The sequence below is a fragment of the Orbicella franksi genome, chromosome 9 (genome assembly GCF_964199315.1).
Source record: "Orbicella franksi chromosome 9, jaOrbFran1.1, whole genome shotgun sequence".
NCBI lineage: Eukaryota > Metazoa > Cnidaria > Anthozoa > Scleractinia > Merulinidae > Orbicella > Orbicella franksi.
In genome coordinates this window covers 13,024,830-13,096,416 of record NC_138153.1, presented here as the reverse complement: position 1 = coordinate 13,096,416, position 71,587 = coordinate 13,024,830, and the positions used below count along the sequence as shown (strand labels likewise).

At 37.2% G+C, this 71,587-nt stretch overlaps 4 protein-coding genes and 6 long non-coding RNA genes across 10 annotated transcripts; 6 read left to right on the top strand and 4 right to left on the bottom strand.

Moving 5' to 3' along the window:
• Positions 1–392: 392 nt before the first annotated feature.
• Positions 393–8,530, top strand: LOC145496384 (uncharacterized). The gene is made up of 2 exons (XR_014050542.1): positions 393–694; positions 8,270–8,530. It is a non-coding gene; the product is annotated as an uncharacterized LOC145496384 (long non-coding RNA).
• A 19,385-nt stretch (positions 8,531–27,915) lies between these two features.
• On the top strand, positions 27,916–30,376 carry LOC145497286 (uncharacterized). Its single transcript, XR_014050674.1, has 2 exons — positions 27,916–29,284; positions 30,085–30,376. It is a non-coding gene; the product is annotated as an uncharacterized LOC145497286 (long non-coding RNA).
• A 1,519-nt stretch (positions 30,377–31,895) lies between these two features.
• LOC145497639 (uncharacterized) lies at positions 31,896–34,105 on the top strand. Its single transcript, XM_081477461.1, has 2 exons — positions 31,896–32,349; positions 33,588–34,105. The coding sequence occupies exons 1-2, from the start codon at positions 32,170–32,172 to the stop codon at positions 33,846–33,848; spliced, it is 441 nt and encodes a 146-aa protein (XP_081333587.1). The 5' UTR covers positions 31,896–32,169; the 3' UTR covers positions 33,849–34,105.
• Positions 34,106–36,588: 2,483 nt separating this feature from the next.
• On the top strand, positions 36,589–39,280 carry LOC145498224 (uncharacterized). The gene is made up of 2 exons (XR_014050840.1): positions 36,589–37,011; positions 37,901–39,280. It is a non-coding gene; the product is annotated as an uncharacterized LOC145498224 (long non-coding RNA).
• Positions 39,281–40,000: 720 nt separating this feature from the next.
• Positions 40,001–41,320, bottom strand: LOC145498310 (uncharacterized). Its single transcript, XR_014050847.1, has 2 exons — positions 41,123–41,320; positions 40,001–40,663 (listed from the first exon to the last, which is right to left on the bottom strand). It is a non-coding gene; the product is annotated as an uncharacterized LOC145498310 (long non-coding RNA).
• Positions 41,321–44,132: 2,812 nt separating this feature from the next.
• LOC145498422 (uncharacterized) lies at positions 44,133–45,191 on the bottom strand. Its single transcript, XR_014050860.1, has 2 exons — positions 44,987–45,191; positions 44,133–44,811 (listed from the first exon to the last, which is right to left on the bottom strand). It is a non-coding gene; the product is annotated as an uncharacterized LOC145498422 (long non-coding RNA).
• Positions 45,192–50,294: 5,103 nt separating this feature from the next.
• Positions 50,295–50,953, bottom strand: LOC145498649 (uncharacterized). The gene is made up of 2 exons (XR_014050879.1): positions 50,736–50,953; positions 50,295–50,539 (listed from the first exon to the last, which is right to left on the bottom strand). It is a non-coding gene; the product is annotated as an uncharacterized LOC145498649 (long non-coding RNA).
• Positions 50,954–55,536: 4,583 nt separating this feature from the next.
• On the top strand, positions 55,537–58,619 carry LOC145498145 (uncharacterized). The gene is made up of 3 exons (XM_081478027.1): positions 55,537–55,981; positions 56,699–56,991; positions 58,490–58,619. The coding sequence occupies exons 1-2, from the start codon at positions 55,822–55,824 to the stop codon at positions 56,947–56,949; spliced, it is 411 nt and encodes a 136-aa protein (XP_081334153.1). The 5' UTR covers positions 55,537–55,821; the 3' UTR covers positions 56,950–56,991; positions 58,490–58,619.
• Positions 58,620–61,676: 3,057 nt separating this feature from the next.
• On the bottom strand, positions 61,677–63,596 carry LOC145498775 (QRFP-like peptide receptor). Its single transcript, XM_081478703.1, has one exon. It carries the CDS (start codon positions 63,594–63,596, stop codon positions 62,529–62,531), a length of 1,068 nt encoding a protein of 355 aa, XP_081334829.1. The 3' UTR covers positions 61,677–62,528.
• Positions 63,597–67,327: 3,731 nt separating this feature from the next.
• Positions 67,328–68,867, top strand: LOC145498774 (somatostatin receptor type 2-like). The gene has a single exon (XM_081478702.1). It carries the CDS (start codon positions 67,532–67,534, stop codon positions 68,669–68,671), a length of 1,140 nt encoding a protein of 379 aa, XP_081334828.1. The 5' UTR covers positions 67,328–67,531; the 3' UTR covers positions 68,672–68,867.
• Positions 68,868–71,587: the final 2,720 nt, after the last annotated feature.

Below are 71,587 nucleotides of genomic sequence, written 5' to 3'. Positions count from 1 at the left end.
TCCCTAGCTTCCTATCAGTAAGAATTCGAACTAATTATGCACACGGATTTGTTGACTCTTTTTTGATGTTGAAAGTGCAGGTATAAAATAAATTGTTTTAACTGGACATAATCTATAATCTTTCTATAAGCTTTTTTAGCTCTTTTGCTGAATAAGTTTTTGTTTCACAACTTGTATCTACGTTACTTTCTTTATTTACATGCGAGAAGTCTCGGCTGTAACTCTTTTAGGGTCAAGACAAATACGCCTAATCACGGTTTTCGACGCCATTTTGGCTGGTAGGCAAAATGGTCTGAAATTACAGTGTTTGTATGTTAAAACAATAACACAAGACAGAGAAAAGCTCGTGTAAAGCGTTTAACTTCAGAAGTCATTCATCAAGAAATACATTCGGATAGGGTTTCATCAAACGGACGGTTGTATTGAGCTTACAGCAGATTTAGTTACAAAAATTAATTAATCATAAATGTCATTTTGGCTTCTGAAAAGAAATGTAAAGAGAGACTCTCTCTTTATATACAGACAAAAGAAGTCTGTTGGAGTACTAAGTTACGCGCTGTGGACCTGCTGAAGTATATGAAGAATGAAGACCCGAGCTGTTGTAGTTTTTGCTGCTCTGTTATTGCTCGCAACTTTGGCTGCCGAGAGTGATGCCCTCACCGGTAATATAGGAAAAAGAGAATTGGAAGAAAAGGTTAGACAGCATTAATGTTTTGTCTTTCGTACAGTTTGTCGCCTCTTCTTTAGTCAATGCAGATGGGCTTTCATAGTAAGCAGGAAGGACAGGTTGGACTTTGATACTTAGATTTGTGCTCAGACTAAGTGCGCTGGTGGTTACTCCACTGGAAAAGTTGAAAATTTACATGGACATGTCAATTGTAATTTACAGTATGTAAATCTTGATTTACATTCTTTGTAAATTACAATTTACATGTTAGGGTTTTGTAAAATAAAATTACAGGAAATTTACAGCTTTTAGTACAGCATGTAAATGTTCTGTAAATAGTGATTTACATTGTCTTTGTCGACAATGATCATTTGAAGAACATGTAAAAACTTGTAAAATATTTTACGCACTTTTACAGTATCTGGCTTTGTAAAAAAACATGTAAATTGCTTTGCTAAACCATGTGAGGAACGTGTAAATAATTCAAGCGAATGCTGTAAAAAATCTGGAAACGTTATGTTTGTAACCCCGTAAAAACCATGTAAATGAAAAAAGGGGGCCTGTAAGAAACATGTAAAAACCATGTAAATGAAAAAAGGGGGGCTGTAAGAAACATGTAAAAAGCATGTAAATGAAAAAAGGGGGCCTGTAAGAAACATGTAAAAACCATGTAAATGAAAAAAGGGGGCCTGTAAGAAACATGTTAAAACAATGTAAATGAAAGAAAGGGAGCCTGTAAGAAACACGTAAAAACCATGTAAATGGAAAACCTAGAAGTTGCACGGGTGCGACACCGCACTAACGAAGCTGTCTTCTTGTGAACTTTCCGCGCATCCACAACGACAAAATAAAACTAGAATTGTTACTGCACATACAGGGGTCCCAAGCTTACGTCTCTAGAAAAGAGAAAAATTAATTCTCGGGCACGTACGTATTTATTCATGAAGGACCATGAAAGCGTCACGTGTTGTGTGAGTTCAAGACGGAAAGAGCCCTGGTGACCGAGTTTGAACTGACGCGGAGTTAGGTTAGGCAGGGAACCATAAGGGACACCCAACGACCGTTTCCTCTCGAATGCTTTTCAACGCTGTTTTAGGCTATCTGGTGTACTTTCAAAGCTCTGTAGGTTAATTTTAGGTTGCGCAAAAAAAATTTATCTGTTCGGTTATTCTAGAGGAGCTTGAGTATTCTCGAACTTATTAGGGCTTTTTTGTCCATTTTCCGAAAACGTTAGGTCTTATCGCCTTTCCGAAAATGATAGCTGACTTTTTTTCGGTACCCAAAATGACATTTTTAACAATCCGAAAACAACAAACATTAAACTTCTCATATCGCGAAAGTTCGAGGTCACAGTTGTGCCCCTGAACCGCTGAGAATGAACGAAATATCATCGATTTAGAGCGTTAAATATTCCGAAACATGCACATTCTACAAGTAAGATTAATACAACTAAATCTGCCCTTGCATGTTCACTGTTTCCTTGTTTTTTGTTTTGTTTTGTTTTGTTTTTTGGTGATTTCTACCGTTTTGTACTTTCATTGCCATCACTGTTATCCCAGTCCCTTTATAAGAGCATACCAGCCTTGTGAGTGCCCGATCTCCAACAAGCAGGAATCAGCGGTCTTCATGTTAGGTACCAGGTTCTCTCGGTTCTCCCGCCATGTTTGGCAGTTCGTTGGAACTTGCATCGAACTCGAGCTCTTTTTTAGCGGGCCAAAATCCACTCTACCTTCGCTTCGTCACCGTGCACGGTTTCAAGGCAAAGTTTACCGTTACCCAGAAGTTGAAGATAGCGATTACAGGCAACAAAAACAACAGGTAAGCAAGTTTTGCATAAATTGAACGAGCAGAGTAAAGTAACGTCAAGATACGTATACATTTCGTTTTGCCTTTGGTTGAGAATGTGTCATTATCAAGGAGAAGTTACATTGCTTGTGGAATCGACTTTGGTGATGTTTACCTGCCGTACATAAAGAGCTTTATTATCTGTTATTATCTGTTCTCGATAACTGAGCATGAGCATGCGACATTTGTTATTGGCTTATATGCACCTCATGATTCTTTCTGATGCATGCTCTTGTAAGGTTATGTTGCCCTCTGATGTGAATGCTAGTAAGCTAAAACGTAATGTGCCATCTTCAGCAGAGAAATTTCTCTTATGCTAGAGTAAGTATTCTGAAGTTACTCAAGTGTCTACTGTTGTACCTACATGCAAGTTACAATATGCTGTTATACACAACTGTACATGGACATTGCACCCACTGGTGCTGATACTGTAGTAAGTTAAATGTTGTGGTATTTTCTTTCACAAAAAAAAAACACTATGATACTTTATAAAGAGGTGTACATGTACCTCAAACTGTCGTGAAAACTACACAGGACTCTTTTTTTCTGCACAGGACATGTAATGTGCCATCTTCAGCAGAGAAATTTCTTTTATGCTAGAGTAAGTATTCTGAAGTTACTCAAGTGTCTACAGTTGTACCTACATGCAAGTTACAATATGCTGTTATACACAACTGTACATGGACATTGCACCCACTGGTGCTGATACTGTAGTAAGTTAAATGTTGTGGTATTTTCTTTCACAAAAAAAACACTATGATACTTTATAAAGAGGTATACATGTACCTCAAACTGTCGTGAAAACTACACAGGACTTGAAAAAAAGGAAGAGTAACTTGCCCAGGCAGGAAAATCTACTTGTCTTGGATGACACAGTATAGTCAATCGATTATTTCATAACAATCAATAGAAATTAGTCAATGATATCAGAAATCAATAAAAGGATTCGTCATGAGTCATCGATTGTGATCAAATTTTCAATAAGCATTATCAATTTTGCTGATAATAGCTTATCTTTTAAGCAACATTTAATAAGAAAGAAATGAACAAAAGATTTAAAGTGAAATATGAAATCATGAATACAACTGCATAAAAACATAACATTGTATCTCGTAAACAGAATATTTTGCTGGCATACATGTATCAGGGACTATGTTTTGGGGGTTTTTGGTAGTGCCTTTGAAATCTGCATAAAAAAAGTTACAATCAAACACTGTGTTGAGGGACAATTTTTCTACAGTTTAGGTGAACTAACAAAGAGAGACCAACTTTCAATTGATTCTCTAATGACTGATAAATTTGGTAAAATCAAACTGATAACTTGAAACTTTCCTAGCATGTGAGTACGAATTTCTTTCAATTGATCGATAGCACTGATAACACTTACATTAATTTCAATTTATTGATTTATATCAATTTATGGATTGATTTCAATTGATTACCTTACCCTGGGATGACCAGACAGCACTTTAGAGCCCTGTCACAGCTGTACGTTTTACTTGTACGAAATTGGGCTCATACCAAATACATGTAGGTTTCATGTGTCATGCATCTGTTCATGCATCTGTAGCAGGGCAGGAAAAAAAATTGTAAGTCACTTGCCCAGTGGGCCAGTCAATTTCAGTTTTCACTTGCCCCACTTAAATATTAGTTGCCAGTGTGGTGGCCAGTAAGGAAATCAGAGGACAAATACGAATGAAGTACACTTGGATTCCAAACTAATTCTTGCTTTCAACCTAATAATTAACTAATCTTTAGGTGTTAAGTTTTGAAATGGAATGACTGGAAATTATCATTTATCAAGCTGGCATTTTTAGTCAGACTCACAAGACTACTGACGCTACATTGTAATTTCACTTGCCCACTGGGCCACTGAACTTCTATTTTTGCTTGCCCAAGAGCAAAATTTACTTGGCTGAGGAAATCAGACCTGGGTTTTTTCCTGCCTTGAGTAGATCACAGATAACATCAAAATGTGGTAAAAACAAAAAATAGTCACATAAGCCATTACTAGAATGTGTCACAGAATCTGTGAATTTTTCAGGTGTGTGTCACTGATGTTTTTACCACATTTTGATGTCTTCTGTGATCTATTACTGAACAGATGCACAACAACATAGAATCTGTCTGCTTCGTAATACATAACAAAGAAACAAAAACAAACTTTTATGACATCATCTGTACCTTTGTCCACCAATAGAGCATAAGTGCACGTAAGAAACAATCAAATTGTGCCTGCAAATAACTTGACTTATTATTTAAACATTGTTTGATAGGAGTTTGATTTATTGTCCATGATTATTACAATGTAGGAGATAGTGAACATTGAATAGTTACTGCCATGGATTTTGAGTTTAGTTCTTCTACATCCTCTGACATTCAGTGCTTTCCAATCAGAGATGCAAATTTTTTGTCACACAGTAGCTACAGATGTAGATGTATGATCTGTTTGATTGATGAATATTCAGGGCTCAAAATAATGGCCGGTCAACGGGCAATGTCTGGCCAGAATGGTGACTTGACCGGCCAAAAACTTCACTCGCCGGTCATGTTGACCAGTCATGTCATGTTGAGACGGTCACGTTGTTCATTCTTGAATAAACAATCAAATCCCCAACTGTAAATCTGAGAGTTTTTATCTCTTTTTTATCGTGACCTCTAATGAAAACATACGCCAATGCATACATGTATCTGTTCGAACGGCTAAAGACCATTCGCTTGCTGTTTGTCATGCGTTCAAGATCGATAGAAATGCCATTCGAGCGACTGGGGTTAAATCTGTTCAGAAAAATATTAAGCCAATCTTTAAACGGTCTAGCAGTGACTGGAACAAACAAACTATATTTGTGGGTTTAATTTAGCTCACATTACGTGTACTTGATTTTTTTGTAAATATCTTGACCAGTCAGAAATGAGACGTGACCGAGCTAAAATTACTTTGGCCGGTCAACATGACCGGCTACAGTCCGATTTCAAATGTCACAGTATAAATTGGAATGATAAGAAACAAAATAATAACTCCAGTGTAAAATTCGCTGATTGATATCATACACAGAATTTGCTGATTCATACTCAGACATAACTTATCTTATTTAACGAAATGTTTTATGTTACTTGTAGGATGAAGTAAAATTGAGAGTGGTCAATACATGCATACTCCTTGGCATTGATGCTTGATCAGGAAAAAATCAGCCACTGAGAAGTCTACAGTACCTATGACTCTATAAGGGGTCCGAGGTCCATTTCTTGAAGGCCCTGGAAACTTTTTGGGCCCATAAAGCCATCTTTAATTGAGCTGTGTCTAAAAACTAAGAGCTGTATATGCCTGAAACTTCTTGTGTGAAGGAAACCTCTGTTCATATTGAGAATAAGCGAATAAAACAGCTCTGTAAGCATAAGATTTCAGATTTTGGTATGGCTTTCTAGGTGCGAAAACTTTTTGGGACCTTCGAGAAATGGGCCCCTGGTGCATTACAATCTAACATGATGACCTTCAACACTTTCTGGCATAAATTCAACCACTTTAAAGATTATTTTCAATGCTTTGAAGTATCACCTACACTGTACCTGTGTTAGTGAATTAGCATTAAATTTGAATATCTTAGATTGCTAGGTTGATACTTATTGTTCGATACAGCAGCTATAAGATTTCATCATAAAAAGCAACGGCTATGTTTACATACATGTAGTACCAGAACAATAATTTATTAACTTATGATGTGTTATGGGAACTATGGTACTAGATAGGCCTTTCAATTTCAACAGGTCCCTATGAATTTTTTTTTTTACAGTACAGTTTTTTTTTTATCACAAAAAGAAAAAGTAAAATTTTGAATATTGTTTACAGTGAATGTTTTGTCAGGGGTCCAAAATGTTTGTCCTGTTTGGATTCTGTACAGTTTTGGAAAAAGAAGGAAACTGTGACTTTGTAAACATAGCCTAAAAGATGTCAGAAGCCTTGTTTTATGTTATGCAATGTAGTATTCCTTTGGCATGAATGTTTTTATGATGAATTTAAAATGTCAATCTCTATCTTGTGGTAAATGTTTTTTCTGCCCATTTTCTGTTATTTCAAAAGAACAATTCACTCTATGAAAAAAGTTGATCAATATTTCACACTTACATTGCAGTAATTTTCATAATAAGTTTAAGGTTAAGTCTGCATATGAGCCACGTGGCCCAACAGACTGGAGCTTATCCCACTTTCTGTAGCAGGAAGCGACTAGGACTATTTCTACTTCCCCTGGATGAGATGCCAGTCCATTGCAGGGTTACCCCACCATTAAATTCGCTGGTACCCACTTATACACCTGGGTGGAGAGGCACTGAGAGTAATGTGTGTTGCCCAGCAACACAACAGAATGTACCTGCCTAGGGCTTGAACCCGGACCGCTCGATCAGGAGTTGAGCTCACTACATGTAACTACGAGGCCATCGTGCCTCCGACATTTTTCATAATAATTATTAAGGCTAATTTAATCCTACATTAATTACTTAGTAAGAAAAAAACAGTTTATTCATTCATTTTATGACAAAGGTATTATCATTATGTTACATTTGACTTTGTGAATTTAGTATATATTTAAGACAGGTATCCATTTGCAAACAATTTTAATTTGGTAATACGCCTAAATTGCAAAATTTTCACTCGTTGTAGCTGACAACAGTATAGTTCTTAATCATTTTACTATTTATGAATTACAGGCTCCCTTTTTCGATTTCCATGTTATTTACAAGCTCCTGTTTTCATTTTCCATGTTATTTACAGCCTCCCTTTTTTATTTACATGTTGTTTACAGCCTCCCCTTTTTATTTACATGTTATTTACAGTATTATGGCAGCCTCCCTGTATTAAATTTACATGTTATTTACGGGTTTCCAGGTTGAATCACAAGAAATTTACAGGCTATTTACAGTATCTGCAGGCACAGTTTACATGTTATTTACATGATCTTAGCCCTTTGCTTTGAAACATTTACAGTGTTTTCTTCATCATTTACATGTTTCACTTGAAATATTTACATGTTTTTTACATGAAACCTCCAAAACATGTAAAAGGGGAAAAATCATGTAAATTAATCTTTACAGTCTCTTTTTGTTTATTTACATGTTAATTACATGTTATTTTACATACTCTGTAAATTTTCAACTTTTCCAGTGCTCTGGTAAATGACATAACATTAGTATAACTGAATGAAGTCAAGATTGGTTCGATAGGATTGTAATTCTTGAATGTTCAGAGGATTTACCACTAAAATTCCGGGAAGAAGAGAATTGGAAGGAGAGGTTTGACGTTCATCACTTTGTGGACTTTTAGACAGTTTATTTATCTTTCTTAGCAATGTCGTTGGGCCGCTTTGATAGATGTATTGAGTGAGCAGGAAAGGTGTGAACTGCTTAGAGTTGTGTCCAGGCATCGTAAATAACAGTAATGAAGTTAAGAGTGGTTAAACAGGATTGTGATTCTTGAACGTTCAAAGAACTAATCAAGAAAGAGGAAAGGGCTTTTCATGGAAACATTCTTATTTTAATAAGCGTCTGCGTTTAAGCCCTTAATTAAATAAGGTCAATGAAGATACTTTGGATTTTCAGAGGCACAGAGTGCATTGTTCAAGGGGTACACACCGAAGAGAAAGTTAATCGGGCGCCGAAGGTGCAGAAGAAGCATGTCATATTTCTTCACATGGAAACAAATTTCTTTGGAGAGAAATTGCTTTGTATTTTGTTTTATTACTATTATCATTTTTTCACCTACAGGGGAAAAGAGCCGAAAAGTTGAAAAGGAGCATTTGTGAACTGGCAAGAAGCACTCGATGCGGGGGAATTGCGGGGATTAATGTCTTTGACGACTACGACAAAGGAAAAAAATGAACAAGCATACCTGGAGGGATAATCGTGATAAACTTAAATGAAAAATTTTAAAAATAATATTGTAATTTTGAGATTTAAGTTCTAGTTTAAGACGCTGAAACGGATAAAATATCACGTTAAAAAATGATTATGAGTAAGAAATAAAAAGAATTAACTTAACGATCGTCTCGCGTGTTTGTGTGGAAGCGTTTCTTCACGCTGCTTTATAGAATAGCTGAGATACTACGTGCACTGTGATTGGTCAAAAACGTATTTAGCAATATACCTACCTAGGAAATTTCCTTCCTGATATGCTAGAGTTAATTAAGTGGAAGGACGAAGAATTGCAGAAATTGCGTTAGTAGTAATCTAACTAAACTTTCTTTAGTTGTCGAAATGAATTCTCAGTTAACACCTACAGTTGTTTACGAGGTTGTCTCAAGTTTGGCAGCTAATTCATAACAGCTCTACATATCTAAAGCTGAGCTCTTAGTCTGTCCACAGCCGTTTCTCTTCGTTTTCCTCGAAGAAAGAGCTATCCCAAGCGCGTGGAATTAGGATCCCTAACAGCCACGGCGAAAAAAGTGGCGTTTACCTTTTAGAAAACGCGCGGTGAATTTACGCAAAACGTGGCATTTGCTTACATTTACTGGTATTCACCAATCGGAAAATACAAGATTTTCCAGTTGTTTTGCTGTCGGGGAATTTGAGTATTCGTTCCATTATCCGGTAGTTTACCATTACGGTGAACGCCGGAAAACGCCTGTTTTCTGGAATTTACCGGTCTGTTAACACTTGGCGAATGTCTTGTTTGCCTGTGTTAACAGATGTTTTCCCGGTGTAAAACTTCACGTTCATCCGTGGTTAACAATTGAAAACCGGCGTTTTCCCTTGTTTTCCGGAACGGCAAATGCCGTGAAATTTCGGAAAACACACTGTTTACCAGAACTCACTGCTTGGTTAACGTACGGAAAGCATAGTGCATTCCCGCGTTCACAGAAGTTTTCTCCTGTTTTCTTGTATTTTCCGAGACGGCGAATTCAAGGGAATTCAAGAAAACGCATGTTTTCCAGCGTTCACCGTTCGGTAAACGCACGGAAATTATTGTGTTCCTGCGTTTTCAGAAGTTTTCTTGTGCTTTTCTCGCATTTTCCCTGATGGCAAACGCGCGTGAACTCAAGAAAACGCTTGTTTTCCAATGTTCACCGTTCGATGAACTTTTGGAAAATATCGTGTCTTCCTGTGTTCGCAGGAATTTTCTTATATTTTCTGGGACAGTGAGTTGCGGTGAATTCAAGAAAACGCTTGTTCCCTGGCGTTTACCGTTCAGTTAATGGGTGGAAAATTGCACGAATTCCAACGTTTTCCTCGCGTTTTCTTGCATTTCCTGGGACGGTGTATTCGGGTGTTTTTCAGTGCGCATCGGCCGGCATTGTTCGCTCACTCCCATCCCGTGTTCGAGATTCTTCTGATCTTTCTACAGTCCCACGACCTGCTGGCTACCAATGTTCAGGGGACTAAAGCTCATTCCCTTTCCCAGTCAAAACAGCAAAAACAAGAGGTATTGTTAATTCTAAAAATAAGATTTATTTAAAATTGTGTAGCGCTGTTTACTATCTACAGATGTACAATTATTCACATAAAATACGAGGGTAATTTTAACTGTGTTTTCCCACTCTAACAAACAAATTATAACCATACATGGTTTAGCAAGAAAGTTCTTTCACTTGACCCTTTAAGGGAATATTATTTACAAATATCTATTTGAGAGGCGCACAATCACCCACCCAACAAGAACATTCAGCCTATCTTTCTTAGAAAACGGTGTATCATTTTGTCCAGTTAATACCACTCGCAATGTATTGCTCTTAAAAATAAGATTCTGATAAATGACCTGGATGGTGGTCACAAAAGCTACATGAAAGTAAAACCTGCTTAGCTTTTATAGCAAAAATTCTAATTTGCGTTGCATGTCTTAATAAGCCAGTAGCCAACTTCATCAAATAACAGGCTTTTTACAGTGTTAAACTTTTCAACTAGCAAACAAGCAAACAATTTGACAGAAAAATGTCATTAAAGTAATTAAATGAAGGGTTTATGCAAAAACCATGAAACTGGATGAAATCAATTAAAATTCTCTCTCTTTTTACCCCAATACTGATTTGAATAGCTGGTCTGCATGCCAGAAGAGACACAATTTTTTTTCAATTTTGCATAAGGCCCTTAAATAAAATTATACTGCCCCTTAATCAGCACGCACAGCCAAAGCAAATGTTGTGGGACTCCAGTTGTGGTCCTTTCACTAGGAAGACCAAGAATCCGGCTCACAGACTGCCTTTTTTGTTGGGACGTCATGCCTGCCTTCCAACGCTCATCAAGTAGTCGAAAATACTTGCTTACATCATCTGTCCTCCAGATTAGAGGTCTGGTGGCCAGAGCATCGCCCTCTGCGTCAGACTCATCTGAAGAGACTAGGCCTATATGCAGAACCTCGTACATTTGACCACTCCTTTCCTCTTCTCTGACCACTTTCAGTCTTCTGTCAAGCTTCTAAAAGGAGTTGATAAATTTATTATTTAGTGACTTTAGTAAATGTTCTATATTCAAGCAAATCATAACTTGATGGTTACTGTATTACATACTGCGCATACTCATTCTGCAAGGTGGTTTATCACGGTTTTTTAGATGCAACTGCACATATAATAAGATTTTCTGGTGCCAATTTTACACGTTATACAAAAAGAGACAGCCATAAGGAGTCATACATGTATGTGTTGTAATATTAACAACCTCAGAGCCTTTATCACGAATAAAAGGATTAAGTCTTCATAATATTATTGTTTGTTAACCCTATTCCTGGAAAAAAAAGTTGTAAAATACAAGCAATTTTCAAAATCTCTCGCACTTGCTGTAAATTTTTCTGTTCTGATCACAATAAGCACAGAGTGGCACATGAGACACTCAGGCAGTCAGCAGACACCCATATCATAATCTGGTGGAAATAGAAAAATGCCAAACTATCCAGCTGGCAGCTGAGTGTGTACTTAATTAGTTATGTTATCTTAGCTGATTTCATGTATACCAGTACTTCACCTTTTTACCCCTTTTGTGATGTCATCGCTTGAAATAACCAAAGGAGCAACTTGTAGTTTTTGGTGGAATAATAGCAGTGAAAGGGTCTAGTAATTTGTCAGCGAAATAAGGGAGATCCATACCCTTTTCATCCTTTGCCTTCTCTTCTGGTCCTGCTGGTACCTCTCATATGTCCCACTTTGTTCTTGTCTAACGCGGGAAAATTGCTAAAGAACGTGTAGTTTTCCTGGTGTTAACCGTCAACATTTAGACTTGGAAAACCTCCTGCAAACACCGCATTTACCCGCTCGGGAAAACTACGGTGAAGGCATATGAAAACGAGGTGTTCAATAGAAGTTTTCTAATGCGGGAAAATTGCTAATGAACGTGTAGTTTTCCTAGTGTTAACCGTCAGCATTTAGACTTGGAAAACCTCCTGCAAACACTGCATTAATCCGCTCGGGAAAACGAGAGAAAACGCAATGGAAAACCAGGTGTTCACCGGCGTTTTTTCAAGAGCATGAAAACAGTGAATTAGCTTCATGTTTTCCTGGCGTTCACACAAGGAAAACGCCGAGTTAGCAGAACGTTTTCCGATATCAGAAAACGGACGGCTAATCCAGGATTTATCTGGTATTCACCGTTTGGTAAAATTAACGGTGAAAGAGGCTTTTCTTGCCGTGAGCTGCTAAAAATATTAAGAGAGAAGATAGTGAAAACAAGGCTTAAGAAGCATGGACTAACACTGGGATCACTAAAAAAGTCCGAGACGCTGTCGAAGACTCACTCCTAACCACACATGACTAGCCGATAACACATAAATTCATTACTTCTTACTAATATAAAGGACATAGAAAGCAATCTACAATATGACAAAACAAACAGAAAAGGAAGTAAAAACCCCTGCAGGCATCAGCAAATTACTGGTTGACTGTGAAAGCTTCCTTTTGGAAACATAATTTATAGGTTCTATATTTAATTGCCTTTTTGTAAGACAACTTGTCCCTACCTTCCTATCATTAATAGCCTGCGAACGCAGACGTATTTCCGTCTGTCACTTGGTTCCACCGAAAAATAACGTCTGCGAACCCGAGCCAGAAAACGATTTCTGTGACGTAGGAATTCTAAGCCAATCACAGTTTAGCTCAAATAACCCCAGAACTACTGCGCGAAGTATTCACTGCGAGGAGCACTCGAGTTTCATTCTATCATGGAATCTGATTGGCCAAGGAGAAACAAAAGTCATTACGTCACAGAAATCGTTTTCTGGCTCGGGTTCGCTGACGTTATTTTTCGGTGAAACCAAGTGACAGCCGGAAATACGTCTGCGTTCGCAGGCTATATCATTAATTATGCATACGGATTGCTTGACTCTCTTTTGATGTTGCAGGTGCAAGTATAAAGTAAACAGTTTGAAGTGGACATAATTTATAATCTTTCTATAAGCTTTTTTAGCTCTCTTGCAGAATAAGTTTTTGTTTCACAACTTGTTTCACAACTTGTCTTGTCTTGGCGTTACTTTCTTTAAATAAATTTACATGGGAGGAGTCTCGGTTCTTTTGGCCATGTCAAAAATTATAAATGATCTTGTAGAATAATTTGATTATAAACTTTTTTAGGGTCAAGACAAATATGCCTAATCACGGTTTTCGACGCCATCTTGGCTGGTAGGCAAAATGGTCTGAAACTATAATGTTTGTATGCGGCGAATCCAATGGCAAATTACTGAAATCAAATTTGAATTTTACACAACTTTACCATACTTGGCAGCAGATTGTGTTCATGAAATTGGAAGGCCGTAGCTGGGCTGAAAGACGCCCTGTTAATTCTTAATTTCCCATACTTTTGTCTATAATTTTTTTCCCGCTAACCGCGTCTACCCAGCCAAATTCTAGCTTCTAGCCTCGTGTACTCTGTTCCCTAGAATGCAGTCTAGTACTCGTACGCAAATTTAAAGGCCGCTTTCAAATGAAAGATAAATATTGTATTTATTTCTAGTCCTAAAAAAAATATTGAAATGTTACAATTTTCTTGGAAACAAACGAGGCAAAATATCCCCGTAAATTCTCAAATGTAGTGCTGCCAACGTATCTTTGCCAGATGTTAGTCAAATGTTGACTTAGCTTAAAAGCGAATAAGAGGGAATTAATGCCAGTGACATAACAAGGAATAGTTTTTTTGTCCAACTCTTTACTTCTTTTTATCGCACTTGTTAGAAGAATCCCAAAATCCTATTGAACCACTCTTAACTTCTCTTGTACCTTGTACTAATATTATGTCATTTAGTAAAGTAACCACTGACGCAAGTAGCCTGGGCACAAGTCTAAGCATCAAAGTCCAAACTTTTCTGCCTCTTCAGTGTGAATTAAAGCCCATCAAATCTTTCGTAAAGTGCTTTAAACTGAGCTTTATTCTGTCTTAATTTCAAAAGTACCGCTTTATTAAATGGATGGCCTGTTCAAGAGAGGTAAAATCTTTTACTGTACTGAATAGTTTTAGCAAAATTCGCCCATGCAGACGTCTTGAAAGTTGTGTAAATTCAGTATTTTTAGCAATTGATTATAAAAGCTACCTTTAAGAAACAGATGATTTATTAGTCCTTTGTTTAACTGTTTTAGTGTGACGTCTCGTCTCTCAATCCCCATCCACACTACTCCGAACAACTGCAAGTGTTTACTGAGAATTCATTCCGACATTTGAAGGTAATTTAGTCACATTAGTGTTAACGCAATTAGATTATTCGCGTTCAATTTCTGCACTTCTTTGTCCTTCCACATAATTTTCACTTAATTTCCGTCTGTTTTTGTACTTTTTCACCGGCATATTGGTCAGTAAGTCTTTGACCAATCACAGCGCACTTATTACCTCAGCTATTTTAAAAAAATCAGCACAGAGAAACCCACGAGATCGCTAAATTAATTCTTTTTGTTTATTATTCATAACTATTTTTATCAGTTTTAACATCTTAAATTGTTACTTAAAATCTTGAAGTTACAATATCTTTTTAGTTTTTTTTTTTTTTTGTCATTTAAGCTTGTCAAGATCATCCCTCCAGGTATACATGTCTATTTTTTTCCTTTGTCGTAGTCGTCAAAGACATTAATCTTCAATTCCCCGCATCCAGTGCTTCTTGCCAGTTCACAAATGTTCCTTCTCAACTTTTCGTCTCTCTTCATCTGTGGGTAAAAAAAAAATAGAATAAGCATTTTCTCCCCGAAGAAATTTGTTTCCATTGCAGACACTGCTGAAATAATTGAAAGATTAAGACAGCGATGAATATCAAACAAACACCTATTCTGTTTTGTCCCCGTTCTTAAAGGAGCTACGTCACTGTTTGCGCATCTTGAAAAATTTAGCCTACATTTTCCAAGTTCGCCGTTGGTAATCCGTGTTAATCTTCTCCATCCAAAACCATCCTTGTTCCTTCATGGTTCTTTATTATTACTTTAGTGTTATTCAATCTTAGTAAACTGCTATTTCCAGGTTAATTTTAACTTGTACGTGGCCAATATAACTGAAAACCCCGTGACTGAGCTTCTTAGTTTTGTTCAAAATTTAGAATTATTTCTGTAATAAACTAATCGGCCTTCTCCTGATACAATAAAAGATTTCTACTCGTTAAAACTTTTGACAAACGAAGGAAAATACCCCAATACATTCTCAAATGCAGTGCTCTAAACCAATACACAGAAACGTGTATTTGTCTGAATAATTTAAATGTAGACTAAACGGGTGAAAATTTAAAATACTAATGAGTTAAAAGTAAATCTATAAACAAAAGTTTTTCTGTAAAACTCTTTCTTTTTCCTTTTCGTAATTATTTGAAAAATCAGCGAGGAGCAATCATATATGCACGTGAGTACGCTCGAGTATCCAAAGGTTGACGTATAAGGCCTCAAGTTAGTAAATAGGCAACTTTGTTCCATACTGTAATTAATGAAACTGTTCCCTGGAAAACGAGGGAACAAACGATGGCATTTTCCGGGCCCTTAAAAATAAGACTTTCATAGCTGGGGAGGGGGGTGGGGGTGCTCTTAAGCCACCCAAGCGGTTAGCGCCATCGGTGCTCGATGAAATTTCTCTTCGGTGCCTACTCCTTGAACAATGCAGTCTATGCCTCTGTTAGGCGTCTAACTAAGCAAAAAGTGTTTCCATGAAAAACACTTTTTCTTTCCTGCTTACTTCTTTAAACATTCAATATCAAAATCTCATCCAACTACGCTTAACTTTATTACCGTCATTTATGTTAACTCTAAGCAGTTCAAACCTTTCCTGCTAACTCAATACAGCTATCAAAGCCCAACTACCTTGTTAAGAAAGATAAATCATAATCATAATCATAATCATAGTCATAATCATAATCATAATCAAATCATAATCATAGTCATAATCATAATCATAATCATAATCATAATCATAATCATAATCATAATCATAATCATAATTATAAACTGTTTACAAGACCAAAAAGTAATGGTTCCCCAACCTCTCATTCCGATTCTTTTCTTACAGGAATATAAGCGGCAAAGCCTTTGAAAATTCAAGAATTACAATCCTATTTGACCAATCTTAAGGTTACTTCAAACCTTCGCGGGTGTCCTCCAGAAAAAAATTCGTACGCGCGCTGTTTTGAAGGAAACCCCCACAAACTATATATCAATAGGAAGGTTATAAAATGTAGAATTCAATAAAATGATATTATTTTTTTGCCGACTGCTTTCCCAAGGCGGCAGTAGCCGTTAGCGCCAAAACGACCGACTGAAATTCAGGCGAATTAATCGGGTATCAAATGCGATCGTTGATGCAAAATAACTGTGCAGTGTTAATCACAAAGTATCAATCTCTCAAAGCTTGTCAGCATTTTCTTTCATTTCTATTGGTTATCTTTTTATAGATCTGTCAAGTTTCACTATCGAAAAATTCGCGTAACGTGTTGCGTTAGAGACCGCCACGAGAAAAGAATATGGAATAAAAGAATTCGGTGACACGTTTTTGTTCCGTATCTATCAGTGCATGTTCTGGCCAAATTTCACGGAAAACCGTCGATTCTACATACCCTATTAATTCATGTAAAGAGGGGGGATTCTCTCGAAAAACGAGTGCTAGTTTTCGCCTTCTAAAGATTTATAAACATGTCACGCCTTCTCAGAGGGATACGTCAACTCAAAATGCCGCCAGCCAATGAAATAACAGAACCCCTAGCGTTCACAGTATGGAAAGTTGAGCTTCGCGGTAAAGCGATAGATTTTCAGTCACGTTTTAGGCGCATACGTTTTAGACCGGAGGTCAACAATAAAGGGCAAAACGGAGAAAAGCGATGTGCAACAAAACAAAAAGAAACTGAGGAGCAATTGCCGAAGCGTGATTACAAAAAGACACTGTTCACGGACATGAAATCTCAAATTGAAGGTATTTGATATAGGATCTCTGGAATAAGCCGTTTGTCGCGAAAAGGTCGCTGAGGCGTCCATGCCTTTTGAGGATTATGACACCTTGACGGTTTATTAACTTTTATTAAAAAAACTCTTTTTCCCAGTAACTCGCGCGCGTTTTAATATTTTATTTTCGTTTTTTGGAAAATGTTACCTTGAATAATAAACTTTAACTTGGTTGGAAAAAAGAAAATTTGGAAAAAGTAGCCCCGCGAAGGTTTGAAGCAACCTTAACTTCATTCAGTTATACTGATGTTATGTCATTTACCAGAGTAACCACCAACGCACTTAGTCTGGGCGCAAGTCGAAGTATCAAAGTCCAACGTGTCCTGTCTGCTTGCTATGAAAGCCCATCTACATTGATTAAAAAAAGGCAACAAACTGTAAGAAAAACCAAGAATTAACGCTGTCTAACCTTTTATCCCAAACTTCCTATAGGAGGAGGCACACCACCGAGAGCATCACTCTCGGCAGGCAAAGTTGCGAGCAATAACAGAACGACAAAAACTACAACAGCTAGGGTCTTCATTCTTGAAATGTGCGAACCACAGCGCGTAACTTAGTACTCCAACAGACTTCTTTTGCCTGTATCTAAAGAGAGAGTCTCTCTTTATGTCTTTTCAGGGGCCAAAATGACGTTAATTTATTTTTGTAACTAAATCTGCTTTTCTGCTTTTAGCTCAGAGCACTCGTCCGTTTAATGAAAACCCTACCAGTATATATTTCTTAATTTCTAAATTTGAACAACAATACTTATACATCCTAAGATTTACATTCATGTAAAAAATCCTTTTGAAATGGAAACATGAGTACGAGGCTAAGGATTTATAAAGTATTGTTATGCAAATTTATTCGTCATTTACTGTATGCAATGGGTCTATTATTTTAACCAAACCCTAACTGATCAATTTGCAAAAAAGTGCGTTCGGTCGCACTTTGTAATAATCGTCACACTTTGTAATACCTTTCGCACTTTGTAGTAAGACTTGACCCACTTTGTAATAATATAGCTGCAGTACTTTATAATAAAAAGTTGCCACACTTAAAATAATAAAATAAGCCGTCGCACGTTGTAATAAGCTTTCAAATTTCTTTTGAATACGATGTTTGGTGGAAAATATATCTTGTTCTTCCTTGATATTATTCGGGGATTTGGTATCCACTCAGGATGATAACACACACGGCTAGTGCATAGAAAAGGAACGAGAGGTGTGTTCTGTCACATTTGTAACAATCGTTGAACTTTGTAATACCTGCCGCACTTTGTAATAAAATAACTGTCGCACTCTGAAATAGCAGGGTGTCCCACTTGGTAATAAAATAAGCTGTCGCCCTTTGTAAAAGCAAGTTGCCGCACTTTGTAATAAAATAACTGTTGCACTTTGAAATAAAAAGTTTGTGCCACTTTCTAATAAAATACACTGTCACACTTTGTAAAAACAAGTTGTCGCGCTTTGTAATAAATTAGCTGAGGGTCTCGGGGAAACAAAACTCACTGTTTCCTTTGGGGCCAGTCTTTAAGCGCTTACTGTCGCACTTTGTAAAAGCAAGTTGCCGCACTTTGTAATAAAATAACTGTCGCACTTTGAAATAAAACGTTGTCCCACTTTATAATAGAATAAACTGTCGCATTTTGTAAAAATAAGTTGTCGCACTTTGTAATAAAATAGCTGTCGCAATTTGTAATAACACTTGTCGCACTTAGTAATAAATAGCTGTCGCACTTTGAAATAGCAAGTTACCTCACTTTGTAAAAACAAGTTGTCGCACTTTGTAATAAAATGACTGTCGCAATTTGTGTTAACACTTGTCCCTCTTTGTAAGAAAATAAGTTGTCGCACTCTGTAAAAACAAGTTGTAATAAACTTTCAAATTTCTTTTGAATAGGATGTTTGGTGGAAAATGCCTCTCCCAGTCCACAAATACGTTCTTCCTTGATATTTTTCTTTGCATGCTAATTTCAGGGGACGAATAGGAAACGCGTTCTCCTCCGCACTTCTTGGAATTGTTATTTTGAAGATCACACAGCTTGTTTAACAATCAGAATGCAATTTCTCTTGAATACGATGTTTGGTGACAGAAAGACCTTATAATCAGTTTATATGATGTTAGTACCAGTGCATCGAATTCGCGAAAGCTGAAGGAAAAACCAGATCGAGTATTATCAAAATAAAAGTACATTTCAACCTTGAATAAACAAAAACGAACTAGAACATGAAACAGAAACAATTATAACTTAGTCAGTTTGGACGGCCTTTCTACTAAGGTGTTGAATTCAAAAAAAGAAAAGTAGAAGAACATATTAAACAAAGTTGTTTTGAAACATTTAATAAAAACCAAATTGAACGAACAGAAAGTTTCTCTCCTTTCAGTACAAAGAATGGTGTTTCCTACTCAGCATCAAGTCATAAGAAGACCATGGATGGTTCTATTCTACAGTAGATGTGTTTACAGAATTTTTTCGCCAGAATAAGTTAAGATGATAAACCATCCCAAACCACGAAATTGCAGTTCTAGCCAAGCATTTGCCCAATGTGGACTGGCGACTATTCGCCATACCTCCAGCAAGACACCACTCGAGGATCCAAACTTTTTTTTAAATTAAAATTCTGACGTTGACGATGCCCAGGTCACCACCATTAGAGAAAAAAAATACTCGGCAACTTCGATACCAGTCTACGGCGGATGATATCACGAAAGCGGTTATTGACTTTGCATAGGTTATTATACATCCCACATACATATTTAGGCCACGAAAAACTTGAAGATAATAGCGCCTCAGAAAAGATTTTCTCTAAAATTTTATTGGGGAGCCTATATATGGGGGTGGTATCGTCGTTTATGAAAACCACCCCAACGGTCTCGATTCCCACAAAGGGGATGGGGGATTTGCATATGGCATTGATCTTGTTCAAGCACCTCTCGTTCCTTTTGTAAGTACTGGCTGTGTGAGTTATCCTCCTGAGTGGATACCAAATCCCCGAAAAATAATAAAGAAGAACCGGCGAGACATGTTTTCCAACAAAATTTTAAGCTTCAAAGACATGTTTCGACAGATTCTCGTGTCATCTTCATTTGAATGATTTACAAAGCGTTGGAAGTAGAATTTATAATATGTAGAAAAATGTTAATTATGACAACAAAAATCACGCAAGGCGTAAAAGTGTGAGAACTATAAGGATAGTTTTAGATTTACATGGTGTAAATGTTGATTCAAAGAGAGTTGTTGTATTTGAATATGAATAGCCTCTTATCTTAAGTTGGAACTACTGGAGGCGTTATTACAAAGTGCGATAACTTGGTTTTACAAAGGGCAAAAGCTTATCTTATTACAAAGTGAGACAAGTTGTTATTGTAAAGTATTACAGCTATACTATTACAAAGTGCGACAACTGTTATTACAAAGTGCGATGATTATCACGAACTGCGACAGAACACACCTTTTTGTCATTTGACCAGTTAGCGTTTGGATGTTAAAATAATGAACCTTTGCACAAAGGGTGGCTAAATTTGAATAACAATACTTTATTCATCCTTAGCCTCGTACTTATCTTTCCGTTTCAAAAGGATTTTTTTACATGAATGTGAGGCTTATGATGTATAAGTATTGTTTCTCAAATATCAGCGCCATAATACAAAGGGTCTACAACATGAAACTGATTAAAGCTCGTGTAGAGCGCTTTACTTTAGAAGTCATCCATTGAAAAAAAATATATTATGGTAGGATTTCCGTTAAACGGACGAGTGTTTTAGCTAAAAGCAGAAAAGCAGATTTAGTTACAAAAAGGAATTAATGTCATTTTGGCTTCTTAAAAGACATATAAAGAGAGACTCTTTCTTTATATACAGGAAAAAGAAGTCTGTTGGAGTACTAAGTTACGCGCTGTGGCTCACGCATTTCAAGAATAAAGACCCAAGCTTTTGTAGCTTTTGCTGCTCTATTATTGCTCGCAACTTTGGCTGCCGAGAATGTTGCCTTCGGCGGCCAGATTCCTCCTCTAGGAAAATGACCATTGGGAGAAAAGGTTAGACAGCATTAATTCTTGATCTTTCTTTTTTTCTTTTCATCAACGTAGATTGGCTTTCATAGTAAGCAGACAGGACAGGTTGGACTTTGATACTTAGACTTGTGCCCAGAGTAAGTGCTTTGGTGGTTGCTCTGGTAAATGACATAACATCAGTATAAGTGAATGAAGTTAAGATTGGTTGGATAGGATTGTAATTCTTGAATGTTCAAATGCTTTGCCGCTTATCTTCCGGGAAGAAAAGAATCGGAATGACGGGTTGGGGAACCATTACTTTGTGGTCTTTTAGACAGTTTATTTGTCTTTCTCAACAAGGTAGTTGGGCTTTGATGGATGTATTGAGTGAGCAGGAAAGTTTTGAACTGCTCAGAGTTACGCCCAGGTAACGTAAATGACAGTAATGAAGTTAAGAGTAGTTGGATGAGATTGTGATTCTTGAATGTTTAAAGAAGTAATCGAGAAATTAAGAGAAAAGCGCTTTTCATGGGAACATTCTGAGCTTAGTTATACGTCTCAATTTAAGGCCTGACGATAGTTTGAAATTTCAGAGGCGTAGAGTGCATTGTTCAAGGAGTACGCACCGAAGAGAAAGTTCCTCAAGCCGCGATGGCAGTAGCCGCTTGGGTGGTTCAAGCCCTTCCCCACCCCTCCCCTTCCCTAAGATAGTCTTTTTTTTAAGGGCCTGGTTTTGCTATTTTAATTTCCCTCGTTTTCCAGAGAACAGTTTAATTAATTACAATATGGAATAACGTTGAGTATTTAGTAACTTGCGTCGCTTATATGTCAACCTTTGGATACTGGAGAGTACGCACGTGCAAATATGGTCGCTTCGTCACCAATTTTTCAGTTGTATAGAAAAATTGTTGTTTTTAGATTTACTTTTAACTCATTTGTATCAATTTCCACTCGTTTAGTCTACATTTAAATTATTCTGGCAAATACATGTTTCTGTAAATTAGTTTGGAGCATTGCATTTGAGAATGTACCAGGATATTTTCCTTCGTTTGTTTTATGTGAAATGATAAGATGTCAACACTTTATAGCGCAGAAATCTTTTACTTTATCAGGAGAAAGCTGATTGGTTTATTATAGTAATAATTCTAAATTAAGGAGCTCAGTCATGGCATTTTGAGTTATTTTGGCCACGACCAAGATAAAATTAACCTGGAAATAGTAGTTTACTAAGACTGAAAAACGCGAAAGTGATGATAAAAAACCACGAGGGAACAAGGATGCATGGTTGTGGATGGAGAAGATTAATACGGACTACCAACGGCGAGCAACAAATTTCTTTGGGGAGAAAATGATTTGTAGTTTAATTTAATTTTTTTTTACCCACGGATGAAGAGAGTCGAAAAATTATGTAACAGTTTAAAAGATGTTAAAACTGATAAAAAATGGTTATGAGTAAGAAATAAAAAAGAATTAACTTAACGATCTCGCAGGTTTTTCCATGCTGCTTTTTATGAAATAGCTGAGATAATACGTGCGCTGTGATTAGTCCAAGACTTAATGAGCAATATACCGGTGAAAGGTAGCTAGGTCTGCTTGAATTAAGAGGGAGGGAGAAAATTTGCAGAAATTGAAAGTGAATAATCTGATTCTACATGTAATTTGCCTTCAGATGTCGGAATGAATTCTCATATGACACTTGCTGTTGTTTACGAGCGCTTGTCAGTTTCTTCAGGAGTTTTGAGTTTCACAGCTTATTCATAACCGTTCAACAAATCTAAAGCCGAATTCTTAGTCTATCCACAGCAGTTTCTTTTTGTTTTCGTTTTTCTTTCCTTTTTCTCTTTCCTGCTCGCACCCTCGACTAAGTTAAGGGCAATAGAAGGTCTGTGGAAACACTGAATACTTGAGAGAGATTTTAAAATTACTAGTGGGTTATAATATTTTACACGACCAAGCAGTGGTCCATTGATAGTCAAAGAAATTCCATAATTAACAACGAGGAATTTTTAGAATGGTTCGTCAGTTCTTGTGAGAATAGAATCAAATAAATCTCGTGCATTTACTTTCTTCCATTACTGCACGGAGGGAACGCAAAACTAGTAAGCAGCGACGAGTGATCCTGTATCCTGCACACACAGACGGGTGGCGAAACAGTTGCACAAAATTGGGAACTTATGGGGAAGTTCGTAGAAATATTCGTGATTTCAGCGAGTGATTTGAACTCTAGCGGGTAGTAGGTAAACCTTGGCTAGTGCAAATATCAAGTTATTTAACATGAATTACGCAAAATGAAGATGGTGGCTAACGCGATTACGGGGCAAAATTGCTGGATGCTGATTGGCTGAGACAGAGGCCACTTTTCTCTTAATCTCGAAGGCACTTTTGGTAATCAAGAGGGCATTATTACTAGATGCTGATTGGCTGAGCATTTGGTTTCCCGCTTCAAACGAATTTTGAGAAGGAATTTCAGAAACGCAGCAAAGCGCAGTCTTTTGGTGGAAAAGCAAAATGATTTTTCCGTCCAAAAATGTATTGATTTGTACGGGTCCGCAAATGATCCCAGGACCGCAAATGATCCCGGACCGCAAATGATCCCCAAATTGGACCGCAAATGATCCCGACTAAAAAATAACGAATGGCATGGATGGTGGGATGGGTGGATAGGGAATTGGCGTACGTGACTACCGATGTTTTTATTAAAGCCATCTTATAATTATAATGGCTTACAACCTGCTTTTTTTTTCATGCTTTCGGCTAAATTTTGTTGTTAACTACGATGTTATGAATATCACCAGTCAATCATCAAAACACGACTTGCCTTGCATTTCTTTGCAATTCTCTGTAAAATCACGATCCGTGCAACATACGTTACATATCTTCCTTTGTTAAACATTGATATTTCGGTGTTATAGTTAAATCGCATTTTATCAGCCATTAACGCCATTCGTCTAAAGTTTTAAACTAAAATCTAACCATGAAGCAGCTATAAAGGAAGACGCTGTCACCTGAGTAGACCCTCAAGCCTACAACGGTTCATAACTCTGTAAAACACCTAGTGTTTAGCACTGGAAATTTGAACAAATTTATTTTGTAATTTTTCCTTGGTCGTATTTTGGCTTTAATTTCTCGGAAATGACTACTTGAGTATTCTAAGAAGCCAAAATTCCAAGCTATAGTTATGAAGTTTAGCTTCATGACCAAGCAACGCCAAGGCTTGCACTTCGTTTTGACAAGTTAGCTGTTTGATAGATGTTTGATACTATAGCCACCGGGATTTCGAGAATGTTTACAGGTATGTGTTTTTCCAAGACTTCTGATTCAATGGATTGTCTTCACGTGACGTGTTTTTATCCTCATCAGGCATAAGAGGCGGTATATTTATATCTGTTTACAATTAGCGTGCTTCCTTTGGAAACCAGGGCATTTTGAATTTCAGGGTTATGTAGGCTGCGGGACACAAGGCTACGATCGAGTTTATTGAAAAATATATACTTATCTCATGACTTTGAGCCTTTTTAGAAGTTAGAGCATTAGAAAAAGTGCTTATGTAGATGCTTGTTTGTTTAGTACTGATAATCAGTCGCCTGCAAAGCCAAAGTAAGTTCCAGATGTTTACACTATATCCCGGCCGCCATATTGGTGTACCATGGATGTATACCAACATGGCATTTTCTTACTGGGCTCTGTAAATTTCTGGGAAACATTTACGACGAATTTCTGAAGTTTGGGGAAACGTACAGGCCTAAAACTTGGAGAAGTGTCTTATTTAGTTATCTTCTATAGCGTACATCGCAATTTCTTAGCTTTTTCCATTGGCTGGTTTTCGATTTACTATTTTTTTTTTTATTGCGTGACAGTGAAAACGATCTGAACCGTTCGAAGAACAAAACAGCAGCTCTGAAATATTTTTTTGTAAAATGATAAACATGCTTTTTAGTTCATAATTTTTGTATATGTTCTCACCTTCCTCTTATATAAATCCATGCCATTCCTTATTTTTTGATCGGGATCATTTGCGGTCCAATATGGGGATCATTTCCGGTCCGGGATCATTTGCGGTTCAATTTGGGGATCATTTGCGGTCCGGGATCATTTGCGGTCCTGGGATCATTTGCGGACCCGTACAGATTCGCAGCCTGAAAAAAAGTTTGAGTGGGGACGGCTGGTGTCGCAAGAAGCATGGAGTTACAGAAATTCATGGCTGTCAGATTGAAAGTTAACTTCTTCCTTTTGCTTCGGGTCACCTTACTAGTATCATAGGTGACCTTATCGGACACTTGTTTACGTCTTTTATCGATCGATGAAGTTGTTTCACCTCGTTGCAAGCTTCTTTGAGTGAACTGAACCTGCTGTGTTTTGCTTACTATTATAGTAGGCTTTCCCCGTTCTACTGCTGGCCTTTTCTTTAATGACAACCGGCAAACCTGTTTACGCGACGGCAAGGCGTTGAAAGTTTTCCTTTGTACAGAATTTTGCTCTTTATGTGATACACAAGTAATTGCAAGTGCCCTTGGGCAATTAAGGATTAATTTCAGTTGTATTTTCAAAGTTTTCCAAATTGCCCTCGTCGCTATGCGACTCGGGAAATCTTGTGAACTTTGAAAGTACTCGTGTAATCCTTGATTGCCCTCGGGCCCATACGATTACATACACTAATCATTAATGTTTAGCAGATAAAGGCTAGGTTAAACTTTTCAAGGTTGTTCCAGCATGCCTGCTTGTTATTATTATATGAATGGTCACTATAAGAACGCGTGCCTCAAAACGTTTTGCCATATCTGTTTTTCCTCCGCTTCAGCGGAAAAAAGTTGGCTTCTCGCTACTCCCCGTTGTACAACTGATATTGCTTCTCCCGCTTGTACAACTGATGTTATTTTTACCCATATAAAAGCAGATCGATATAGGAATTCTCATAAAACACAAGCAAACACATACCCTGGCCTCTCTCTTCTCTCGCTTGGTCTGAGATCCTATAAAGAGCAGGGAAGGGAGAGATCAAGGGGGCAGGGCTACCTGGCTACTTACATGATGTGGGCGGCCAGCGATATATTTTAAAGAGAATTCCAAATTGAGGGCGAGAAAACGAAAAGAGCGTTTGGCAGTGATTCCGCAACAATTTCGAGGTTAAAGAGAATTGCTCAGACGCCTCTGATTTCTAAATCCTTTCCTTTTAACCAAATAACAGTTACGACAAAGAAAACGTAATACCTTCTAATACTGAGAGGTAACCGAGGTTGATTAAAGGTTAGAGCGTCAAAAGTAACTCGTTTATTAAAACAGATAAGAATAAACAACTCAATGACTTTTTGAGAAGGTGAAAAAACAGCTTAATCAATAACAGTATTCTGAATAAGCTTTAGACTAAGTTACTTTACAATAAACGGAGGCGAAATAATAAGGGAAATGTTGAAAGGCTCACGGCTTAATCGATAAATTTCTCCTCGCGCGTAGAATCTTATGAAGATATCATGAGTACCTATAGTCCTATTGCACTTTTCAGTTCAAATACATATTCCAATATAAACAGAACTGCTAGAAACCCACTCATCTGCCATCTAAAGGTAAAGTTAATAATGAATCGAGTTTAATGTATAAGAACTGTGTCATGTGCCATTCTTAACAAAAGGCAATAAGGTCAAAAATAAAGAAAGGAAAGCTAACAATTTAGACACATCTCTCGTAAAATTATCCCATTGTCAACGACGCTCACTTAGATTCACTTATTAATTCTACAGAGGTAAACATATTTCTCAATATCCCTACTCTTGATTGCAAACTACAAAAATGTTGGTAGTTGAAATTTTTACTTTCTAAGAAAATTTTTGTTTGCAAAAATTAATTTTTGCTACAGTTTTTGCTCAAGAGTTTTTGGTTGTGGTCTTTTTTTCTTCTGGAGGTTAAGTTAATTCTTGCGTGTGTTTGTTATACCAAAATTCAATCCTGGATTATTCTGTATAAACAACAATTCTCCACAATCAAAGCAATCTCTAACGGTACAGTTTCTTACGGAAATGAAGTGTCACTTTCTTCTTGAGCTTGTTATGCAGAAGCTAATTTTCATCTTCCAAAGACACTTGAAATACAAGCTGCCGTAATTAAATCGGGAGTTCCTGGCACAGGTCGATAACTAACAAAAATTGAGCAACTGATGACATCTCTTTTTTTTAAAGTTTTTAACAACACAATATACTGTATAGCATACTAAATTAACTGGTTGTTACCAAACGTTGGAGTGAAGAAATATTTTCAGTTCTCCAAAAAATTATGCGTAGATTCAAGGTCGCATTCTTTCTAGTTCTCTTTTTTTTGTTTTCATTTGTCCCTGAAAGCGAAAGTTACATCGGCGTTGTGGACTCAGACATCTACAACACAGTGACCAACTTTGCAAACGAGTGTGTTAAATGGAGGCATTTGAAATCGGCTGCTTTGAACCAATTCAGGCTCTGGAAAAAGCTAAAAAAGTTCAGGAAAAAGGTAAAGCTGTGTTTATTTTCTTGAAGTTATAGGAAATCATGAAAAGTCAGATGAGTTCTAGGGTGGGCACGTGCACGTATTGCGAACGATTAACGGAAGTTTAAAATAGCAAAATTCCAAGGCATGGGATTTTTTCGGTTTTTGTTAGTCATGTCCAGAAACTTGTGAAGTCAAAAATTAAGAAAAAAACATATATTGTAATTTAGGTGACATTAATGGTTTGGTCTAAGCGTAATAGATAATTTGGGGGCCTAGGAAAGAAAAAAATTTAAGTCCTTCTTCTAATTCAAGATCTTGAAGTTGAATATTTGTTTAGCAACTTACAACGGTCTCACTTGGATCAATGTAATCGAGTAGCTTATATTTTTTCACCCTGTTTGTGTTTGCGTTCCTCATTGGTTCCAACAACAATTATTTGAAAATACGAGACACTTCTTCCCTTTTTAATTTTGTTTTTCCAATGAGTTTGTCTCACAATTTTTAAAGCTTAGTTTGCAATATCCTTTTGTTTTTTTTTGCATTTCTCGATAGGTCAAATTCGAGGATGAAGTTTGCATTCAAATTAAAGAGAAGTATTGCCCATTGACCAGAGAAAGATAAATCGAAAGGCGACGGAAGCAGTCAAGAGGCTTTCACGTTATATTTATATACACTGCATCTACGTTATATGTATTTAAGGAAACTTCTTTCAGTGCTTTTACAGTGCATGTCATGGGCGTCACAACTGAGCTATCCTTATAAAACTCACTGAAATCAATGTATACGTTTGTGGATCTTCAATGCGTAAATAAACAAATGCGGAAAACAGTAAACATTGAAGTATTTAAATTAATGAGTAAAAAGACGCCGTTTTAGCATAAATATGGCAATAAGCTATGTCACAATGTAGCGTTGTTCGTAAATTCCATAAAGAGGACAGATAGAAATGAAGAAAACTATATACGAAGTTTACCTTATTTGAAAAGTGTCTCATGTAAACTTCAGCCGAAAACGTTCGAGTGCATTTTTTCTTATCTGTATTTAACAAGTAAAGAGGCCTTGACTGTGCTCTGTTCTGTTGCAAAGCAGGAAGAAAATGGTAGAGCACGAAAGATGTGTAGGGGGAAACACAAGATTACGCTAAGTGTTTACCGTTTTGTCTGAATCTAGTAAAACGTGTCATGTTAGCACAGTTTTAACACTACTTTTGCAAACAAATAGCTCCTTGTTATTTCGTTTTCCTGAGACATAAGGAACGTTTAATTTGGGTACGCTGTTTCAACCAATCCGAGCGCGCGTTATATCGAGCCACTATTATAAAAGTATTTGGCGTAGTTTTGTTGTTTATTGGTGCGATTTAGATGATAGGAGTCTAAATAACGTCGGGAATTATTTGTTTAGAGTGTAAACACAAACAGTTTTTACGATTGGAGAGAATTAGTTTTGCAGCTCACAAGAGATTTCATCGACATGATAATGGATCATTTTAACAGCTATGTCTACATTTTAAAGGCCCAAGCAAAAGGTTTCCGGCGTGATGATTTATGGATCTTAGAATCAAAATGAAAGACGAGTGAACAAGTGGAAATTTTTCGCTTTAGTTAGCACTTTTTAAGTTTTTTTTTTCTTTGCTTTGCAATGTCACCCGCCTCAGGAAACGTTTACTTTCGTTTGTAAACATTGCAAAAAATGTTTTTCTCAGTTTGTTTGAAAGCATTATAAGTTGATTCTTTTCGTAACCAGAGAAGGCTCTCACAGTCGGCTTGTGAAAGTCAATCGAGAAGATGCATAGCAAGAAGTGGTGCCTTTTTGTCGTTACCTTGACGATTTTCTTGGCAATCATGGACAGCGCTGAATCATACATCGGTACTATCTCAGGAGACGACATTGAAAGAAGAGCGAAGCAGTCTGAAAGAGTACCACTACGTGGCAATTCTGACACTTTCTCAAACAAGCAGAAGAGACTAAAAATGAGAAAAATGCCGGTAAAAAGGACCTTTTCATTGATAAAGATAATCTTTACTGGGCCTTTTAAGTAAGCATGTAATTGTGTCAGTATAAGGAGAGAATTTACAGACGTGGAGCACTTGCCCAGTTTTCTTTGAATTGTATTGGCGCAAGTAAAATAAGACTCAGTTCAGTCTCTTCTTTATTCACGAATTTTTCTAACATGTAGTTTAACAACTGCATGTTGATCAGGCTATAAAATCCCCTGTACTCGGGAGAATATGTGGTTTTTTGAGTTGTCTCGTTACTGGTCTTTGAGAACTGATTTAGTCAAAGATTTTTTCTGAGACGTTACTAAACAACGCGAGGTAGGTACTTTTTAGAAGCTTTAGCTTCATGCAAAGGAAGGGAAGCCCATATTTACGAATCAGAACATAACTTCTTCCTTTTACTTCAGTGAAGAATAGAAATAAAATTTTGGGATACTTTATTAAGGTAACAGAATCTTGTTTGAATGGGCGTAAAACAAATGCTATAAAAAGTATTTACTTTAAAACGAAACCTGAGGACGAAATTAAGTGTGATTGCCCAATGTTTTTTGGTGACACTCCAGTGGATAAGGATAACCAAAATGGTGGTAGAGTAGATATACTGCTTGTCTTTATTGTGGTACTGAAACTAACAACCCATTTATTTCGGACTTTATGGGTTGTCAGGTTTAAGTGAAGACTTTATCTTCGCGTACGGTTCTTTGGAACCCTAAACCGGATGAAACCATAGACTTAAATCCTTCCTTGAACATTTCCCTCTAAATTTTTGCACCTTTTTTTTTTAACAGGCCTCTGATGATTTTCTGGAATAAATAGACCGCTGCCCCACAGATGTTGGTTTTCCAAGAGATGGTGGACGAAGAAATCATAGTTGGAGTATTGGAATATGTATATTAGCAAATAAACCACTAAAGTCAAATAAACTGTTAACATATTTCCTGGCTGAGTAATGAACACCGAAATAAAAAAAAAAGGACCCTACAGGTAAATTTTAGTTTTTCGAGTTCCACCCTTTTTAAAATTAGTGCGACCAGAACTTACAATTCTGTTTGTTAATTGTAGAGTAACACTGAATTTAGAGGTAAATTTTATTAGGATGTATAACAATTTTCGGACTTTTCTTCCATTGAAAGGTTTAACAGGGCTCCGGTGGTAATCATCTCATAACTAATGAGAAGGCCATCGGTTGAGGCGCGAATTTTTAAGGTTTTTGTCTTCGCCTTGTTAAACTGCAAAAAAGTAGGTGAAAAATTCGCAATATTTTTACATCAAAGTTATAGTTAATATATTCATTATTTTTCACACAGTTTTCCTTGAAATCGAGTGATTGTGATACGAAAATGGAAATTAAACAAACTACACATGACTACTTTAACCGAAAGAGGATATGGTTAATTTTTCGACAGAAGTAAAAGAAGCTCCACATTTTGTTTTAATTTAGAATGCAAGCCAATCAAGGTAAACAATGTTTAACCTAAAAGCGAGTAAACACAACAGGCTAGGCTGACAGGGCCATCAACCAATAAGAAATCTCCATTCCTGGCTCAATATGTCAGTATTGGATCGGATGAAACTTAACCGACATTGCTGTGGCTCGCATAGTGAAAAAAAAAGAAAAAAAAAGGCGTTTTTTTCTGTTTCCTTCCTTTTTTGTTGTTGAAAAGAATTTTTTTTGCAACTGTTGTAAGGCTTTTAAATTAAGTTCTATTTGAACTTACTTTCTTCCATTTAGCGGTCAGTTTCACAGCTTCTTTTCAGCAATGCTGAATCAGGTTCATGTCCCTATGAAATGATTTTCTGCATTTTCTGCAAGCTTGCTTCATAACATCTGTCAAATCACACTTGTAACTGAAATCTGAAGTTCATAGTGTTGCCTTTTACTAGAACGAATGAGAGAAATAGCATACTGCTACCACTAGAAAGAGGCGCTCGTTTTCTGGAACGTCGTTGTTGTGACTTTAATTTGCCCCGGCTACTGTAGGACTTATCAAGTCTTCAACTGGAATTACGGGACGCGACTGTTAACTAAAATCGTGAGTTAAAAACTGTTCAGTATTGCAGACATTAACCCTGTCGTAACATTACTAAACTACCGAGTAAAATATGAGCAGTATAGTCTGTCAGATCAATAACATACAGGTAAAGCATTGCCTTAATTAAAAATAACGGTCAATAGTTTAATCTACGTCAAAACCTGCCTAATGAAGTGTTCAATTAGTGGCAAACTTATGTTGTTATACTTCATTCAACGTAGAAACGTAGAAATAACCTTCAGGGATCACTGTTGACGTTTATTTGGTACATCTATACTTCAAGACAAAATTCCCTACTTTTCCATATTATTCTCTCCCATTTTTATCAGTTTCACTGGCATTGACATGCGTGGATCCATCAGATTTTGGACACTATAGAAAGAATGGATTAATTTTCTCATGTAAAATATTTATTTTTCTCGAGGGTAAGTGGATGTATCATTCACAAAATGCGATTATCGATATTTACACAAAGTAAAAAGCGTTACGTGTGATATATAACATTTGGAAAGATTCGAGAATCTGATTAACACTAAGAAAATTTCATAAGTTTTGCAATAAAAAACTTCGCCCACATAAGGCTAGTGAATAAGAAAAACTCGCTTTAAGTCGAGTGCCAATAAAAAATCGCTAGATTAATTAAAAAAGCTCATATGCCAACGGAAATCAGCATCCACTGAATGGCTAATAACTATCACTAACACACGTCCCCAGCTTGCTACTTGTTCCGTCCAAAAAAAAAAAATTCATGCCACATCCAATGTGACCACGCAACACAACAACAAGTAAATTCAAAGTGATTTCTGTTCGTTGTAGTTATATAGTGGAAGGCCAGGAAGGATGAATAGAAACCTTGCTGCAGTGGCCACAGTTCTGGTTCTTCTTTTATCGCTAGTGATCCAGAATTCAGCTTATATAACACTTATAGAGAGACGACTCAAACTTTGTAGAAGCGGCTCACGGGAAGATGACAGCAGAGTTCGAAGGTGGGGTTGGTGGGGCCCGAATTCACCACTTCAGGTGTGTATTAGTCACAGCTTTGAAAAAAACCTTCAGTTTTCGTTTAGAGTACTGTTATTAGAAAAAGCCTAGAATACTGCTAACTAGAACCTTGTTACTTTTTATTATGTGCTTAATTGAACGTACATGTAACGTTTAAAATGAAGAGTTTTCGTTACACGACTGCGAGCTTGGATGAAGTTTTTTTTTTTTATGATAACTATGATAGGTTATAGCGAACAAATCGAATTTTGGGGGAAAAAAGCCACTGGGTATAGACAGGTGGTCTTGGACAGACGGCAGAGGGTCATTTGGCGGATTAAGAAAATATCTCTATTTTGGTCAATTTTTGAACATGAAGTTCGTTCTCCTATCAGCGTTCAACATCACGCATGGCATACCATTGATAATTTTCGTTGATTAAGAAATTTCAACCATTTATCACGGGCGTTTTAAGCCGTACGAGGAGCCAGGAACCTGCGAGAAGACCTAAATTACGTTACTGACCACATAAAAGGTGCCGTCAAGATCGAAAACCCTCAAAGGTGTAAGAGAAAAAGCAACAACAAAAAAATAAAACAAAACTTGCCGACTTCGATTTAAGCTGTCCCCGAGTGTAAACATCAAATGCAGAGTAATATTTCCGCAGTATTTAGGCAGTTCTTGTCTATCTTTGCAACAACTACGACCAAAAAACTAAAAATAAAATAGAATATTTGCTACATAACGAATTCGAACGAAGAGAATCAGACTACAACTTTATTGAAAAAATAAAAACAAAATAAAAACAAAAACAAAAACAAACAGATCGCAAAACTGAATTGTTGACGGCAGCCCAAAGTTTTAGTCAGATCAACTTAATTTATTTTAATCTTATCTAATTTATTCGATCCGCGTATTACTTTATGCTTCCTCATGTTTTGTATTATTATACAGTTTCAAAAGGTAACTGTCATGTTTTATGTAAGAACACTTTGGTCTGCATAGTGATGCATAATGTCGTATCATTTGGTCTCTTAATGGGTTTTATTTTGAAGAAACCACGCTTTGTTAGTTAGTAGGTTTTAGCAATATGTCTAGGTATAAGCATAGTTTATTGTTTCTCACGTCATTGGCGATAAGCAATACCAAGGAACTGTAATGGACACAAAAATGCATATCTGCATTGTTTGTAGAATGTGGTTGAAATTGATGGACTCAGCAGTGCAACTAGTTAACTTTTGCCAACTTCTTCCTCTTTTTTTTTTTTTTTTTTACAGCGACAATGTGACAGCTATCGGGCTATTCTCTGCAAAGGCCACATAGCTCCAGGTCTAGAAGGAAAAGCTCCTATCAATCCTACATCACTTCCATCAGATTCTCCAATTCCGCCCTCGCTGCCTTCAAATCTACCCTCGCTGCCTCCCCTTCCACCCTCGCCTTCTCAACTTCCACCCTCGCTGCCTCCCGCTGAAGCTCTTCCAAAGTCGAGAAAGAAAAGGAAGGAATTCGAGACTGTTAATAACGTCGTCAAAGAGTAAAAGATCTTCCTCCCCAAAGAAACAGAGACGCCATGAAGCGGACATAGTTCAATGAACTTAAAAATGATTCTGATAATGTTACTCACTTAGGAAAAATAAAATAGAATGTATTAAAATGCCAGTAATGAAACGGATTGTGGAATTTGTTTACAAAGCATGTTTATGTTATTCAGATTTACAAGTCAATGAAACAAAGGAACTCTTTCCCTGTCAGCTTTAGCAACTACACTAAGCATCAAGCTGAAATTCCCGTTTGAAAACAAAATATTATGGCAGCATGTTTTCAATCATATGCAAAGTTACTAAGGCCCATTTTTCTATACCTAGAATTAAATCATCAAACGTTCATGCCATTATAAAGGAAATAACCAGAAACAGAAAACCTCCAGTTTGACATAAGATGGGGAGAAAAGCTTTGCCTGCCACATATTCCTTTCATTCTTCTTGTTGATGCCAGGCGATTCCTAATTTGCTTGGTTCGAATACGTAGTACAAAAATGAACTGATATTAAATTCCATGTTTGATCTGTAGGTGATTTACCCCCACTAAAATCTGACTTTAACGAATTCACAGAGAGTAGTATATATATAACGTCTCTTTCCAATATTGTTTTCAAAACGAGTTTCCAAAAGGTTCACTCTACAGGTGTACCGGACCGTCGATATCTGAAGAGCTTTTCTGTAAAATCACGACACTCAGCTAAATCAAATGACTTTGTAACAGCTCCCAACTCAAATACGTTTACCGGCTGGAAGAGCCCACGTCACGTGTCATGGCTCAAGACTCAAACTAAAGCAAAGGGAAACAACGACTTGAGCTTGCGAATCGCACTTGATCTCGTCGTTCACCTTGAAAATGCGGCAAATTTGTTTGCCAGCCTGCGTCAACCAGTAATGTTTTCGTAGCTTGTTCTATTTTTGAGTTGGGAGGTATAACACAGCACTTAAAAACTGTCCCCACGGGAAACAATGGGTTGTATTTCTCCTCGCTTAACTGCAACGCAACTATGGCTCATAATGTCCTCCGTTGAACCGTCCATATTCTTAGGACATGCAACTGTAGTGTGACGACTGAAAACTTATATAAATATACAAACTGCGACAAAACTAACTTCTGCACGCAGAGGGTCGACCTTGTTCGGAACAGTAAGACTTATGACTCTCTTATGAAGACGTGACTCCTGTTTAGAGAGAAACAGGGATGAAATACTTAAGACATATGTGGCAGCATTTAAAGTGGGCCAGACTGATGGTCACTTCATTGCATGGTCTACACACTAAAGCATTTATTGTCCCCAATCACGGCGAAGATTGAGTGAACCTGGCTGCGGGATGTTTTGTGAACACTGCAACTGTTGCGAAATTACATCTTAAAATCAAAAAAAACTGATATGTCGAAGAAAAAATATTCGAAGAATGAGTAATAAAATCACTTTTCGCGCTAAAATGTACGGCACCTGCTGCCTCACTCAGTATGATAGCCACAGATTAAATTAGTCACCAGGTAACATAATACAACAGCTCAAAGCGCACAGACTACTCAATGCATTTTATGGCTTTTGAGCATTTTCAGAATTATTCCTCTATTTAAGACGGAAGAATTAATGGGACTAAAAGGACTGAGTTTTAAACAGGCATTTTCCTAAGTACTCTTATCTCCGGAAATAGAAACGGCTTCTTTTATCCCTTCCGGGGTAGGAAATAGATGCTACTATTAATAGATGAGTAGGAAAGAAACATGGAAGCGCTTCCATACCAAAACCAAAGGTCAGCACTTAAGAAAATTTTTACTTCTTAACTGAGTAACATTGACATCGATATGATCCAGGGTTTCTTCGGCTTACACAGAAGTTTTGTTATCCTTCGAAATCCATGTTGTTTTTGATATATATTTTGCTTTTCTTGTTCACTTTTTCTTTCTTTGTGTCATCTTTTCGTTTGGGACGACAAAAAGATTTTACCATTCCAAGGAAGACAATAATTTATAACATCGGCGGCTTTTTACAATAACCCTCTCAATATGTTTTACGAAGCACTTAGAGGCCGTAAATTGAATTTCACTTATTATGCAATAACACTTTTTTAGTTGATGAAGTTTAAAAGCAAAGGATATCTTGCTGGCAGACAAAAGAGGGTTCTATTTTCTGATGTTTGCTCAGTGACAACTTGAGTCCTTCACTTTGTCCTACCTACATATCAATTGGTTATTATATTTATTTCGAGAATATCAACGCCTTTGACACAAAACTAGAGCAGAGTTTTCATGACTTCTTAGGATATATGAAAAAAGTAAAAAAGAAAGAAAACTTGTAAAACACCTTTATTAACGGAGCAATATCTAAATACTGTATTTTCAGTTTCGAAGTGTTCCCTTTATGCTTGATTAGTATCGATTTTGTTGCACTTACTTGTTTTAACACAATACATCCTGTTTTCTTTTCATTAATCAACCTTTTTTGGGATTTTTAACTAGCTGCGGCCTTCAAACACGAATATCATTCTTCTTTTTTGTTTGTTTTTGAATTTTGTTGTCTTTTTGACGAAAAAATACCTATTTTCGGAACAATGAAAATCTATATAAAAAAAGAACAATTATGGAAAATAATAGTGCCATAGTATCTCTTCGTTTGCCCACACTCAACAGACCATTAAATAAAGAAACGCGAACAATGGCTTAAAAGTTCGTTTTGCTTTAATGCACTTAGTAAACTTTGAAATGAATTAAAAATGACTTTTTAGAATCACTGAGGGAAGTCTTTGTCAACACATGCAAAAGGCAGGAAGGTTTATGTCACCACTTCTATGCGTCACAACTAGCAGCAAAACAGCTCAAGACGTTTTATGACGAAAATTTCATCTGACGGGTGCCTCCTGACTTGAGCAAATACTTAACTTTCATCCCATTAGTAATTGTTTGAGAAAGCATTCGGTAACACGATGCAGTTTTTGGGGGGCGTCATGTGAGCCATTATAATGGGACGGATACACCGCGTCCTTCACTTTAGGACAAGACCGCAACGTAACCATGCTAAGAAAATTTATAACTACTCTGCTACTGCTTAGTTTCATTGTCTACCAGCAGTGCATTGTTAGTACCGACGCAGTACATAGCACATGGCCACTCAGACGACGAAGAGGAAAGAGAACTTTCAAAAACGTAGAGGTAACGAGCGTCTATACCGTGGTTAAGAACGATTTTAATGATCGACTTTATAATCAAAATGGCTGAAACGTTTTGATCATTCCAAGGAAGAGAGGTTGCGCTTCTTCGTTTCCAATTTAAAACGCTACAGCCATTTTCAATCTAAGTCGCAACGCTGTCCCCTTTGAGCACCTCTTATATCATTGCCACCAATAACTTTCTACGGCGGTCTTTGGGTTTCATCGCCAGAGTTCTTTAGCTTTGTCTGTCATAAGACAACAAGGAAAAGGTCCATTGCTAAACAGTAATGACTGCCACTGAAAACTGAGTACAAGTCATTAAATTTTTAATAACTGAGATGTGCAGGCTGATATAAAACGCAAAAAAACGCTATTGACGTTGTTCCCGTTTCGAAGAATCTGGTAACATTACCGACTATTCACAATTCTTTGCTATTTTTTCCGAGTGACCATTCTTTTATATTTCATGTCGACTGATTCTTTGATCTTTGCTAGTCCATACGGTCAAAGAAGGAAACTACCAGAAGAATTAAAAGTAAAGCAACGCGTCGCATCAAAGTGTTTCATATATAGTTGTCTTTTAAAACTGGTCTGTGCCAAGTGAACTGTATTCCCATTCTATTTTCTCTTTGCTTTTAATCTTGTCGTTGAGGTTTTTCTCATCAGTTTAAACAATGGGCATTTAGATAATGGTGCAGTTTACTTGCCTAACATTTTCTCCAAATCCCCATCTCGTTCCTCGTTCATGATTCTTCGTGGAACCTCCACAAATTAATAATAATAAAAACGATACGACATTTCTTCTATTTAGATTCCTACAGATAACAAAACCATTCGTCAACTACCCATAACCAAATAATGAACATTTCGTATTTTAAAATTTATTTCAGGAGACACGAGTTTATATCGAGCCCACAGTGGAGCCTTTGACGCCTGGACGAATTTGTCAAGATCCTGATAGTTACGGATGTGAGACCCAAGAGTAGACTCCAGTTGTACATTCTATAATGGCAAGGAATGCCCCTTGAAGCTCATTAATAAAAAAGATATTGGATGTAATCAGACTTTTAGTGTGAAAAGTAAAACTTATATTTGTTGAGAACGTATTTCATTCAAATATACGTGGATTGGCCTTTAATGAAGTGATCTTATCTGTGTTTTAAGGTTCCTAGCAACAAACTTCTGTTTCCTCGAATTAATCTTTACCCCAAGTAAACGTAATAGATAGCCATCTTTGAGAGTTGTCTCCAGAAAATGGAATCAAACGTTCAATAACTTCTTTTAAGCATGAAAACCAAACATCCCTGTCCCCTTCGAGAGAATGGGTCACCTTCGAGATATCATTACTTTAACCAGGAGCCATAATCGGGGACGGAGACCGTAAGTCTTATGATCCGCGCGCACCTATGATATGAGACAATTTTTCTATTTTTAGAACAAATTGTGCCATCCTGACGTCATATATCCGCGCGGATCCACGCACATGTTGGGGGCTCTCGCGTGGATGTTGTCACGTTCCGTGATCAAATGGTGAGAGTTGCGAGATTCTCTTGCTGATTTTTCACAGCGATGGCAGGGAATAAGGCAATGAATAAGATCCAGGGCTCTTACATATAGGTTTATGCTCTGAGCTGATGGAAAAGGTGAGTTTTTCAGGGTCGAAAACAAGACTTCAATTTCGCGCTGCATTTGCATAGTGCAGCGCGTGCACTTTCAAGTCCGAGTCGGTATTTTCGATTGCCAACAAACCTTGACAAAGATTTCCTTCTTTGTCTTTTGTGCTGAGATGCTGCAACAATTTTTACCAACGCCAAAAGGCTACTAACATCATGTGTGCTTCTTTAACACAGTGAAATTTTACACTGCGAAAATAAGATAGACAAGGAGTTTTGATAACTAAGCCAACAAAATCGAAATCGTTGTTCGAGTTGATTAAAGAAAGCGTCATCGTAACTTTGCTGATTATTTCTGTTGTATTCACATATTTTCAGCTAGGCTTTTAATATGTTCTCAAACATTTATCAACCTTAAACATATTTAAAAACTAGAGATATTATCTGAGTTCGATGTACGTTTTGACAGAAAGTGTGGGAGTCCAATTTGTCATGTTTTACTGACTGTACAAAACACATCGGCGGCGCTCTTATTCATCGACAACAGACAATTTGCTAGATTTTTACACAAGCGAAACTGAGCAGCATCTACAGACATAAACTTATTGTCCCTTATTGGGCCTTGATAAAACATCAAGCGTTGCTCGCTTACAATTCAGGTGTTTTAACATATGGCTCCGAGGCTTTCAGGACTTACTTCTATATTTGGCGGTGTTTTCTTTGCATTCAAGCCTCTTTTGGGAATCGAGGGACAACAGAAACTTAACAAATTTGTAATTTTCTCATGAAAGCCTCGGAGCCAGCCATGTTAGAACATTGATTATTGAACGTGACTCTCGAGATTCAATCATGATAGAGGAACGAGGTTGAGCAATCGCCTTAATATTCTTTAGGGATGGATACCAAGTTGGAAAGAAAGAAGCCCTTTAGAGCGCTTGAGAGTTAAAGGGTTGGCATTTTGGGAACTCTGAATGTTCACAGCTCTCTCCCTTGCTTAGGGTAAATTTGGTGCAGTTCAAGAAAGTTATAAAATGTAATACATAAAAATTTTTCACGAGCAAGCGTTGGATATGCCATGATAGATTAGCAACGAGGCGCGTGGTACCGAGTTGGTTATAATCATCTCATATGCAACGAGCGCGAGTGGTGCAATTGTTTTATTAAACACGTTCCCCCAAATAAAAAAATTCAAATAAAATAAAAATTAAAAAACGCCCTAAAAATACGCGTACGCTTGTCATATTTGTGGAGCATGGTATAGTTACTCTTACTCCAGGATGACTACCCTAATGAAAGCTATTGAATTGCATTAATTTATATTTCTCCATGACGGGTCAAGCCAGAGGACAACGCTTTTTGCGCGTGTACCAACTAATTTTTATTTGATGGCCGGGTTGTTCTAGAAACGCCTCGACTAAATGGCTAGCTACCAATAATGTTTTAACGAATTGAGAGCCGGTGACATTTTCACGGAGTGAGTGTTGTGGAACAAAGCTGTATACAGCTTTGCTAAAAATCACTCTCTTGGGTGTCCTCAAACCAGGATTTGAAACCTTCATGTAGGGTTTTAGTTCTTTTTGGTGGAGGCGATGAAATTTCTTTAAGCAGGTTTATAGTGATAAAGAAGAAATCCTGGATCAAGCTGTCTTCAACATTCGATCACCACTACACTATAAAATTGCGGAATAAAAATTGTAGGCTGCTTGAATTGATGCATGCTTAAATATATGCTCTACGGAGTAACTTTTCAGTATAAACTCGTTATATCTATCGTGGTCTTAAAACAAAAATATAGGAACATAATTTTATTCATTTTAATTCGCACTGTTAACGATCTTGTACTACATATTTTGAATAATGTCAGTCATGTCTTCTTTCATCTTCCATATTTCTTCAATTTCCGTAATTTTCAAGACTGCTGGTTGTTTAACTTTTTGTTTGCACTTATATTAGCGTCAGTTAGTGTTCAATTCTACAACCCATGAGTGCAGCAGCGTCACACAACTGGCGTTTGGCTCGAAGGGCATTGTCCTCTCTGACCTTAAAGGGAAAAAAAATGTAAAAAAAAAAAACATAAATTGAAAACGATTTGATATCAACAGCCACAATGGGAAATGTTTGGCGATAAAACTGACATAATACACGATCAAATATCGTTCGGTTACCAAACATTTTGTCGTTTGGAAACCGTGATTGACCATGTTTGATCGCGTTTGATCTTGTGTGGTAAAGTTTTAACGACGACAAACATTTTATCAAACATTGTAAAACATTTTGTTCGTTTGGACGGTGATCAAACATGTTTGACACCATACATGTAGACCAGTACGGTGTCACCAAACATTTGCTGTTTGGAAAGGGCTAAATATTAATCAGTGGTTGTAAGAAAAGCTGCCTGTTAATCATATAGAAAAGCGATGTAAAATTACACGTTTCGTTCAACTGTTTCAGTATTTTGTCATCACATTGCAAAAAGAAACATTATCTATAGGTTGTTACCGTCCTGATGTTCCCGTTATAACACCACGCCGACCCTTTTGGGCAACTTCTTGGAGGTCCGTTCCCAATAGCATCAGACTTGGTTACGAATAGCACCAGGACGAGAAGAACGCAAGCTAATAAGGTAAACGATTTGGTTGCCATTTCGTTCGAGCGATATTTTTCTGCTTCTACTACCTTCTTCTACTTCGATTTAACTTCACTTCTGCCTTAGTTTTAGATTGTGATGATACTGTGCCAAATGACTCGGGTTAAATATCCAACCACCATTAACGATTGGACGTATTTACATGAAGCTGATTCTTTGAAATTAAAGTTGTGGAACATAGTTGAAGACCTCTCTTTAATATTGTTAAAGAGCGATTATTGCAAAATGTGGGACAATGATAAAATAAGCAAGTGGTATCATGGTGCAATTAGATTTCAATTGTCAGCCTTTCCTTTTAGTTCTTCTTTAGTTCTTCACACGACAAAAACTTAATTTTCTATCTAAGAATATTTATTGAGAGGTATATGTGAAATGTATTTGTAATATAAATAATTATGCTTAACCTCTCAATAACGTTGCTGGCAGACTGAAAACAATCAACAGAGGTGGAGAAGAGAAGATGGCACTGCTACAAGACGCATGCTGTGTGATGTCGCTGCACTTTTGGGCTGTTGAACTCAGTGAACTTCTGCTTTTACTTCCTGAAAAAAGGAGGAAAATCGAACAATGTGTAACCTGAATACAGTACTTTAATAAAGCTGTCCTTCATTCAGAGTTTACAATGCAGGAAAAGTAAAATAAAGTTGAAACTTGCAATCTTATGTTATAAGAAGTCCTTTTGTTCATTTTTCAATGTATATAAGATAAGTATAGCATAAAATAGATAACGCGGAGAAATTGAGAGGGGATTCCAGCTTCCTACTTGCTAGAGATTACGGCAAACCAGAAACATTCATTAAACTTTAGGCTTTCTGTCTTTAGCCGTTTGCACACTAACATTAAAACGTTTGTGTTGCTGGGAATGGGACACGTTGTGGAGACGTTAGATGTTGTGGATACGCAAGCAAAGCGTGCATTGCACGTTAATTCCTTTGCACTTGACCGGCGATAATAAGTACTATTTTACCCTTTGTTATTTAGTTGCTTATTCTCGCAAATAAGTATTCACTTGCTTGCATAGTACATGTTTTATGGCGGCGGCCGTGAATCATTCCGGAGGGTTTTAAGATTGCCTGTCATGAACATTTGGTATATTTTCCTATCATCACAATGCACCCATTTTCTTTCTTTCTTTTAATTCAGTTTTGTGAAATAGTCTCGGCGCTATAAGAAATTGACAAAACAGATGTGTTAAGTTCTACGCCAAAAATAAATCAGGCCGATGAAAATTATAGTTCCATTCTAAACTTTACAGTAATAATAATAACAATAATAATAATAAATAATAATAAACTTTATTACCGTGTCTAAAATGTTAAGCTGAGGGGAAGCGTTCCCTCTACTAATTGTGGACACCTACCTAAAAAATTTACAACTATTACAGCAGTACGCGCTTTATATGAATCGGAGTAATTTCTGTAATGTGACAGTATGTGAACTTATGGTTAATTTTCATTGTCCGTTGCAGAGAACGAAAACTAAAAATGCATTATTCCTTATTATTGTTGTTGCTTCAGCGATTAATAGTAATTTTTGTTTAATTCAGCTTCGATTGTAAACTTCACTGCACCCTCATTATACGCATTGGAGTAATTAGAATGACAGTCTGTTAGGTTATGGTTAAACTTGCATGGCCCGTTGTGGATTACATTACCTACACATGCATTATTTCTAATTAGTGCCAATGATGCTTCAACAATTAACAATAATTTTCGTTTAACTGACTTAGGAAAACAGGTGGACTAAGCTATGTTTAATGGCTTTTCTCCGACAAAATACTTAAATTAGCTATTTAATGACAAGCTCATTTTAGCTATAAAGCTTTCTAGAACAACGCCGAAATGAAGCCGAGTCTGCATGTTAGTTCTGAATTATAATGTTTAACTTCCCTGAGGAAAAGCCGCGTACCAAAGTATAAAGAAATGTGTGTTTTGATTGTCTCTTTATTATTGCCTCAAAGCAAGGGTTTTTGCTTTATTGTAACATCATTTTTATTCGTTAGAGAACAGTTACAAGTTATTTTTCATATTGATTTTCATTCACTCGAATCTATCAGCAAATCTATTTCCCTTCCAAAAACAAGAAAGGATGGAAAGAAAATGAATCATATGGAAGGAGCGTAAAGGTTGATACGTGGAATTCAAAAGCCCACACAATCATTTTATCAGGCAGTTTCAGTTGTCCGCCTATAATTGATATAAAACGATTGCATGCCTGGGGTTCTAAGACCCATTTTAGCCCAATCTAAACTTAGGGAAACCTCTTGCACCCTGTCTGAAAAAAATTAGGTGTTTCCCCATTTTTTTGGGAACGATCAACTTTTCCTTCTATCCTCAGACGACAGATTCGAAGGCTCATCGCCTGGCCAAGTTCATCCCGGTGTACCCATTAACGCCTGTTTTGCATATAGCTTTTCCTGCTGTATTAGCTGTTTATTTGAAGTATCTCTTATCTTGATAATGGTGACGCAAAAGGTGTTACTAGGACAATGGACTACTATTTGCGTGGCTTTCACCGCGCTTAAGGCTTAATGGGTTAACGTTCGTGACTCAAACATTCACTGTTTCCTCCTTTCCATAGAGCAAATTTGGTGCAGTTTAACATTTCTAAAAAGCTTTTCGGAAAAAATAATTATAAAAATAAAAATAATTAATTAAATGATTAAAATAAATGTCCAAAAACGAGAAAGAGGTTCGAAATGTTTTACCTTAATAACGCCATGCTGATGAACACGTACAGACTCTTAAAAATTTCCTAGATTTATTTAAGATAAACGATTAAGACGTACCCTTGGGAAATAGTTTCCGACGACGTTTATGTTGACGTTATAAAAATATACTAGGCTTCCATTTTTTTTTTCTTTTTCATTGATTCATATTACAGAGGAACGCGAGATGTTGACAGAAAATGAAGATGGGCGCTGCCTCGGAAGTGTGGTTCGATAAAATAATACCGAGGCTCAACTGTGACAACTAAAAAGTTGCTTTTGAGAAAAGGTGGCTTTTGCTTAAACCTCCTGGAACGGTCATGATACACTGCGTATGTAGCTTAACATGGGACATGACTGACCCCGCCCACAATGCATAAATCTCTGGAAAAATTATCATCTTGAATTTCGTGTATACACCCCCCAAAAAGTTTCCTCCTACAGTGCTTGCATTAATGTCTCTTTGTTCTTAGCCCAGTAGGATCGATCTTTATTTAAATTCACTGGTTGCCTGAATTAATAGGAATGTTCAGCACTTTAGGGAATTTCATTTATAAACTGCTTATTTTACCCTAAAAAAGCAAGACCATAGCTACGTAATTTTTAAACTTTCAATTTTAATTTACATGTCATGCACTATATATGCTTAACAATGTCATTTGTGACTTCATTCAAATTTATTATTTCGGTATCTTTTCATCATGGCCAAGACTGCTGGTGTTTTAATAAGCTTTTATTCGTCCTTAGCGTCACTCAGCGTTCAGTTCTACAGCCCATACGTTCAGCAGCATCACACAATCGGCGCTTGGCTCGAAGAGCATTGTCGTCTCTGTCCTACAAGGGGAAAAGGGTGCGAAATATAGGAAAGCAATTGATATTGTTTTCGCTCTCTAGCTTTGAGGAAAGCGGTCAAAAAATCAAATTGAAAAACTGTACAAAATGGCAGCTCTCAGTATTGAGCGAAATGTGAAAAACAAAAAAGAAAGAAAAACTATTTATAGGTTCTCACCATTAACTCCGTTTTTTCAAAGCACCATTCCTTCCCTTTCGGGCAAGTAACACTAGGTCCGTTTCCAAAAGCATCAGATTTGGATACAAATGGTACCAGCACGAGAAGAGTGCAGGCTAAGTACGTAATCAACTTGGCAGCCATTTTTGCCATGTTTTGCCTTTCTTCTGAGGTAATTTGACTTCACTCCTGCCCTTCTTCTAGGTTGTGGTGATACTGTAATAAACGGCTCGAGTTAAATACGGAACTCTTATTAAAGATTGGACGAATTTACATGTTGTTGAGACTTTGAAATGAAGTTGCAGAACAAAGTTGAATAGAACGCGGTTATAATATTGTTATATTGTTTTCTTATTATGACTTTGTCGGGCATTGTGGCGCATTTTGCGGTCTAAAATGGAGAATTTTGCGGGCTAAAATGTATTTTAGCCCGCTGACAGTTTAGTAATTGTGCAATTAATTTCAACACTTTTTAAGGCTTATAGAACTTTCCTTTCACGTCTTTTACAATTGTAGAAAACTCAAATGGCAAGACTTTGCAATTTATAGTCAGCTTAGCTTGATATATTGTGTATTTTTATTGAGGGTAAATAGAAGCAGTTCAACTTGTAATCGCTCGCGTGATTGTTCAAATTGTTTTGTTGTACTTCTTTTCACTTTTTATTTTCTCAATGCCCTTCATAGTGATAATAATAGTAATACAGTTTATATTTTCGGGCATAAATATGTTTTGGGCCTTTCTCAGGCAAAATGCACCAAAGGTTCACGGCAGGCAATCCTAAAGCTCTCTTTCACTCACTGTTAAGAAATTTTTCTCTGGTTAAAACTGTGGGCATTTCTATTAAGTAGTCGGTTGTAATATTGATTTATATGAAGGTGAGGTTTGTTGTAAGACAGGGAGATGACAACGGAGTAATGAAGATTATTAACACCTTGTGGTTAGCCTCCTACTTCGGGCGTCCTTAGGTCACAACTCTAGTTTTAGCATTGGTTTCCATATGACCCATCAGAATCATGTAAATTTTTTGGAATAGTTTCAATACATGTCTGCACATGTCAGAATTGCTAACTGACTATTGCCTAAAAATTTACAAAACATTAAGTTGGAATCGCGTAATTAAAAAAAATGTTTTCCCCAACTTATTCAGGACATAACAAATATGTCAAAGCGTTTTAACGGAGATATATCACCTAAGGGACCGTTCATTTTTTATAAGGTGGGGGGGGGGAGGCTGGTGGGATTTGGGGGGGGGGGCATGCGAAAAAAAATGGCTTTCGAGGGGGGGCCATCCCAAAAAAATAAGGGAAAAAGGGGGGGGGGTCATGTGAAATATTTTAGTAAAACTTTAAAATGGCATAATGTTTGAATATCAAAAAAAATTGCTATAGAATAAATATAGAAGGCAGGATACAAATTTATTACAAACTTTCCTTCTGCTTTAAAAAAACGTTTGGCGACAAAAGCATTTGTAGCTACTGAAAAGAGTTATTTAACACTGTTATTTTCGAATGCAACTTTCACTGGCACTCATTTTCATCTTCGCTGTCGTCGAGTTCTTCGTCGCCGCTTGTGCTGCTATGGGAGTCTCTTTCACCAATGCTGCAAGAAGCAGCAATGCTTTCCGTCAGAGTGTACTCTTCAGGGTACATGAAGGTGTAAATATAATCTCTGACTTCCTGCTCAAGGTTTGTGGTGATTCTGCTTCTTGCAGCATTGGTGAAATAATTTCCTTCCAAGAGCTGTGCGATGTATGGCCCATCTCCTCTAAATAACGACGTGGCAACATCCTCAACTTTAATACACTCTTCCGGGACGGCCGTTCTAGGAGGGTACACAAGGCATTGTGGAAAATCATTTCCTAGCGGATTTCCAACACAGATTCCATAAACTCATTGGACGTTGTTTTCAGTACGCTTCCTCTTTCTTTCATTTGACTTTCTGCGGTTTTCTTTTTTCCTTCTCCTTTTGTTGATGTGCTGTTTGAGTATGCTCTTGAATATGCTGTTATAATTGCTCTTCTTATTTTCTAGTGCTTCCATGTCCTGCGTGACCTTCGTCAACTTAGCTTCTATACATTTGATCTGTTTTACATTAAAACTGAGGGCAAATTCTTCGCCCTGCTTTAAAGCAAGCCCATTGGACTGAAAGAATGTGGAATCGTGTTCCTTTACATCTTTCAATATGACACTCAACTTTTCCACCATTGCTCTGTGCTCTTTGATGGAGAAGTTCAGTTTTCTTCCATCACTGGGCTTCATTTGGTACCCTGGCATGGAAAACTCACTCGCCCTTTCTGAACAGCCATCCGCACTTAGAAAGATTGCTGCTTTTGCTTGTAAGATGTCAAACTGCCTGGATCGTTCAGCTGTAAACCTTTTCTTACAGGACTCGTCGCTTTCGCCATTATTGCGCATTTTGGAATGAGCCTCTTTCATGATTCTCATGTAGTAATGCGCTCTTTTCCCGATTGGAAAAGCCCTTCATGGGTATGTTGTGGTTTAAATTTAGTTTTGGCTAAAATTTTCAAACCAATTGGATTTTCATTTCTCTTTGTTCTGAATTATGACAATGAACTTGAGACATTGAAAATTAAGAAATTTTAAACCATAGATAAATTTAAACCGCAACAAGTATGCTAAAATTTATAAAAAGTAATCCACTATTTGCAAGATTTGAGAACACTCATACTGTGTAGCTTTTTGTTTTACCTGCAAAGGGCAACATTTATACATGCCTATCACTGAGTAGAGGTAAAAACCTTCCAAATAAAGACATCTGTAAATTAAATGTAACAATGTGTTTCACACAACACATCAACAGATTTCCAGTTTTTTCACAACACTTCGTACTTGGTTCAGTATCACAATGCAGGAGCAAGGAAAGACTCTGTTCCAGGCCACTGTTACTTCCGTAAGATTGAGAAGTTTATGAATGAGCACTATGAGGAGGGGGAGAACTACAGGGAGTTTCTAAAGTTGTCCTGTCAAGAAAAGGAAGGAGAAATTTGTTCTTTTTGTTGTGAATGGACAGGACCACCCATAGAAAGATACCCTAAACCAGTTCCTGATCATTCCTGCCTACCGGAATACCACTACCTCTCCTACCAGAAGACCCCAAAAGACGGGCGTGATCCAGATGACTTGCAGCCAAGGGTCCAAGCGAAGAAAGAGCATGGAAGTGGTAGGCTGGTTTTATCTGACCCAGAGTGCGTTGCTCTATTTGCAGATAAGTTTATTGTCAAATAAAAGTTTGTGGTGGATTATCTTCAGCATCTTGAAGTGCTGGAATTTAAAAGGAAAAAGAGAGCAGAAGAAAAGGCAAAGTTAAGTAGGGACGCAAAAGATAAATCATATGAGGATTATCCTTGGACTGAGTTGTGCGAAGATCTAACCAAGCTTAAAAAGCTACGTGTTTCAGAACTAAACAAGTACTTGAACCACCACCGGCTGAAGCAGCATTTGAAAAGCAGCAAGAGTGAGAAAGTAAAGGCAATTGTACGACATTCACGCTTGTAGCAGAAGAGTCCTCTCAGAGCTGGCCAACCAACACTGAGAAATGCCAGGACATTGACACAAAATGACAACAGGACAAGTGCTGACAGCAGTGAAACGGATGAAAGTGACAATGATGAGAATGACAATGATGCCATTGACTCTGGGGGAGAAGATGACTCAAGTGACGTCATTCTTGCACTCATCAATTCAGATGAGGAAGATGCCAATGAGAGGCCAAATGCCACACGCTCAGGGCGAGCCATAAGTAGGAGATTCGAAATTGACTTCTCTTTCTTTTGATTTGTTTTTTAAACAGCTCTCTGTAGTATAGGGATTGTAAATATTGTCGTCATAGTGAGCACAATAACGTGAAGTAGGGGGATAATAGAGAAATATTAAAAAAGTTGAAATCTAAATATTGTTTGTTCAATTTTTTTTTTTGGGGGGAGGAGGGGGTCATCCCAAAAAATGACCGCTATAAGAGGGGGCCATGTGAAAAAATTGGTAAGCTGAGGGGGGGTCATGCGATTTTTAAATGGTGCTTCCCAAATCCCACCAGCACCCCCTCCCTCATAAAAAATGAACGGTCCCTAAAACAAAAAAAATATATATATTCAGTCATTTTCCACGCCTTGCAATTAAGAAAACACGGCTTTTAAAAGAACATATGTTTCAGCTAACATTTTTTTATCGGAGTGCCTGTGAACTCTCCCGCTGTTGATAGCCTAAGACCAAATATTTAGCTGCAAAATAGCAAGTTACTTTGTTAATGTAGAAATGTGTATTACATCGGTAACAAAGAATATCAAGGGTTCCGCAGTTTTTTGTGCTTTGTTAGGAAACCCATATTCGTGATATATTTTATGCTAGAAGTATAATTTGAGTAAGAAATTTTAAATTAGCGGCACATGGTAACTAATGTCGTGTAAATGTTTAGTACAAAATCAAGTGGTTCAGGAGGTAGATTGCAGGCTGTAGGTTGTATGTACTTGAAAGGAAGGTTGCAAGCAAACAAACACCTTCGTTATCATTATTTTCGGTGAACACGTTTAGTTTGGTAGTCAGTCGGCTCTTACGTAGACTTCTTTCAAATCCTAACTCAGGAAAAACAACAACAACAACAACAACAACAACAAAAAAAAAAAAACAGCTGCAGCAGTAATAGGAACGTTGTCGCAAATGCTCAGATCACTCTGAACGAAAAATACTTAATGTAGTTGGAAAGGTGGGCGATGTCTTAGGTGTTAATGTTATGCTTTCTCAGTTCGAATGAACCAATGAGCTGATTATCTTAGTTTAACCATGTCCGTTACGCCAAAAAGCCTGATCTATTCAATAAGAAATCACGTCAATCATTAGCAAACATAAAGCACTATTTGTGAGGTTCGATTACTTAATCGCTGGCTATCGCGTTATTTCAGCGATTATAACAGAGCCTGTATGCTTGTCGTGTTTACATGTATGTCTACGTGCCGAAGACTGAATATCTTAAATTTAAGACACTATAGCAACGCTGAAAAGTACCACTGAGAGAAATAAACCAATGCGAAACCGATTTCTGAGATCGAGTCACTTGACATGCATGCTTTGAATCTGCCTTTCTTTATCGTTACAGTTACTGCAGCCAGTTATTTGCGCTCAAATTTCGCGTTTACTCAGTTAATCATTTCATCTGATGTTTTAGGCTGAAAAAATGTGACTATAAGTCTTTTGCACGTCAAGTTCATCACTATAAAAAGCTGACTCATGTATATCTGCACTTTAGGGAGTTTCACTTTAAAACTGCTTATTTTACTTAAAAAAAACAAGACCATAACTACATAATTTTTAAACGTTCAATTTTAATTTACATGTCATGCACTATATATGCTTAACAATGTTATTTGTGACTTCATTCAAATTTATTATTTCGGTATCTTTTCATCATGGCCAAGACTGCTGGTGGTTTAATAAGCTTTTATTCGTCCTTAGCGTCACTCAGCGTTCAGTTCTACAGCCCATACGTTCAGCAGCATCACACAATCGGCGCTTGGCTCGAAGAGCATTGTCGTCTCTGTCCTACAAGGGGAAAAGGGTGCGAAATATATGAAAGCAATTTATATTGTTTTCGCTCTCTAGCTTTGAGGAAAGCGGTCAAAAAATCAAATTGAAAAACTGTACAAAATGGCAGCTCTCAGTATTGAGTGAAATGTAAAAAACAAAAGAAACAAAAAAAAAAAAAAGAAAGAAAGAAAAACTATTTATAGGTTCTTACCATTAACATTTTTTTTTCATGGCACGATTTCTTCCCATCCGGGCAAGTAACAGAGGGTCCGTTTCCAAAAGCATCAGATTTGGTTACAAATGGTGCCAACACGAGAAGAGTGCAGGCTAAGTACGTAATCAACTTGGCAGCCATTTTTGCCATGTTTTGCCTTTCTTCTGAGGTAATTTGACTTCACTCCTGCCCTTCTTCTAGGTTGTGATGATACTGTAATAAACGGTTCAGGTTAAATAGGCAACTCTTATTAAAGATTGGACGAATTTACATGTTGTTGAGACTTTGAAATGAAGTTGCAGAACAAAGTTGAATAGAACGCGGTTATAATATTGTTATATTGTTTTCTTATTATGACTTTGTCGGGCATTGTGGCGCATTTTGCGGTCTAAAATGGAGAATTTTGCGGGCTAAAATGTATTTTAGCCCGCTGACAGTTTAGTAATTGTGCAATTAATTTCAACACTTTTTAAGGCTTATAGAACTTTCCTTTCACGTCTTTTACATTTGTAGAAAGCTCAAATGGCAAGACTTTGCAATTTATAGTCAGCTTAGCTTGATATATTGTGTATTTTTATTGAGGGTAAATAGAAGCAGTTCAACTTGTAATCGCTCGCGTGATTGTTCAAATTGTTTTGTTGTACTTTATTTCAGTTTTTGTTTTCTCAATGCCCTTCATAGTGATAATAATAGTAATACAGTTTATATTTTCGGGCATAAATATGTTTTGGGCCTTTCTCAGGCAAAATACATCAAAGGTTCATGGCAGGCAATCCTAAAGCTCTCTTTCACTCACTGTTAAGAGTTTTTTCTCTGGTTAAAATTATAGGCATTTCCATTGCGTAGTATTGTAATATTCATTTATATAAAGGTGATGTTTGTTGTAATTTAAAAGGGTCGGGATAAAATGAGCCTGAGTCGACATCATGATAGATTTCGACCTCAGGTCAGTCTAAAGTCCAATTGTTAGCAGTGAAACCTACGCGTAAATTAAAAGCTCTCTTTTAGTTCTTCACACAACAGAACCTTTACTTTTCTATCAGCAAATATTTGTTGAGAGCTATATTTGAAATGAATTCGTATCATGGATATGTTTAAACTAACATTTACGTTATTGGCTTAAGGCTGGTAGGCTGAGCAAGAGTAGCGTTAGGATATAAATTCGGTGATAGATTCCGATGAACGAAATATGAAAACCCGAACATTAAAACTAAGTTTAGACAATGATACAAAATTTATTTTTCGAGGAAGGCAAACATTATTACATTCAGATTAACCTATCTCTTTCATAATGACTCAATTTCACGTCGGCGTTGTTTCAGAAAGCTTTATAGCTAAAATGAACCCGTAGTTAAATAGCTAATTTAAGTATTTTGTTAGAGAAAAGCCATTAAACATAGCTTAGTCTACCGGTGTACGTAAGCAATTAAACGAAAATTACTGCTTGTTGCTGAAGCAACAGCGGTAATAAGAAATAATGTATTTTTAGTTTACTTTCAGTTAAGGTGATTCCCTAGTAAAAGAAACCGCCATAGATTTCCGATGAAACTTGATATGCTGTTGCTACAGGTCGAGGAGATATTAAAAACTTAGTAAAAAGAGGGGGTCACTGTGCTTGTTCTCACGCCACAATGCTGACAAATACGGTTATTTAGGTGACTTTTGGTAATCTCCGTGCGGAATAAATAAGCTCGATTATCTTTCAATGCAGCGTGTTATGTCACAGAGAGTTTGACTTTCTTTGGTTGTTTATTCATACCCTGCATTTTTTTTATCCTTTTAAAGGAAACATAATTTGGACATGCGCTGTTAGGCCCGTTCAGTGTCTCCATCTGTAGTATTTATTTCATTTGCCAAAAAAGTAGCCATAGATTTTTGCTAATGTTTTTCTCAGTTATTGAGGATATTGTTCTCATTAAAATTAGGAAATAAAAAGTGGGGGTCACCTTGCTCCTTTTAAGAGAGAAAGAGCATTTATTTCGCTATCGAGTTTAGTTTGAGGGAAATCTCTTACGTTTTGTACGGGCACGCGCTCATGTGTGCGCGCTAATGACACAAAAATCGTGCGCAGTAGGGATGCGCAATGCATTAACCATAAATTTAAACTTATGCGCACTGTAAAGTTCACAGTTGAAAGTTTTATCTTCATCGGCTTGGTTTATTTTTGATAATGACTCATAGCTCCAAGACCATTAGACAAAACTGAATTGAAAAGAAAGTCAAGAACTATGCATAGAGGATCCTTGTGGTCGATAGCAAAATACACCAAAAGTTCATGCCAGGCAATCCTAAAGCTCTCTTTCACTCACTGTTAAGAAATTTTTCTCTGGTTAAAACTGTGGGCATTTCTATTAAGTAGTCGGTTGTAATATTGATTTATATGAAGGTGAGGTTTGTTGTAAGACAGGGAGATGACAACGGAGTAATGAAGATTATTAACACCTTGTGGTTAGCCTCCTACTTCGGGCGTCCTCAGGTCACAACTCTACTTTTAGCATTGGTTTCCATATGACCTATCAGAATCATGTAAATTTTTTGGAATAGTTTCAATACATGTCTGCACATGTCAGAATTGCTAACTGACTATTGCCTAAAAATTTACAAAACATTATGTTGGAATCGGGTAATTAAAAAAAATGCTTTCCCCAACTTATTCAGAACATAACAAATATGTCAAAGCGTTTTAACGGAGATATATCACCTAAAACAAAAAATATATATTCAGTCATTTTCCACGCCTTGCAATTAAGAAAACACGGCTTTTAAAAGAACATATGTTTCAGCTAACATTTTTTTATGCTGTCTGAACGATTTATTGTAGTACGATTTACTTATTATTCAGTTTAATCGGAGTGCCTGTGAACTCTCCCGCTGTTGATAGCCTAAGACCAAATATTTAGCTGCAAAATAGCAAGTTACTTTGCTAATGTAGAAATGTGTATTACATCGGTAACAAAGAATATCAAGGGTTCCGCAGTTTTTTGTGCTTTGTTAGGAAACCCATATTCGTGGTATATTTTATGCTAGAAGTACAATTTGAGTAAGAAATTTTAAATTAGCGGTACATGGTAAGTGATGTCGTGTAAATGTTTAGTACAAAATCAAGTGGTTCAGGAGGTAGATTGCAGGCTGTGGGTTGTATGTACTTGAAAGGAAGGTTCTACTTCTATGACCATTGATTGTAGTAAGGTTTAAACATCCTGAAAAATGGGAAAAGAGCAAACAAGCAAACAAACACCTTCGTTGTCATTATTTTCGTTGAACACGTTTAGTTTGGTAGTCAGTCGGCTCTTACGTAGACTTCTTTCAAATCCTAACTCAGGAAAAAAAAACAAAACAAAACAAAAAACAGCGGCAGCAGTAATAGGAACGTTGTCGCAAATGCTCAGATCACTCTGAACGAAAAATACTTAATGTAGTTGGAAAGGTGGGCGATGTCTTAGGTGTTAATGTTATGCTTTCTCAGTTCGAATGAACCAATGAGCTGATTATCTTAGCTTAACCATGTCCGTTACGTCAAAAAGCCTGATCTATTCAAGAAGAAATCACGTCAATCATTAGCAAACATAAAGCACTATTTGTGAGGTTCAATTACTTAATCGCTGGCTATCGCGTTATTTCAGCGATTATAACAGAGCCTGTATGCTTGTCGTGTTTACATGTATGTCTGCGTGGCGAAGACTGAATATCTTAAATTTAAGACATTATAGCAACGCTGAAAAGTGCCACTGAGAGAAATAAACCGATGCGAAACCGATTTCTGAGATCGAGTCACTTGACATGCATGCTTTGAATCTGCCTTTCTTTATCGTTACTGTTACTGCAGCCAGTTATTTGCGCTCAAATTTCGCGTTTATTCAGTTAATCATTTCATCTGATATTTTAGGCTGAAAAAATGTGACTATAAGTCTTTTGCACGTCAAGTTCATCACTATCTAAAGCTAAACTGACCCATGTACATCAACCAATTCGGATGATTTTTATTATCTTTCATCCTAGGACATTTAGCCTTGAAAGATCCTGCTTGCCAAAGAGCTGAAAAAACATAATTTCCTTTCTTTGCACCCAGGAAAAGATATCTTGACACTTGCATCTGATAACAATAAGTGGACAAAATTGAAATGCGGATGTGACTTGATCTTGTCGAAAAGAATGGAAATTGCGTTTTTGTATCTATTAATACAGCGACTACGTGCTTCCATTAAATTGACATAAAGTGCTTGTTTAAAGGATGATATAGATTAAATCCGTTTGCAGAATTGGCTTCTGTTTAACACCTCGACCAAGAGTCGATAGGCGATTGTCTCGCCGCGGAAAATATCCTACAGTGGACAGAAACTTCGTCAGCGAAAGAGCATTTTTTTTAACATGAATTTTTAATAGATTCTAACCAAACCGTATGCCGGTTTCTGTTCCTATACACAAAGAAATCAGGAAGCACTACAACCCACATATATACAGCTGAGAAACATTCGAAATAAATTAAGTGACTCGTTAAGGAAAGGTTCATCAGGTTTTTGTTACTTTAAAATGAAATATGAATACCTTATAATAAATGAATGGTAAAATTTGGTCTATGATGTCAACTGCAACAGAAAAGAGAAACTTGTAAATAAGTTAAAATGCAAATTCTAATTGACGCTTTTAATGGATTACAAGAGTTTGAACTTATTTACTTTGCTCTTATTTCCCTGACAAGCTGGCATACTGTGCTTTTCGTAAGTTTCTTTGTCGTAAGTTCAGTATTTGCGTTGATTGTAACAACTTCTTCCTCGACTGTCATCCTGTTCTCATTTAGCATTTGCCGAAAGCTTTCACTTTTTCACATTCACAAAGTAAATTAATACCAAGTTCACAGCTATTAGTCCTTTGTTAAATGTTTTCTTTGAGGTCAGGGCGAAAGTAGCGCTTTAATCGCTCCAGTTTCTGATGGATTCATTGAAACATCAGCGAACAAAAGATTCTTAAACAGCGACGAATAGGCAAATAATCCTTCTGCAGGGTCACCGGATACGCCATAACCTACATAAATGGACGATCAACTAAACGTAGTTCCAACAAGCTTTGTTTTACTGCCACCTCAATGGCGTCTACTTCTTCGTTAAAGTTATTTATCACCTATCTTTTGCTCTTTAACATTTTCTCGGATGGATTAGCCTTTTTAAATGACGGAAACGATGTAGATACTTACGAAGCAGCAGATATAACCACGACTGAGTATCCAGATGTAGACATGCACGAAGGTGGGAAAGCTATTTAATGATTTACTATAACGATAGTTAAAACTGCTTTCAAAATAGTATTACACGTAGGCAAAAATTGAAGAAAAAAAATTCTCAGTAATAATGCTTGGCTGAAAATAACCATGTAAAAGAGAAAGAAAAAAGGAAGAGACGGAACAAACTGTAATCTTACGACAGTCGAAGATATTTCATTTAAAGGTCCTCAAATCTAGTCCGGTCTTTTTCTAACAAAAGGACACCATTTCCTTTCTCTTTTTTCTAAAGGAAATTGACATTCATTCAGTTTCCAAGACGAATTTCGTTCTAGTACCATGCTTCAGACACAAATTAGCCTTAGTGTTTTTTAAAACAATTCAACAATGAAATCGAAATTTTTTTTACCTAAGATCTGATTGAACCAACCTGGTTTCGCTTTTGTATGTTGGTATATCAAGAAAGGTTTAAAACGAAACTAAAAGCTAGTTTGGAATCTTACTTTAACAAAAGCTTGAAAACAACTAAACGTAATTTCGAGTAGAAACTTCAGATATCGATTACAAATGTTTTACTTGGCTTTTGAAAGCCAAGCATGGCCAAGTTTCGAAAACAGTGGCCGCGAAATATTATGTAATAACTTGCTCTCCTCAACTTTTAAAGGTAGCTATCCGCAAGATTACATCCGCGAAAAGAGGTAAAGTGGATTTGAGTTTTACAATTTTTCATTCGTATTACTTGCAGGTGAAATGATCAAACAAGTCCATAATCCTTTATTCTCCGCGCCCGAGACATTCAGCAAGAAAGGAAACGTTGGAATTATTCAGCCTCCTTGCGAAAGATTCGGCTGCGGTAAACGAGAAATCTATGCTCATAAAAAGGCGTTTCCTAAAGGTTTCTTTACATCTAAGATTCGTCAACTGCAACTGAAAAGAGCACAGACACGAGTTGGTCCTCCATCATGTGGTAGATATGGTTGTGGAAAGAGAAAATGAAGGCTACCAAACGATTTCAAGTTTATCAGTGTTACTGAGAAGGTTAGTTTGTGTTTGAATTATTCAACATTTAGTTTTCGTACAAATTCGATCAAACTCCATCTGGTTGTCTTTAATTTGTGAGAGTACATGTTACTTAGAAATTTTGAATGAAAAGTTAATTTAACATGCTATCGATAATACCATAATGTCATCGGAATTTCGCCTATTATCATTTCTCCTTATGCGTTAAAGCTAAAATATAATTATGTGAGGAAGTTTAAGTAATAGGCGTTATGGTTTACGCTGTTATTTCGTTTTGCAAAGCACAACTTAAATAGTAACAGTGCGTGAACCAAACAAGGACTTGTGAGACGTAAATGACAAAACAAGCTGAGTCCGTGAAATAACACGAAATATCAATCCTATGAAATATTTGCTTCATCTTTTTCTTTTCAGCACTCTCTCGATTAAATCATTACGAGCAAAAATAGCTGATTTGTTTGTTTGTGTTTGTGTTTTTTGTTTTTGCTCTAATTCAGACTGATAACCTGTTTGGAAGAATACACTGGGTGACGCAATGTACCTGATTGTAAATCTAACACCGTCATTTCGTCTGAAAACAGTTAAATTAATCCTTTCTCCCGTCTTTACACCTTCGGAAATAACTATATAATTCTGAAGTTTAATCCGTCGCACTTAGCTGCCTTTGTAATTACTGTACGGTTTCTCGAGTTTGCTTTCATAATGGCTCTTTTTGCTAGCATTGTGTTTGCCTTCGGGAAATTATTCCCATCTAGCTGCAGGGCTTGATGTTGAGAGAGTGATTTGAGCTTTATTTCCCTCATTTCATGTAGCACGTTCCGGGGAAGCGGCGGGAATATATTTGTATCGCAGGGTTCAGATAAATATCGCCACACACTTCTCGTGTTTATTTAATGATGTTGTGCAGCCAATCAAATTGCGAGTTTTCCAAGTTCAAGCGCATCGTAAGTGAGCGCAGCCAGCAATGAACAGTTATCATGGTACCAATACGCAAGTAAATAAATCATTACACGGATTCGGTCAACGTGTTTACATGCTTGTTACCTCACAATCCAGACCACGTGATGATTCATTTGGGAGGGTATAATTGTGCAATTTGCTACGCGCAACTGATTGCATGGGAGTATGTACAAACGCAGCAATTGTAACCTCCCAAATGAATCATCACATGATCTAAATTGAGTGGCAACAAGGATGTAAACACGTTAGCAGAATCCGTCTATTAGGGCTGCAAGCAAAAACCGTCGTCTGTGGCGAATGCTTCAGTTTTCGGTTTTTACTTATAGCCGATTTTCATTGCAGGCAATTTAAAATTCAAGTTACTCAACCTCCCCATCCTTCCTTAGCACGCCGATAAGGATCTAATCAACAAAAAACTTGCAAACTTAAAACAAGAAGGAAAACAAACAAACAAACAAAAACAACAACATCAACAACAGCAACAGATAAACAGGGTGGGCTGGTTGATGATAATGCATGTATTTCGATCTTACAACTACTTCCGCTTCATTTCTAGGTTCCAGAAGTTAAATGCCAACAAGAGATAGAAGAAAGTTCATAGCAAAAGAAAAGCAAGTAAATGGAAAGTTAGAAAAATTAAGGAAACAGATAAATAATGTATTACTTAGATAAATAAAAACGCGGCATTAAAATGTATTCTGTTTTTTATATTTTCTGTTGTCATGGCATCCTTGAAGGTGAAATATGGCCTTAGTTTTCTTAAGGTAACAAAACGCCTGTATTGTGTTTGTCCGATCATTAAGATTTCAATGGAATATACCCATTAGTGTCCAAAATTAAGGTCGCTTCGCCATCTATCTATTGGCAATGTTATAAAATGATTAATTTATCATTGCTTTTAGCCGTACATCGTCGAGTTGTGATGTATTTGGGAAGTTTAGAAAGCAGTCAAGAACCTAGAGTTTCTTTCGACTGCACCAAAATCAAATTTAACGTTTCTTTCGTGCTCCCCAAATTTCATCAGTGAAGCACACTAAAATATGAATCAGTTGCCTTCTTATGTTTCTGACCAGCTCGATCATCTCAGCATCACAGCTGCGCTCTCAAAAACTACAGCCAAAGTATTTTACGTTCTACGAAAATCAGGAACCTGCTCCGAAATGATCCCTGAATTTGTTCAACTGGGTCTAAAACGATATCCAAGTAAGTTTAGCCGGAATATCTTTAAGTTACTTCGGAATACTGAAAATCAAGAGAGTTCTGTGTCAGGCATAGGCGTACGGGCACCTTCGGACTTGGGAGGGTGGTGACCTTCTTGCCCGAAAAAATTACTCAATGCCCGAATGTGTGAGTGTTGAAATCGGGATGTAAACGCACTCAAAATGCGTGACAAACATAAACGTTCACAAAGATAGTTGAATTGGAAGCTTGCATACTCAATGACCTCTATCAACAGCCCCAATCTAGTAAGATCTAAAACTTAATCTTATTAAAAGAAAACGTTCTTTCAGCGATCGGCTGATAAGCAACAGTGACATTTGTGTTTGAAGATGGACCGTTTGGACGTGTTACAGAAGCAATCATATATTCGAGACGAAAGTCTCTAAAAGGAAAGGCCGAAAACGCTATCCCGCTGACTACCGCGGCGTTTTCGGTGCACCTACGATACATAAGAGCAGCTGCAGATACAAATGGTACACTTTATACGGTACGGTACGATTACACGGTACGCACACGGTAGTGCTTCAGGTTCCAACTCACTGAAGTGACCACTGAACGGCCTACAGACACCCATTCGGGCGTCTAATCACACAGAGCTTCATAAAAAGTAGAAACTTTTTTTGCGAGTTTTGGAAATCACATCAACAGCATTATTTTGTAATGTTTTCTCTTAAGTGTCGTTGCCCGAATCATTGAACGATATTTTAAAAATTTTAATTGCCTTTTTCATTTTGTGGATGGAATAAAACAGGCAATTAACTTTCGTTTCTTTGTAAGGCTACCGCGTAAATCAATTTGTAAGTTTAGCCGAAAAAACTCGTCTTATCTCTTCCAGTAATTTCAGCTGAGTTTTTATGCAGTTGACAAACTGGGCTGGACAGCACGGATTGTACCGTTTAATTTAAGTCAGCTCAAAATTGATTTGAGCAACGTTACGGTTATTGAAGATATATTTTTATTTAATTTTTAGAAAACCAAACACAATGTTTGTTTTAAAAATGTAAAATTACAAAACGCAGTCAGTCCCGTCAAGGTCTTAAGATAGCACTCAGACCTGAAGCTCAGTTCAATATTTTCCTTTTATATTGCGGTGCCTTAGTCTTCTGTAAGCGTATGTCGTAGTGTTACTTTGACCTGACACCTGTCTTACCTTGTCTGAGAACAGTGCTTGAATTCGGCGTAATCATTAACCCTAGGCCCAGTCCACACTACTATCCGGGGGAATTTGAAAACGCAGCTAATTCTACGTTTAGGCCTACCGTCCACACTGATCCGTCGCGAAAACGGAGCTTTTCGAAAACGCTTTTAAAACCGGAGGGAATTGAAAACAGTGCTTTTCATTTTCGTGTGGACAGCAGACATTTTTAAAACTGAACTTTTTGAAAACGATGACCTCACAATAATCATGTGATTTCCCTATCCGAGTTTTCCTCAAACGCAAATCGAAAATGACGGGTGATTGTAGCGTTTTTTAAATTCCTCCGGCGTAGTGTGGTCGGGAAACATTTGATGCGTTTTCAGAGCGAAATCTTCCTTGCCACATTCCTCTGCCGTAGTGAGGACGGGGCCTTTGTTTTCCCGGGTCTTTAAGCTTTATATCGTTTCTACAATAGTATCATTCGATATGTCAGCTGCTGTGGCAATATTTTACTTCTATAGACTTTAAATGAGGTTTTCGTTCTTTATTTCTAGTATTGTTTGTTTCTTATTCATTGTTCTCAAGTTCAGTTCTTGTTACTCTGAGCTAAGGATTCGTCAATAAACGTAGGCAAATGGTGTATTGTTCTAAGGTGAAAGTTGCTTTTCTCCTTGTTGCAGAGTCTATATTATATATCGTATGTAGAGCGGTTTTCCGTTAACGCGTACTTGGTCAAGACACTTGACTCTCACGGTGCCTCTCTCCATATATATGCAGGAGTACTAGTGAATTGCTACAGCATCGTGGCGAGGGAAAGGGGTGGAAAACGGACGGTGAACGCCATCTCTCTGCGTCATGTAGAGTTGCATACAGTATACAGTGTAAGTGTGCCCACTCTTTCGCAACAGTCGAACATGTCCCAAAACAGGAAAAAACAACAACAACAATTAAGAAGGGTATTTGTTGATTTGTCTGGTTTTTTTTTTTTTAAAAAGGCTGGAAATTAGAAAATAGTTATTTTGAAAATGCCATAAAATTTGCCATAAAAGTAATAGTGAGTTTTATTCCTTTTAAAGTCTATTGCATGCTACTTTTAATGACTTACACCAATATAATTTTCCGCTATATGTTTTACAAATTTCTCCTCTAGCAGGCCATTTTTATTGGTTATAATACGATTACTCCAAAGCTTCCTTACAGCATACCGGCTAAAACAGTTCCGCGAAACTATTTTAATATTTGATACCATTTCCCGCTGAAGGGCTTATTCTATACTAAGTAATGATATTTTTCTCTTGAAAAATTCCTCAACTAGTATTCCCAAAGCATTACAAAGAAAACCCATGAAATAACCATTATGTTCTGCGCCGATGTAATTAGTTGAGCAAAGTATTAATATTGGAAAGATAAATGATTCAATGTTGCCGTTGCTAATAATATGTAAACTCAAAACTCAAGGAATAAAATATGCTTACAGCTAATCTTTTATGAATGTACATGCAACATTTCGCAAGATACCAGGTGCAGCTGCATAAAATGCACTGTTAAGTTAGTTTTGTTTAAACTTGTTTATATCTACTCAGCTAAAATTTAAGAAACGATGAGTTCAATGTTGTAAATTATGTTTTTCTTTTTAAGTTTAACAAAAAACGGCTCATATTGGAGGACCAGCACTTTGAGCGTGGAAATGTTCTTTAGGCGCTATTACAATAAATCTTCCAAACGTTTATTAAATCGTCTATGTTTACGCGATGAAAAATGCACAGTATTTGCAATCTTAAAATCGTAATTACCGTACATATATGTACAGTATCTGTCATGTTCACAACTAATAAAATAACATTAAGGTTCTTCCTAGATTCCTGTGTTCTTAGCGAGACAGTTAATTGAATTTCGCCCTTTCTCTGTCTCAATGTTTGCCTTTTTAAAACATAACATACAAAGTATTTCGAAACTTGGAATTAGTGAGCAATTCTTAACTGATATTCAGTTCATGCTGAACATCAACAATGTTTTACTGAAATATCAAACGAATACCAGTAAAGCTTTGAGCCAGCCTCGGTTTAAAGCCAAGTGTTTTTTTCCCGCTCCCTATTGTTGATGTTCGATAACTCTTCGCGGTTTCCTGCCAGTTGTCGATTTCTTTTTTCAAAATTACACCATTTCTACCAGGTCAGTCTTCCTGTTGCGTTATTGCGGTGCATTTTAAACATCTCCTTTTCGTGGTGACAGGACCTTAAATGCTCTGTTGTCGGACCCGCTCAACAGTAGAGAGGCTTACGTCATCCGTCCGGCGACGAGTGGAACGCAGGTTACTTCGAATGGAACCGCGGATTCCTCCGCGGAAAAATACTTTTGTAAATCCTTGGCGAAAATTTTCATTGAAGATAAAATACAGGCAGGGGCTTATGCAGCCGTTTGAATAGGCAATAAAAATAACCCAGAAAAATAACGAACTGGCATAGCATGGGACATTGGGGCCCCATTGAAAGAGAGCGATGTACATTGATACGTTGAAGGGTAACCAGCAGCATATGAAGACAATTACGACAGCGACGACCATTCGCAATACGCTTCGGTTGCGTTTGGCGACCCTCTTCTTGTCTTTTACAGACTGGTTGCCCGGGAACTTTTGGCGCTTCAGAGTAACGATGATTATGCTATAGACGATTGTCAGAATGGTGCCTGGGAAGAAAAAGAAGGTGATAGACATTATCAAAAAATAAACTGTTGACGTCTTGTCGTGATCTAGGAAAGGACTCCAGTTGTACTTGCAGAAAGCGTCATCGTAGAGCTTGTAAGCGTAGAAGTATGGCGAGTGCAACAGAGCGCCCACAAACCAAGTGGCTGCCAAAATCCTACGGCGGAATGCACCACTGCTCATTAAGCTCGCTTTCATCGGGAAAACCACACCGTAGAAACGATCAACCGCGATCGCCACCAAGCTGAGGATGGAAACGGCCGTCGAGACATCTTGGATGAAGAAGTCAAACTTGCAAAGGAAGGAGCCGAGCACTCCCCCCACAAACCATCTGTATGGCGCTGAATGAAGATCTGATAACAAGCGCGGAATAACAAAGACGGTGAAGAGGACGTCAGAAGCCGCCATGTTTAATATGAAGTAATTTATGGTGGATCTCATGCCACGGATCTTGAAAATGATGAGGATAACGAGGGAATTCCCCAGTAAAGAGCCGAAGCCAATGACGGAATACGCAAACGTTTTCCACGCTTTTTCTGTTGACGGGTCTGCCGGAAAACCACACGGATGTGACACATTATTCATCGTGTCATTGGCGGACATCTTTGATTACAAATGATCCGTAAATTTGGAGATACTAGTATTTGTAACTGCAGATCTTTATGTCATAAAATGGCTGGTAGCACTTTATCCGCAAACGCTGAATAATACTGGATGAGTCCACTTAAAGGATTGACTTTCCTGCACAGGAGATAAACATGATATATTGCTTTCATTAGAAACCTGAAATCAATTTAAAATTCACACATCTAAAGCTGTTTATAATCCGACACAATTCTAAAACTAATGCTATTGAAAATCATTGTAACAATTGGAAATGTGCGAAAGCTTACTAACGAGCTGGCAAACGATTCGTCCACAGTTTGCACCTTACACGTTCAATTAACATTGTTTCTTTCGGAATACAAACTATAGTCTCGTTTCCTTTGGCAATAACAAAAAACCTGGGGAAATTAACATCTCATGAATTTATTAAACAATAGTTAGTTTAAACTATATATATCTCCGTAGGTCAAAACCTGACAATTGTATCTTGTAATTTTAAACAACTGAGTTGAAAACGTTGACCTGAGTAATAAACAGGCGACGAAGAGATTATGACGAAAAAAATTCTCTTTGATACGTACGCAGAATTGTGGAGCACAAGCATTCAAATCTTAAGATATTTCAATATCACCATTAGAATTTTGAAAAAACCTAATCTTTCTTTTTTGCCGAAGACCTTCCTACCGCCCGGAACTTTCGTGAGGTAATTGGTTTAAATTATTAATTTCACAGCAATGGAAGTACAGTTGCATTACTAAAATAAACTGAACAGTGCCAATAACCGACTAATTTTTAAAGGTAATTTTACAATATTTATAGGCAGGCATTTCCTCTGCGCGATAAAAACGAAAATATTGCTTCTTTATTTCAGTTTTCACTGATTGACTGTCATCCCTGTATTGTACATACCAAATTTCGTGCCAAAACATCTACAGCCATCTGTCGTGAGAGGGATTGCATTATAATTTCTAAATTAAAATTACTCCCGCTTGTGCGATTGCTGTTAAAGATAACTCTGGCCTGTGTAAACTCTGCAAAATTGCCCCATTTATTTTAAACAAAGAATTGCCTGATTTTAACATGAACAAATTAAGTTAGTGGCTTAAAAGAAGGAAATTTAATCCTGGAAAAATGAAAAGGAGGGCAGACAGAGAGAGCAGACAGACGAAGGAGGTTTCAGTGTCGACATTATTTTTGTTTAAATCGTTTCTTGTTCAAACAGTGCATCTATTAATACAGGTTAATAAAATATGCTAAGTAACCAACAAAGAATAGCCAGTGTTTTTCTCAAAAAAAGGTACCACTGTCTTTGCCTTAAAATCTGCGTTACATTACTTTCAAAATTTACATTTTGCTACATTTTTTCTCTGTGTTTTAATTTAGATTGCCAGTGGCATTCGTAAGACTGTTTCCAGCTTAAGTGTGAAGTAGTTACAGGTTTTGAAATATGAATTCGGGCAAATAAGCCAGTTGCGTTGGCTGACGAGACGGTCTGGCAGGTTTTCTTGCAAGTTCACCCAATAAGTTTCCATAACAAAAATAAATCATTTTACAGTTTGTAAAGGCTTGCTTAGTCTTGCAAGGTTCGGTCCCTGTTCCGGGTTGGAGAACGACTTGGACTAGCTGGTGTAAAGGTTAACATCACAATGTTTGTCAAATTCAGTTTGAAACCACTGGTTTCAAAAAATGTTATCGAGTGCCTGTAATATAAGTCCAACTTGAGCGGTTTACGTCGGGTAGTCAGACAGACCACGGAAGGTTTGCGTTGATTTAGGTGAAAATTAAATCTCAATCTAAATGGATGTATAATCACAATTCAACGCATGTGCACACCATTCCTAGCCAAACGAAATAGTAAGTCGATACAACGTGGAAACTTGTGTCCACTTGCGACTCTGCTTCCAATGACACGAAATTGAAAAATTAGCAATTCCGATAGAGCTGCGTTTTTCTGGATTGCCGGTTTAGCTGGAGGAAATGAAGATCATAAGAAAGTAGACGGTCTGCGAGAAATATGGAAGATATATCCCGATTGGACTTAAGAGCATTTAAATTCTAAATCTCACTCTAAGAGGTGGATGCTGTGTTATTCAAGTGGTATTTTAGACGAAGTCACAATTCAAGTGAAAAAAATTTGAATTTCAAATCGTTTATGAAAATAGTTCTGTGCCTTTACCAACTTTTATACTTATCTTCTTGTGTCAAGGCAGCAAATCCTTTGAGTTAAATTTCTCTGAAATAAGTGTCATAAAAAAGAGTGCCGTTGTAAATTAAACCCGTTGCTTCTCACCCTGCAGCACTGATCAGTTGTTTTGTAACCTATCTGATGCCTCATGGTAATGAGAAAATTATTATCCCACGATGTCCTCTTCACGTACTCTCCTAAACGCAATTAGTACATAAAAAGTTTAAAAAACAGTGGAGATGATTTTGACATTATAATCTGTTAGGGAAGATATGGCAACCTAGACTGAATCGCGTCTTTGAATCACAGGCTTTAAGATTAGCTTGTATATGAATACGTATTTTTGTGAGTTGGTTCAAGCTCGGCGTTTTTTTTTTGCTGCGATAATTATCATAATAATTCTCATCAGTGAGGGAGCTAAAAACTCTCTAGGGTTCTAGATCTGACTCAGATGTGGCGTCCAATTCAGTATTGCAACGACGTTTTCACATTTGATATACAGCCTCTTAGCTTCGAAACCCTTTTCGGGAACTTCCGGTAAGTGTTTACTGGTGTACTGGGACTGAAAGTGCGCCTAAACTAATAATTGACGGAATTGAGAACAACGAAATTCTTGAATGGGTGTACATGCAATTATTCCTTCTTTTTTGTCCTTTAATTCATTGGCTTAGTATCGTACATTATATTTATAGCCCTGTTTACATGCTTCACAAGAAAGTGCTTCTCGTTTGGAAGCTAAGGAAGCGATATAAGATACCGCAAGCAGCTACATTTTAAATGACGATTTTCCTTGAATTGCTGTCGTTGAATTTTGACGCTAACCGCCATCTATCGATTACTGCTATCAATATATTACCGTTTGTAATTTTGGATGTCGGTAAAAAAAGCAATTATATAGCCACGCCACCTATCTCGAGCCAAAGCAATGCGGTAAGCAGCGGTTTACGTTGTACTTAACACGATGGTTACATAACCCAGTTATAGCAACAATTTAAGCTTGATTTTATCTGGTCGTGGATATTCCGAAGTATTGATCATTTTGGGTTTGAATATACACCATTCTAATCACTTGACACCTGCTTGTTAATCCTCTTTTCCGTTTAAGGTAATCTTGCAGACTTCCTCGAAGAAAAATACCAAAGACAGAAATAAAAAGAAAAAACATTTGGGGGTGTTTTCAATATCTCAATATAATTGATTATATTCTGATATTCAGTGATGGTATAAAATCAAAAGAAATATACACATATGAAGGAAATGAATAATATATTAAAATTCCCACCCATCTGTCACCTGTGTTTACTTATGTTTTCGCACATAAAATTGGCCAATGCACTCATATTTGTTTTCAGATATTGATCTACCTTAAAAATGAAATTCAAATTTCTAGACCTGTAGCTTTCAGCCAGCATAATGTGAAAGTTCATTTGCGGGCTCTGTTTTAAGTGGCTAACTGAGCAGGCAACGTGTAAAATTGATCGCTTGAGTATGTTCCAATTTCCTATTTAACCGAAGCAACCAGTACTAGTGAGATTTTACCCGGATGAATGTGTTCTTAAGTTCAGAGCCACGGATATTAATATCACATCAGAAGTTTTTCTGTCAATTATATCTTTATTAGAGAGATCCTGCAACAACATCCTTGGCACTCTGTCACGGGTGAGTGAAGTGCTTAACATCGACTTTCGGGCAGCGTCGTAGGAAATCTCCACCTAGACGAACTGTTTCGAGATCAGCGTTAAAACATATGGATGGGAATGGTTCAACTCCACAAAATTCTTCTGACGAAATATGTTATTCGGATTCATTCAATTTAGACGCCAATGCAAAGGCCGGTCAAACGTTTGCTTATGTCGCTATACTCGTCTTGAGTTTGGTGGGAAACTCGCTCATTGCTGCTGTCTTTTGCCAAGAAAAAAACCTACGCACAATGGTGGACTACTTCATTCTGAACATGGCGTGTTCGGACGTTCTTTTTGCGCTTACAGGAGCTCCTCGTAGGATAACAGAAATACTCTCCAGTCCCTATGAATGGCACGTCGATGGTTTTCTCGGAGAAGCACTCTGCAGAGTGACGTACATCATCCAGGACATCTCCACTACTGTGTCTATTGAGAGCTTAGTTGTGATAGCTGTGGACAGGTTTCGATCCATCGTTTTCCCTTTGAAACCCAATTTCGTCACGCCTTCTGTAAGACGTATCTTTATCTTTCTTACTTGGATTGTGGGGTTTGGATTCCACGCGCCATATATCTACACCTGGAGGTTATCCGTTCAAGGAAACAAAACCCTTTGTATTTATAGCTGGGCTCCACTTTATGAAATGGATAACGTTATCAAGGAATACTTCATCGTATTGTCCTTTTTTCTCTTTATATTGCCTATGATTACTTTGACAATTCTGTACTCCATTATTATCGTGCGGTTACGAGAACGTAAAGTCAAAGGGATCCGTTTTTCCACCAACCGGCAGAATTCTTGGAACAGGCGAACTAGAAATGTCTTAAGGACAGTCATTGCTGTGATCGTAGTTTTCGCCATATCTTGGCTACCATTTAATGTTTTTGTGTATTTATTTCTCCTTTACTGGGATCTAAACCCGTCTTGTACTATAAAAACTGTATATATGTATATCGTCATCTTGGCCCACGCCAATAATGCTATAAATCCCTATGTCATCTTCAGTTTTACTACAAATTACCGACAAGGACTTCAGGCATTATTTTGCTCCTTGAAAATCAGACCTCGTGTAATGGAAGCGAACGGTACTTCGGTCATCATCGATTTAAACAAAAAAGGGTTCGAGTCAAGCCATCGTTTGCAGAGAACGACGCCCGGCTCTGATAAAATTGAAGAGTTCGCTGAATGCTTCGACACCAGGCTTTAAATGGGATAAGCCATTCAATTTTCATAACGTAAACAATTGTCAAAGAAAAAACTATTTAATAACTAAAAATGGAAAAATCTCGTCTAAAATGAGAATGGATGGTTGTTGAACATTTGCCGACGAATGATCATGAAACGCAAGAAAAAAAATTATGTCAAAATAATGAAAAAAAAAAAGGTTACTGTTATTTTTTGGTCGCTCCTAGGGACATTAACTTTAAATGATACTCTTAAAAATAATAACTATAATCGGGTTTCTTTTTAATTATAATCTTGTTTCTGTTTAAATTGCAAAGCTAATGGCAAATCTGATTATTAGGCTGACGTAATCTTGTGTTTACAGCTCTTGAAATAAGTTGCCCGTGTTGTTATGGACCTGTGACGTGACACAAAACTGTAACCCTCATGATCTACTTTGTTTGTTGCACTCGTTAGTTTTTTATATAGTGCAAGATAGATGCCAGTCCATCATAAAGTTTGGTCATATGGTTTTCATTTTTTCAGCGTAGCAGTCCATTTCTTTCTTTTTGTATCTCCCAGTTAAACGTTTTGGTTGTCTACTACACACCAACGACTCTTTATACAAGTATAATTACTACGCCAAATGTAGAAAATTAGACGAAGTTAACGATGTATACAATATTATAGCGTTAATATGAAGGGCTGGTATGCAACGCGAATACATTGTGAGCAAAGACATCACATTTTACATTTCACAAAGGCGGCTCTTTTTAAATTCCAATAATGTAAAGAACATAAACTGTGATGTATGATACGAACTATAATAGCTATATGTCTACTGGGATTGTTATGGTTTCAATCACTAATCTACGCCGGAGCTTTCCCATTTGAATGTTCCCCACTGAACTAGTACAGCAAAACATACAAGAATAACAGAAAAGTGAGCTTATTCGACTCAAAACAAGTAAATGCTGTGTCGATCGCCATGCGGTACTGTAAGTTATACCTGTAGCTTATATTAGAGATGCAGATATGTCGACAAGTATTTATCAGCTTTTGTTAAATATATATATGAACATTTATCCAATTGAATTATCCGCCAAGCGGAACCCCATACTCATATAGGAAAGAAAAGGAAACCCATGAGTTGATTTTCTCATGGTTATCATGCCTAGCGGTATTGCTCGTGGGCGCATACGCACGACGGCGACGGCGACGGCGACGACGACGACGACAGAGTAGCGCAACATGGCGGCCATGCTCCAAATAATAGGTTGACAGAGACATACAGCCTTGGTTTACCGTGTACTTCTTTGATATTGGACATCCATGTTATGATCAATTGACACCTGTCGAATCAAGGTATCCGCTGACAAGTGGCATGTGACGATATCGCGGGCTCAAGTTTACAGTTCATCGAGGCCACGTGTTTTTTTGAAGTTGACCGCTGACCAAGTGCTGGTTTTTCGATTGGATCGCTCGATTGGCTCATCTCATGTTAACTTGTTGAAAACAGGGCAGGATTAAGCCGGAAGCCGGTTAACGCTAACCCAGGATTAAAAGTTAACCGAATTATAACTTTTTCTTCCAAACCAAGGTTTTTTGCTGCTTTGTTTTGTGAATATAGTGATTAGTAAAACTCAAAACAGAACTGAGGCCAAACAATATACAGAAAACCTCAACGCAAAGTTACAAAACTCAAATCAAAATTCTACCTTTTCCTGGGTTAGCTTAATTTGGCTCTGAGCAACCCGCCCTAGGAGCTACGTTTTTAAGCTGACCTAAATCTATATATTACAGTTATCTCAAAGGATGTATAATGTTCACAAGATAAACTCATAATTGCTGCAATGAAGAGATACTACTTGGATGGACGATGGACGATGGATACTGCTTGGATGGACGAAAATTTTAAATTATTCACAAGTTACGACAGAAATTAAAACTTTAAGGGAGCAGGAGTGCAAAACGCCGTGTGTCCAGCATGTTGAGAACAAATAAATTGCGCATTCCACGAAAATTTCAAGGAAAAATGAGCTTTGATGACTTTGCCATGAATTATTTTCTCTTTGCAGATAGAGTTGAAAATTGTCGTTTTTATGCTACACCTTTAAAATTTTACAGCAGGTTAGAAAATGATCTGAAATCTTATATTAATACATGGAATGATGTGGAGACAGCCAGATATGCAATTTCGCATCAGCTCCTTTGATCTCGCAGGTAGAATGCAAGACAGAACATTGAGATAACAACGCATGTGCACAACACTTAAATGATTTCCTATCAGAACACGAGAGCCTATTCAAAATTCAAAAATGAAAAAAATAGATACATCATAATTTAGTTGATCTCGTTTACCATCAAGGTACACGTGCAATGTATCACGTATTAGTCAAATAGATATTTAGAACTTACACGAAGGGGTTACGGACAGCCTTGTTCTAAGCCGTCACCATAACGACATCAAGGCTAAAACAAGGCCCATCACCGTTCTTGGTTGCCCGATGTCTGTCTTTCCTTGTCATCTGTTATTAACTGATACTCACGCTAAACATAGATCACTGAACAATGATGCAAATCATACTGCGCTTTAAAAATGCAAAAAGTGATTAGCCACAAAATTATGATATCCTCTGGACCACTTTTCGAGCTGGAATAAACAATTCTCTACTTGCGCAAATCCCATATACACCTTTTTTTACCCCCCCCCCCCCCCCCCCGACCATAATTTTGCATAATCATTGTTTACAATTTCTCCTGGGGCATGGAGATGTCCCAAGAGAAATCGGAAAACAATGCCTATGCAAATTTTTTGGGGGTAAAAGAGTGTATTATGGGATTCGTGCAAGTAGAGCATGGCTAAAAACATTCGTAGATTACATTTATATTAAATGAACTTCTTCCATTCTTTGTTCTTTTGAACAAACCGACTCCCTTCAGATTTATTTTAGATTTC

Excerpts from the sequence above, each read along its gene's own strand:
- LOC145498774 (XM_081478702.1), top strand. The coding sequence starts at position 67,532 with ATGGATGGGAATGGTTCAACTCCACAAAATTCTTCTGACGAAATATGT.
- LOC145498775 (XM_081478703.1), bottom strand. The coding sequence starts at position 63,596 with ATGTCCGCCAATGACACGATGAATAATGTGTCACATCCGTGTGGTTTT.
- LOC145498145 (XM_081478027.1), top strand. The coding sequence starts at position 55,822 with ATGGCGTCTACTTCTTCGTTAAAGTTATTTATCACCTATCTTTTGCTC. Across the intron at positions 55,982-56,698 it reads AGATGTAGACATGCACGAAG|GTGAAATGATCAAACAAGTC; the intron begins GTGGGAAAGCTA and ends TATTACTTGCAG.
- LOC145497639 (XM_081477461.1), top strand. The coding sequence starts at position 32,170 with ATGAATAGAAACCTTGCTGCAGTGGCCACAGTTCTGGTTCTTCTTTTA. Across the intron at positions 32,350-33,587 it reads GCCCGAATTCACCACTTCAG|CGACAATGTGACAGCTATCG; the intron begins GTGTGTATTAGT and ends TTTTTTTTACAG.